General features: G+C 43.5%; 4 protein-coding genes and 2 non-coding genes across 8 annotated transcripts; 3 read left to right on the forward strand and 3 right to left on the reverse strand.

Annotated features, from left to right (window-relative positions):
- Positions 1-10,641: 10,641 nt before the first annotated feature.
- LOC127343967 (aspartate aminotransferase, cytoplasmic) lies at positions 10,642-15,274 on the forward strand. Its single transcript, XM_051370183.2, has 12 exons — positions 10,642-10,933; positions 11,073-11,144; positions 11,249-11,310; positions 11,914-11,997; positions 12,109-12,208; positions 12,291-12,411; positions 12,574-12,737; positions 12,892-13,029; positions 13,928-14,049; positions 14,176-14,270; positions 14,578-14,698; positions 14,889-15,274. Exons 1-12 carry the CDS (start codon positions 10,751-10,753, stop codon positions 14,971-14,973), a joined length of 1,347 nt encoding a protein of 448 aa, XP_051226143.1. The 5' UTR covers positions 10,642-10,750; the 3' UTR covers positions 14,974-15,274.
- A 99-nt stretch (positions 15,275-15,373) lies between these two features.
- Positions 15,374-17,944, reverse strand: LOC127343966 (rop guanine nucleotide exchange factor 11). Of its 3 annotated transcripts, none has more exons than XM_051370182.2 (8): positions 17,674-17,944; positions 17,423-17,556; positions 17,221-17,337; positions 16,964-17,118; positions 16,794-16,868; positions 16,425-16,697; positions 16,009-16,329; positions 15,374-15,919 (listed from the first exon to the last, which is right to left on the reverse strand). In XM_051370182.2, exons 2-8 carry the CDS (start codon positions 17,538-17,540, stop codon positions 15,557-15,559), a joined length of 1,422 nt encoding a protein of 473 aa, XP_051226142.1. In that variant the 5' UTR covers positions 17,541-17,556; positions 17,674-17,944; the 3' UTR covers positions 15,374-15,556. The 3 variants fall into 3 exon arrangements, with proteins under 3 accessions (XP_051226142.1, XP_051226140.1, XP_051226141.1); XM_051370180.2 differs by having other exon boundaries at positions 17,423-17,565; XM_051370181.2 differs by having other exon boundaries at positions 17,423-17,599.
- A 780-nt stretch (positions 17,945-18,724) lies between these two features.
- On the forward strand, positions 18,725-18,810 carry TRNAY-GUA (transfer RNA tyrosine (anticodon GUA)). Its single transcript is given in 2 exon segments — positions 18,725-18,761; positions 18,775-18,810. It is a non-coding gene; the product is annotated as a tRNA-Tyr (tRNA).
- A 4,764-nt stretch (positions 18,811-23,574) lies between these two features.
- Positions 23,575-23,660, forward strand: TRNAY-GUA (transfer RNA tyrosine (anticodon GUA)). The gene is given in 2 exon segments: positions 23,575-23,611; positions 23,625-23,660. It is a non-coding gene; the product is annotated as a tRNA-Tyr (tRNA).
- Positions 23,661-23,855: 195 nt separating this feature from the next.
- Positions 23,856-24,569, reverse strand: LOC127343965 (uncharacterized). The gene is made up of 2 exons (XM_051370179.2): positions 24,338-24,569; positions 23,856-24,229 (listed from the first exon to the last, which is right to left on the reverse strand). Exons 1-2 carry the CDS (start codon positions 24,473-24,475, stop codon positions 24,068-24,070), a joined length of 300 nt encoding a protein of 99 aa, XP_051226139.1. The 5' UTR covers positions 24,476-24,569; the 3' UTR covers positions 23,856-24,067.
- Positions 24,570-67,136: 42,567 nt separating this feature from the next.
- LOC127343964 (nucleobase-ascorbate transporter 2) lies at positions 67,137-70,788 on the reverse strand. The gene is made up of 14 exons (XM_051370178.2): positions 70,319-70,788; positions 70,130-70,227; positions 69,867-70,043; positions 69,664-69,764; positions 69,465-69,540; positions 69,307-69,366; positions 69,020-69,204; positions 68,680-68,776; positions 68,513-68,599; positions 68,357-68,415; positions 68,188-68,279; positions 68,017-68,094; positions 67,753-67,913; positions 67,137-67,612 (listed from the first exon to the last, which is right to left on the reverse strand). The coding sequence occupies exons 1-14, from the start codon at positions 70,407-70,409 to the stop codon at positions 67,400-67,402; spliced, it is 1,575 nt and encodes a 524-aa protein (XP_051226138.1). The 5' UTR covers positions 70,410-70,788; the 3' UTR covers positions 67,137-67,399.
- Between the last annotated feature and the right edge of the window lie 9 nt (positions 70,789-70,797).

Below are 70,797 nucleotides of genomic sequence, written 5' to 3' on the forward strand. Positions count from 1 at the left end.
TGGCCAAGTAGATGCTTGTAACTCCAAGAGGGAGTATTTATGCTCGATAGTGGGTTCATGCCTCCATTGATATCTGGGACAGTGACAGAAAGTTCTAAGGTTGTGGATGTGCTGTTGCCACTAGGGATAAAACATTAGTGCTATGTTCAAGGATGTAGTTACTAGTTACATTACGCGCAATACTTAATGCAATTGTCTGTTGTTAGGAACTTAATACTGGAGGGGGTTCGGATGATAACCTGAAGGTGGACTTTTTAGGCATAGATGCATGCTAGATGGCGGTCTATGTACTTTGTCGTAATGCCCAATTAAATCTCACTATACTCATCATAATATGTATGTGCATGGTCATGCCCTCTTTATTTGTCAATTGCCCAGCTGTAATTTGTTCACCCAACATGCTGTTTATCTTATGGGAGAGACACCTCTAGTGAACTGTGGAGCCCGGTCCAATTCTCTATACTGAAATACAATCTCTTAATAATCTTTGTTCTCTTGTTTTCTGCAAACAATCATCTTCCACACAATACGGTTAATCCTTTGTTACAGCAAGCCGGTGAGATTGACAACCTCACTGTTTCGTTGGGGCAAAGTACTTTGGTTGTGTTGTGCAGGTTCCACGTTGGCGCCGGAATCCCTGGTGTTGCGCCGCACTACATCCCGCCGCCATCAACCTTCAACGTGCTTCTTGGCTCCTCCTGGTTCGATAAACCTTGGTTTCTTTCTGAGGGAAAACTTGCTGCTGTGCGCATCATACCTTCCTCTTGGGGTTCCCAACGAACGTGTGAGTTACACGCCATCAGTCATCAACAATTACCAAGCAATATTTCTTCGCACCAAGACTTGCATAAGAGGTAGGACCAAAGAGATCCACATGAAGGAGCTCCAAGATCCTCTTGGAAGAGATGATAGTCTTGCTTGGGTGCGGAGAGTCATGCATTTTGCCTTCAACACACGCCCTACAAACACGATCTTTGGCAAAATAAACATTTTCCATTAGTCCCACAATATGGTTCCCCTTGTGAAGACTTTGCAAAGTTCTCATGTTGACATGGGCCAAGCGGCGATGCCACAACCAACCCACATCCGCCTTTCTGAATAGGCACATCGCACTCGAAGTGGTGGTCCCCGAAAAGTCCACCACATACAAGTTATGTTCGCGATACACAACGAAAGCGACTTTTAGAGTCTTGCTCCACAAGAGGACCACAATATCATTATCAATAAAGACGGCGAAAACCATCTTGCCAAGGGCGGAAACGGAAAGCAAATTGTAACCAAGGGTTTTGACAAGCATGACATCCACAAGAGTAACGTTGTGTGCAACCACAACCTTGCCAAAACCCATTACCTCGGATGTAGAATTATCGCCAAAGGAGATGGTGATATTATTAATATTGGGCCTCAACTCCTTGACGAGGTTCTTGCCGCCGGTCATATGACTTGTACATCCACTATCAAGTACCCATTTTGAACCTCCGGCGGCATAGTCCTACATGAGATCAATTCTTAGATTTAGGTACCAATTTCTCAATGGGTCCTCTTTTGTTAGCAACAAGGGTCTTTGGGACCCAAATAGACCAAGCAACATAACCATCATATGGACCAACATATTTAGCATAAACATCACCATAATAATCTTTAAATAGAACATAGTGAGGGTTCGCATTTCCCGCATTATCATCATTAATGGTTTTGCCCTTAGGGGCTTCACCATTAGTGATAGCTTTCTTCTTCACTTGTGCGGGCTTGGCCTTTTGCTTGTTTGCCTTCTTTGCCTTGGCATTATAACCAAGGCCCTCCTTCCCATTGTTTGATATTTGCTTACTCAAAAGATCATCCAAAGAAAGTTCACTTTGGGGAGAGGAGGCCTTAGCAAGTTCAACCTTCAACCTAGCATTTTCCTCAATAATATTTGCATGATCACATCAAGGGGTAGAGGTACTAGGTATGTCATATGAAGCAAGCCTAATTTTAAGTTGCTCATTAGACTTGGAGAGAAGAGAGTATTCACTCTTCAAGGCTTTGTGGGCCTTGTCTAGTTCATCTAGATCCTTCACATGTTTCTCATGATCAACACCAAATTGGGTCTTTTCCTTTTCAAGCACTTTAGTCTTAGCCCTAGCAAGATCTCTAGCTTTAGTGAGCTTGTTAATTTTATCTTGAGGCTCTTCAAGAGTTTCTAGCCTCTCTTCAAGAGAAGCTATGGTTTCTTGACTTTCTTCAAGAGCATTTTTGAGAGCATGTATTTCAAGAGAGTCTTCTCTCTCTATTTGACATTTTTCTCAAGAGTATCATTTAGTTGAGCTATACGAACCATGAGATTTGAAACATGCTTTTTAGTGTTACCTTGTAAGTTAAGAATGAACTCATCAAAATCAAGCATTTCTTGTTTCACTTTTAGACTAGCATGATTAACCCCTAGATAATTTGATATGTTAGGCATAGAGGGGTTAGGAGATGATACCTCGGAGGATTTAGCCATGAGGCAACTTTCTTCCTCCACATGAATGACTTCATTGGGGGATTCACTTGGTGATTAAGAGTTGGTGGAGAGGGAGGCAAGAGCAACCAATCCGTTTGAAGCATCATCTTCTTCCTCATCAACATCATCATCTCCGGAGGAATATTCTTCTTGAGTTGATAGCACAATAGATGTATCCAAGGTGGACCTTGCCATGAAGAAATGTGCATTCTTGATAGGAGAATTCTCATTGGGGGATTCAAAGAGAGATGAAGAGGGAATGTTGGTAGTGACAATGGCGGCCACTTCCTTTGAACTTTCTTCTTCTTCATCATCACTAGAACTTTCAACTTCATCGGAAGAATATTCTTCCCTAGTCACTAGCACAATCCTTGGGGGCCTCTTGCCCTTCTTGCTCTTGTTGTTGTATAATTTCTTGTTGGGGGCTTTTGAATATTTGCCCTTTGAGTCTTTGCTCTTGTCCTTGGGAATGAGCCTTCCACCATGAGTCCCCCTATGCTCATAGGGGCATTCGGCGATGAAATGGCGCTTGTCATCACAGTTGTAGCATGATCTTGTTCTTGGACCCAAGCTAGTGAACCCACTTTTGTTGTTTCTCTTGATGTTGTATTCCTTGGCCTTGGAAGGATCAACCCAAAAAGATTTTGCATGGAAGGCCATGTGATCATTGTAGTGGAGTTCCAAATCTTCTGGATAGGACATACTCCAAGATGCCCTATATTGTTCTTGAGGGTACACTTCTTCTACGGAGTTGACCGTCAAGGCAAGATTGTTCCCTCTTGACATACCAATGGCACGGTTGCGAGAATCATGAGATTTTTGCTCGAGCACCTTGAGGGCTTGCATCTCGTGCACGGCTTGTTGAGAAGTGAGAGAGGAATAGCATTCCCTCCCAACAAGAGTCTTGACATCAATGGGTTCAAACGGCATCTCATGCAATCGATATACTTATCTTTGATCCAAGAGTCATTGATGTGGGTGGCATCCACATTCTGGAAAGCATCGGCAACGGTGAGAAGCCTTCCATACATGGCTTCATGATCTTCATCCGGTAGCCTCATGAATCCTTCGGCTTGATTTCGAAGAAAATTGTACTTGTTCCTTCTCATGCTATCACTTCCAATGCAACTAGTGGCCAAACCATCCCAAGCTTCCTTGGCGGTGGTGAAATTCCGAACACGAGACAATTCTTTTGTCCCCACACTAGTTTGAATCATGTGCAAGGCGGTGTCATTGAGTTGACTATCAACCGCTTCTCTTCTAGTCAACTTGTCGGGGTTGTATGGCTTGAATCCTTCCACGATGATTCTCCAAAGTTCATTGGAGGCACTGCGAACATGAGAACGAAACTCAAATTGCCATGTATCGTAATCTTTAACATTAAACTTAGGTGGGTCGCCCCTAATGTTTATATGAGGATGGGGAACCGGGATATTGGGAGATAGGAAAGGTGGAGCCACTCGATTGTAGCTCACACCTTCACTAGTTCCAGTAGGAGAGGTACCGGGGGGTATAATAGTGTTTAAGTTATCACCATTCTAGGGTTTGGTAGAGAGGGGTGATGTCGAAGCATCTCCCCCTTCTAACGCACCCTTGTCCTTTTCCTCTTCGGTGGGGATGATGGGAGGAGCCGCGGGAAAGCGGTCGTTAAACATTTTCATAAAGGTTTCCATTTGTGTTTGCATGGTGGATCTCAAGGATGATTCCAACGAATTGAGATCATCCATGGAGACCGGCTTTGCAGCCCCCTCCGAGTTTTCATTCTCCGGCATACTCTTAGGCGGTTAAGCCCGAAATAAGAGCCGAGGCTCTGATACCAATTCAAAGGATCGTATGCCGCACCTAGAGGGGGGGGGGGGGTGAATAGGTGCTAACCAATTTTTAGTTCTTTTTCAAATTAGGCTTGACACAAAGGTAAATTCTCTAGATATGCAACTATGTGAATTTACCTATATGACAAGGTCAACGACTAAGCAAGATATGGCTACATAATATAGAGGAGATAAAGGATAGAGGTAACCGAGAGTGGAGCACACGGAGACACGGAGTTGATTCCCGTAGTTCCCTTCCTTTGCAAGAAGGTGCGTCTACGTTTGGAGGCGTGTGGTCGCTACGAAAGCCAGACCAACAGTCACGAAGACTTCACTCAGGTCTCCTGTGAGCAACGCCACGAAGGCCTAGCCCACTTCCACTAAGGGATTTCCTCGAGGCGAAAACCGGGCCTTTACAAGGTTCTTGGGGCACACATCCACAACCAAATTAGAGGCTCCCAAATCCGTAACAACACAACAATCAACAACAATACATCAACAACAAACAACTAGGGATCCAAAGAGGAACACTAGCAAAGGGGCCCTCAAGCATATGAGGGGGAAATGTAAATCGCTTCGGTGAGGATGTAGATCGGTGTCTTCTCCTTCGAATCTCCAAAGATCTCGAGCTTTGGTTGGGTGAGGGAGGAGATCTTGCAAATCTTGTGTTCTCGAGGTGGCTCTAATGGTGGTGAGGCTTGGCAGAATTTTAGTCAATGATTGAGCAAGGAGGAAGGTAGAAGAAGGGGGTATAAATACCCCCCCCCCCCCAAAAAAAACAAATCCAGCCGTTGGAGACTTCGAGGGCCGGATAATCCGACCTAAGTTGGGGCCAGATAATCCGCCCCCCACCAAAAATCCGGCCCTGGGAAAAATCCGGCCAAATGTCCAGCCAAAAGTCCGGCCCATGTCCAGGGCCTTACTGAGCCACGTTGCCTCTGGTCCTTAGCCAATTTTTGGGGGGCCGGATATTTCGAAAATATCCGGCCCGGATTATCCGGCCTTGGGGAAATTCCAGCCAAATGTCCGGCCAATAATCCGGCCCTTGTACTGAGCCACATCGCCTCGAGTCCTTAGCCAAAAATTGGGGGCCGGATATTTTGCAAATATCCGGGCCGGATTATCCGGTCTGGTGAATCTTTTTCAGCTTTCTTTTGACTCGTTTTTTTCACACAAGTCACTTATATTCATGTACCTATATAAATCATGCACCACTTCATCGAACATTACTGTATCACATATATTGACATCAAACACACAAAACATATTGTGAGAGATATTCTTTCAATGGTGACGGGTGGTTTATCGCCAACAACGGCAATCGTGATGGTGCGATGGTTTGCGACGTCAAAGGTTATGTCTCTGACATCCTCTTCCACAGGTTATCGTCTCTCCGTGACGTTAGGGTTAGGGTTTAGGCATGGAAATTATGGGGTTATCGGGTGGTGGTAAAGCAAAGTTTTTTGGTTGTTTTTGTTGTGGTTTTGTGATTGATATTGTTCCTATTAGGAGTGTGGTGATGTTTGTGTTTATTTCAGTCCAATCATGGACCCTTCGGAGATTCTTAATGCCATATTTAACATTGGAAGCTAGTTCGATCACCATGGTCCTGGGGAGGGGGGTGAGATGGACAAGTTTTCGTTGCACGAAGTGAAAGGTTATCTGAAAGACATGTGCAGTTGAAGGAATCGATGAAGCTCTGTTCTTGAGAAAGATCTTGCCAATGGTTTGGTGTTTTTGCATGATGATAGTGGCTATGTGAGGGTGTCAGAGTACATTTGTGTTGGAGGGGTAGAAGATATTTATGTAGAATACCATGTGGAAGACGACAATAAGTAGAATGGCAGTGCTACTGATTTTTAAGATGAAATTTAGCAGCAAAGTGATGATGACCATCCTGATATTATCATGTTGTTTTGCCATCGGCAATTAACCATCATCGATTTATCGAGTAAAACTGGGCACATTACTCTTATCCCTTACGTACTATCATATTACATGACATCACTCGAAGTTTTAAAGGACCCAATATAGAAAAAGATATCGGATGATTACGACAATTTAGAAAAACATCGGCATCCGAATCTTCGAGTAGTACAATTTGAGTCTACGCACGGTTGCAAGCATCCGTCCCTAGACTCGGGGCATACTCACATCGGGAGCGCTGGACGTGTACCCGATAAAAAGCAATTTCAACTTCAAAATGATGAGAAAGGATCAAGTCTTTTCGACAGCTATGGACCTTCGGCAGAAGGCAATTATAGTCCCTGCCCGAAGCTTTACTTCGGCCAGACACTCGGGGGATACTGATGTGGGCATTACCCTTTGGGTAACCAACAATAGGCTACCTCCTACGGCCCAACCAGGGGTCCATGAAGACTGCCCAACGACCAAGGTGGGCCCATACGTCGGTTCCAGTAAAGGAGATTCACCCGAAGAAGGATTCTTCACGAACAAGGCAAGAAGACGTTAAACAAGGAAAGATTAGAGTATATCTCTTTGTAACCTAGTCGAATCCAGACAAAACTCTCGGCACCTGGCCTGCAATATAAGGGCCAGGAGAGGGTCTGCCGGAGAACAACTTCAACACATAGATTCGCCACAAGTCAGGAGCTAGAACCTTAGAATCTTAGCCTCTCGACGAGATCACAACCATAGGCTTTGGCTACCCCATTGTAACCCGATATATTCGATAATCAAGATCATAAAATCAGGAAGTAAGAGTTTTACCTCATCGAGGGCCCCGAACCTGGGTAAATCTCTCTCCCCGTTTATTTGGTATCTGATGTCTTGTGTCAGCCTGCAGGATTCCGTCAACCCTAAGCCTCTCATGGTGGGCATTGCCGGAGAGCTTCCTCGTCACTAGGCCTCAAGCTCCAGGATATGTGAAGATGGTAAACACGTCTAAGAAGAATGATGGGAGATGGAAGAAACAGAGAAACCAAAGTCTAGCAAAAAATGACCAAACATGGCACCATCATTATTTCCTCCATGTGTGTCAATCCTAGATATAACAAGTTAAGTTGCTACAAAATCTAAAGATGAGAGAAAAGGAAAAGAAGTGCGAAAGGTTTAGATGAATTCCAGTGATTTAATTTGAACATTGCTGAGTTTAGATGAATTATAATGTTTTAGATGCATGTTAGTAATTCTAAATGTGATCTTCATCTAATGCAGAAGGTTCTGAACCCGGTGCAGCTTCTCAAGCAATATCTGCTCGAGCTTCTCAACTAAGGAGTGCACCAGCTACTCAAGCAAGATCTGCTCCAGCTCCTCAACCCATGATTACACTAGCTATTCAACCTGGTGCACAAGCTTCAAGGTTTAAACCACCTAGGAAGTCATCTGACAATGCATAGGCTCGAGCATCAAGAAGTGCACATCCTATATCGTGTGCTGGTACTAGGACCGGTGCAAATACTAGAAAGGCTACATCTTCAGAGCTATCAATACTTCACTCTAAGTGGCGACTAATGGAGTATGTTATAGTTGTGTCATTTTGTTCATCATGATCTTTTGTTGATGTTCAGGTAGTGCCATACTTGCTTATACTCCTCCGTCCTTGGCTCAGACCACTCAATGAGATCCACATAGGCGCTTTTCTCATTGGATTGCAGTGGCAAAGCTTTGTTGGCTCGTACCCCATCGGAATCTCCAGGTAGGGCACCGATGACCTCGCTTCCGCCCCTCCTTCTCGCGCCTCCTCGGAAGCCATGAGTGGAAGATGCACTGGAAGACCACGACATTCTCTAGGCTAGCAATCCTGAAATCATTGTTGCAGTGTTTTTGGATTCAACCAACATGGATCAGAACATTTTCCAGAGTTTTTATATGTGCTTTAATGCATTGAAACAATGTTTCAAGGCCGGATGCAGGAAGGTGATAGGATTAGATATGCGTTTGTTCAAAGGAGTTGTCAAAGGTGAGCTTCTGTGTGCAATTGCAAGAGATTCCAACAACCAAATGTATCTAGTGGCCTAGGGAGTTGTTGAGATGGAAACAAATGAAACTTGGAAATGGTTCATTGTCTTGCTTATCAAAGATATTGACATTAACAACAATGAATCTGATTGGGCGTACATCTATGTTCGGCTAAAGGGAATGATCAATGCTATGAAGGACTATCTGCCAAATGTAGAGCACAATATGTGTGCTATGCCAGTTGGAGGATGAAGCATAGGGAACATGTGTGGGTGTGGCAGAAAAAATCCTGGTCAGTTGCAAAGCATCCAACAAGGAGGATGAGGAAAGAGCAAGCACACTAGGCAAGAGCATATTTTCCAGTGGGTCCCAAGTGTTAGTCAGTTGATAACAATAAGTATGACTCTTTTGGCCATGCAATTGTGGATGCAAGGTTCTATACAATAATTTCAATGCAAGTAAAGATCGGGGAAAAGGTAATAAGTAGAATTTAGGAGCAAAGAGCCAAAGGAGAGAACTTTAATGGAAAAATATGCCCACACACATTTTAAAATTTGAAGGACAACATAGCAAGAACACAGTTCATGGAGGTGCTTTGGAATGGCAAAGACGACTTTGAAATCAAGGTTATGATAGGGATAAAAAGGCAAATCACTATCAGTCTTGAGAATAAGACCCGCTCATGTGGCTACTTCCAGCTAGCAGACCTTCCTTGCTCTCATGCTACTATATCTATTTATAAGTGTGGAAAGGACGTGGAGGGTTCTATTGATCCTTGGTATTCCATTGAAGTGCTCAATGAAATATATGATCACTGTTTGCAGCCTATAGAAGATGAGGAAATGTGACCAGTTTCTGAGAAATCTAGGCCTCAAGCTCCAGGATATGTTAAGATGGTAAACACGTCTAAGAAGAATGATGGGAGATGGAAGAGACAGAGAAACCAAAGTCTAGCAAAAAAAGTGACCAATAATGGCTCCGTCATTATTTCCTCCATGTGTGTCAATCCTAGATATAAGTTGGTACAAAAATCTAAAGATGGGAGAAAAGGAAAGAAGTGCGGAAGGTTTAGCCGAATTCTAGTGTTTAGATGAATTATAATGATTTTAGATGCATGTTAGTAATTTTAAATGTGATCTTCATCAAATGCAGAAGGTTCTGAACCCGGTGCATCTTCTCAACCAAGATCCGCTCCAGCTTCTCAACTAAGGAGTGCACCAGCTGCTCAAGCAAGATCTTCTCCAGCTCCTCAGCCCATGATTACACTAGCTATTCAACTTGATGCACAAGATTCAAGGTTTAGACCACCTAGGAAGTCAAGTGGCAATGCATAAGCTGGAGCATCAAGAACTGCACATCCTAGATCGTCTGCTGTACTAGCACTAGTGCAAACAATAGAAAGGCTACATCTTTACATCTATCAGTACTTCACTCTTAAGTGGCGACTAATGGAGTATGTTCTAGTTGTGTCCTTTTATTCATCTTGTATTGAACCACTTTGTATCATGATCAATGTGTAATATTGCAAATATAGATTTTATGGTGCAACTTCTTTAGTTGATATCCTGGTAGTGCCAAACTTGCTTATAGTGCTCCCTCCTTGGTTCAGACCACTCCACGAGATCCACATAGGCGCCTTCCTCATTGGATTGCAGTGGTGAAGCTTCGTCGCCTCGTACCCCATCGGAATCTCCAGGTAGGGCACCGACTACCACGCTTCCACCCCTCCTTCTCGCACCTCCTCGTAAGCCATGAGCGGAAGATGCACCGGAAGACCACGACATTCTCCGGTCTGGCACCGCAGCTCTGTTGCCAAATCGCCTCCGCCCATATGTGCCCTAATTTTCGTTCGAAAGTTCTTCCACTCATGCCACATAATGGATCCATCCCGTGATGCGGTTAAGTGAAACAGTACGCTAGCCCCCACCTATGACAGCAATCCCAGTCATGTCAGCCTTTTCAAGATGTCTCAATTTGACATTCAAATTGGAACATGATCAAAGATTTCATAGTGTCGATTATGGTGATTGTGACTTCGGGTTTTCAGAGTTCAGGGCTAATTTTGGACTTTTTAAAAACTTTTCAAGTTGCGCTAAGATTAATCATGCTGACTCGCTAGCAGAGCGTGAACTTGCCGCCACGTTACGCTTTCCCTGATGGACCACTTTATTAAACTGCCTGAACAAACCCTCGAATTGCTGCATGCACAAAATACGGTTTCTCGACGCCAAGCCAACACACAACCCCGACGGCACCGATCACCGCGCAAGCGACGAGGCCCACCGACGCGAGGACTTTTGGCGTGTACGCATTCGCGTGGCACCACTCCACGCGAAACAGCCGTCCACGTCACCGGGCCGCGGCGCCACCCCGCCTGCCCGCCCGCCGTTTTATACGCCAACCCGGCGGCCGCACGCGGGTGCGCAGCGCACACACTCTGCTCCCCACGCCCCTCGATTCCCCACGCACCCAGCCCGAAGCGCTCGCTCGCTCGCTCGCTCACGGGCCCGGCGCAGCGAAAGCCGAGCCGAGGATGCACCCCAGCGCCGACCGAAGGTTAAGTACGCTGCAGCGCCACCTGCTGCCTTCCTCCCCACCAACATCGCCAGCAACCGCCACCTCCGCCGACTCCCTCCAACCTTCCCCCACCATGGCCTCCTCCTCCTCCTCCGTCTTCGCCGCCGTCCCGCAGGGACCGGAGGACCCCATCCTCGGGGTAAGCCCTCCCTCTCCCTCTCCCTCTCCCGATCCCCCCGCCTCTACCTACTCCCTCCCTTCACTGGAGATTTCGGCGCGATCGCGCGGTTTAGTTCCCGTTCTCGACCTGATCGCTCCTTCTCTGACTTTCTCGGCAGGTCACGGTCGCCTTCAACAAGGATCCCAGCCCCGTCAAGGTCAACCTCGGCGTCGGCGCCTACCGGACCGAGGTGAGAGCTGTGTTTTTGGGGGAATTTCCGTTTAACTCAATAGTCGATCTTCTCTGTTGGACTAGAGCTGGATTTGACCCCGATTTGCGTCATAATCGGAGCAGGAAGGGAAGCCCCTGGTGCTGAACGTCGTCAAGCGTGCCGAGGCGCTGCTGCTCCACAATCAGTAAGTCTGGTTCCAATTCCTGATGATCCGCATCAGCTCCTGCCTATTTTAAGTGCCTCAACTTTTAGGCTCGGAGCTTGCATCCTGGAGTGAAACTCTGATTCAGCTAGTTGGTAGATCTAGCATCTACTAGATATAATACTCTTTTAGTGTAGACATGTTGTCGTTGGTATCCTTTTCTGATCAGATCGCGTGGTCGTCTTACTGTATCCTCAAATATATTTCTGCTTATGGTCTTTTATTTACTACTACTATTCCCCACCTGGTTGTGATTATAATACATTTCAGACCATTTTGGTGGTTTCCCTATGTTGTACGGTCATGTACAACTACTAGTTGATGTACTTGTACTTGCTGTTACGGGCACGGCACTGCTATTCCACTTCTCCTTTTGTCAACTTAGCTACATATATAGCCAAATATCTCTCAGCAGATGATTCAGGCCTTGCAGAAGCGGCAACTATTCCTATTTCTTGTTAGGGACCTATTGGTAGTTTCTTGTACTTACTGTGAGAAACTTTTACTGCTGTGAGAAAAATTGTGCACTTGCAGTGGAAACGTTTTGATGGCATTATTTGACTTGTAATTGCTTACTTTGCTTAGGTCACGTATTAAGGAGTACCTGCCCATCACTGGGTTGGCAGATTTCAACAAGCTGAGTGCCAAGCTCATCTTTGGTGCTGACAGGTACGTTTGTTCAACTTCTACATTTAATTGATCAGATTTCCTTGTGAAACCTTCATAACAAACAGTAAATTTATATATCTGACTAAAGTACCTCCCCTTTTCTTGGAATAGTCCTGCTATCCAGGACAACAGGGTGGCTACAGTGCAGTGCTTATCAGGGACTGGTTCTTTACGGGTGGGAGGTGAATTTCTTGCAAGGCACTATCATGAAGTAAGGAACCCTGTCTCTTTCTTTTTGGGTCTGCTACACATTACTGCAAAGAGTGATTGCTAAATCATACCGTTATCTCCAGCGCACTATCTACATCCCAAATCCAACCTGGGGGAATCACCCGAAAATCTTCACCTTAGCTGGCCTGACCGTTAGGACTTACCGCTACTATGATCCTGCAACCCGCGGACTGGATTTCCAAGGTACCCACTTCAGTTCTCCATGTACATTACTTAATTAATGATGTAAAGCTCTGTGTTCAGTTTGTAATTTCACGAGTGCATGCTTGTAGATTTTTCTCTGTATTGTTGTACACGGCGGATGTACCCATCTTTGTTGATCAAGGATATGTTTTTGTGTTACAGGACTCCTAGAAGACCTCAGTTCAGCTCCCTCAGGCGCAATTATACTGCTTCATGCATGTGCCCACAACCCTACCGGAGTGGACCCAACCGTGGATCAGTGGGAACAGATCAGGCAGCTGATGAGATCAAAAGCATTGCTACCATTCTTTGACAGTGCTTATCAAGTAAATAATCTTTGTGCTTCATACTGATGCTTCTTAGTGAATGCAAATTACTATTTAGCCACAGAATCTGCTGATTCTCTTGTATCAAATGACAGATTTCTTTCCAAGTAACTCGAAAATTCAGTATTGTGCCTCTGATGATGTACCCGTGTAGGGATTTGCAAGTGGAAGCCTTGACAAAGATGCTCAGTCAGTGCGCATGTTTGTTGCTGATGGTGGTGAATTGCTCATGGCTCAAAGCTATGCTAAGAACATGGGATTGTACGGAGAGCGTGTTGGTGCCTTAAGCATTGTAAGTTATCTTGCCCCAATTCTTGCTAATTTCACCTCTGTGGCATGGTTCTTGGACTTGAACTCGAGTTAGTAGGAATTTTCTTGTTAATTGTAACAAATAGCAGATTTTCCTGCGCAAGTTGTGAAATTACACACAATCGTGTTCTGTTTGCTATACAAGTATACAACTACAAATGTGGCTGCATTTATACAAATGCAACAGTTCTCATCTATATCTGATTAATTTGTACCATATAATTTGAACCCATCAAAATAAGTAGCTGAGATATTTCTCCTCTTTCACAACTAATGCATGATTTTTTTATCGTCTCAGTACATAGTTACATACATGGAAACTTTTTTCAACCTTGTTTTAATGAGATGATCGATGTAGTTGACGAACTTCTGTCTTCCATAGGGAAGCTGTATATTTGTCATCTTCTTAAAATCACTTTAGGTAGTTCTAAATTATATTCTTAGATTTCTTTCTCTATTTTGCTAAGAGGAATTAGAAAGAAGTATATTCTTCTTTGGGACAAAGGAAATTAGCAATAGTTAGTAGCCATTGGGGGCTGCAAATAGTAGTCTTTAGCTGGCATCATTTGTTCCAATCACGAAAAATTATTACGGAGTACTACAGATGTGTACTGATGTCAAATATAGTCTGGGATGATGTAAAGTCCCAGTTGATAGTAAAACATTTTCTTACTTGGTTAGCTCTTTTACAAGTTGGCACATATAACGCTTATGCCTTAATTAAAGAAGTAATAAGGTTCTAGGATAGCCCTATTGGTGCCTGTGTGGACCAACTTTATGAAGCATCTTCTCTCTTGTAAAAAAACTTACCGGTGGGTGAGCCTCAGAACTTCTTATTGAATTGCTCGAGGATTTGACAAAATTGCAACTTAATATTTCAGGTCTGCGGGAGTTCTGATGTAGCTGTTAAGGTTGAAAGTCAACTCAAGCTTGTAATTAGGCCTATGTATTCAAACCCTCCTCTTCATGGTGCCTCTATCGTGGCTACCATACTTAACGACCGGTAATATTCTTTTGATAATTTACTTAATTGTAGAAAATGAGTTAATGTTGAAATGAGATCGATAACTCTAGGGAAAAGTAGGTAGTGCTTACTTCTTGTTATTGATATTTTTCCTTAATTTTCTAGTGGTATGTTTGACGAATGGACCAAGGAGCTGAAGGGCATGGCTGATAGGATAATTAGCATGAGGCAACAGCTTTTTGATGCTCTGAAAACAAGAGGTACTAGTTCCTGTCAAGTCCTGTTTCCTCTGAACTAATTGTTCATTTTTATATTGAATAGTATCAAGTTGTCGTGAACAGAAACTTCTTGGGTTCTCAGCAAAATCTGATAATAGCTTCCTATTTTTGTATACCACTTATTACCAAGTTCTTGGGGTTAAGATCCTGACATTCTGAAGTTCATGTAATATTGTAGTGCATTAAACTATTTCAGTTCATTGACCTATAAGCTATGAGTATCTAATATCTTGATCCATTTTTTTCATTCCTCTATACCAAAGTACTCAGCATCTTTGACATCATGCAGGCACTCCTGGAGATTGGAGCCACATCATTAAGCAGATTGGGATGTTCACTTTCACTGGGCTCAACAGTGATCAAGTAGCCTTCATGAGGCAGGAATTCCACATTTACATGACATCTGATGGGTAATGCCTTATGCCCTCGTCGAATTCACCCATTTACATATCTCGTCATCAAATGTGTTGGCCGTATAACTTTCATGCCCGTTGCGTGTGAACATTTAGTGAATTTAAAGCTGGTTTCTTCTTGCTGGTCTTTGCTTTCAAGTGCCCGTTGTTGCTAGTTCATATTGACAAGTCGATATTGCTATTGCAGGAGGATCAGCATGGCTGGTTTGAGCTCCAGGACTGTGCCCCATCTTGCAGATGCCATAGATGCCGCAGTTACAAAACTGAAGTGAACGATAACATTTGATCCCTTCCTGCAATAAAATCTTAAATTACCTACAGCAGTGTCCTAAGGGTTCAACCAGTGGTGTTAGTGGCTGAACTAAAAGAATTTGCCTTGTGGACTTACTAGACTCGTTTTCTGAGGTCGTTTTGTACACAACGGATGAAAAAGATGATGGTGATTTGGAATCCCATAATAAGCTGCACTTGTGATGCTTTGTACCTTTAAACACTGAGGTATTTATACTGCAGCACTGTAAAATGCTTAGTTTCGGGAAGCTGATGTCTGTCAATGTTTCCATTTGTTGCTTATGGTGCTCTTGCAGTAATGCTCTTGTTCTGTCAGATCTGTTTATTGTTCTCTACTTGCTTCTGAGCTCAGAGATAGCTGGAAAGTCTTGCTTAGTACAGTTTGAACAGAACAGCTCTAAATTTATCAGTTATATTGGTCAATCCTTTAGAATCTTACAACAAAGCTGGTTCAAAATTGTGCAAAATAAAAAACAGCGGGCTAGTCAAGCAGCCGCCCAGTTTTATCAGAACAGAATATATGTACACTATGTAAAAATACATGCAAAATCTCGTGATTCTTATCTAATGGCGACCAGGCGGGCTCCGGTGCCCACCGAGGACGTCCATGTAGGTGTTCTTGAGGTTGGTCATAATGTTGGGCAGCTTCATGAGCCTCCCGTCGTCCTGGTCAGCCGCGGAGGGAGACTTGTCCTCTACCTTGCCCTCTGCGTCGCCGTTCCAGCCCATGAAGTCGAGCAGTGTCATGCTGTCCGCCCCCTCAGGGAGGGGAGTGGGCGCCGGTTCCGTCCCCGGTGGCAGGTCCTTCTTGGCCTTCTCTCTGGCAACGTTGTCGGAGATGATGACGTCCTCTATCCGGGACATGACGTTGTATGCAAGGCTCTCGAGTACCCTGGAGTAGCTCTCCAGGATAGCAAAACCAACGTCCTGGTGCCGAGCATATGTGTATCATGAGAGCTCTCACTATGCATTAGCATGTGTTGCATCGATCGATCGATCAGTAGGTTAATACGTACCCTGTTTTCTTGTATCTTTGCAATGTCGAGGGTGGACTGGGGGATGCCGGGGAACCTGTGCTTGATGATGAGCAGCAGCGTCTGCGCCCGCTCCTCGAACTGCTCCCTCTTCTCCTGGCTGACGGCGGAGCCCCAGGCGGACTTGCCGTCCTTGTTGTGCACCTTCCTGTTCCAGATGATGACCGACGCCTCGATGCGGTCCTTGAGGTCGCAGATCTTGTGCTCTGACGTCAGGTCCACCGACGACAGGAACTCGTCCGGGTCGAACTCAACGTCAGTGATGTTCCGGTACAGCGCGTCCCCAAGGCTCACCCTCCCGTTCTGCATCATCATCATCCCGTCCCATCAGCAATCGATCGCAAACGCATCGACGACGATCATCATCGGATATATATATGTGAGGCAGTACGTAGTACCTTGGGCAGCGATTCTAGGTAGCATTCTGGGATGGCCATCTCCATGAGGCAGTTGGCGTTGATGGCCATGGCCGCCTTCAGCACCTGGTTCACCAGCTCCTTCTGGTGCTGGATCCAGGCTCTGGACGCCGGGGGCAGCCCGTTGGGAGGGACCTTCACCACCGGTATCCACCATTTCTCGTCCGATCCGGCCTCCTCCTTCTCACTCTCGGAGCACGAGTCTCGCTTCACGTACCAGAACTCGTTGCGATCCTTGAAGTTGTCCAGGTAATCCTGCTCTCAGCAAGAAACGAGATACGAGCTTCAGTTCAGTAATACCGATACGTTCGCTTCAGAGATCGATTGTTATGTTAGTGCTAGTTTTCTTACGAGAAGCATGGCGTCGATCTTGCGCAAAGCTGGAATGTTGGACTGCAGATCCCTTCGCTGCTGCGTGCCCATCACCTACAACGAGCAAAGACAGAGAGTAGCTAAAGAGATCGTTACTGGGACCGGCAAAAGAAGAAGACGATGTGGTGGTAGTTGATGTTGAACCGAACCTCCATTTCGACGCCGTTATCCAAGACTTGTTTCTTGGCGACGAACTCGACGATGTGGTCCGCCACGGACAGGAGCCAGCCGACTTCTTTCTTCCACCTTGCTTTTCTGTCGGGGGCCATGGGCTCCAGCTTCCGTTGCTCTCCGAACACAGCGGCTGCCAACATATATATAGCACTATATATTAGATGGGGATTTGCTCATCTGCAAGATCCTCAATTCGGCAAGAGATTATATAGGTAGATAGCTAGCTTGTCACCTGCAAGATTAGTGATGGCGTTCGACAGCGCCAGCGCGGACGGCACGCCTTTCCCGGACCCCGACATGTCCTCCCCGAGCAGCAGCTTGGAGAACTTCTCCTTCAGCACGTCCATGTCTGCATGCATTTGCAAACGCCTACTGAACGCCAAAGCGCAATGCGATCGGCTCCACGTACGTGTGTGCATAGTAGAGCTAATTACCGGAAGGTCCTGTGGCGGCGGCGGCGGGCTCCTCGGCCGGCGGCGGCTCCTCCCGCACCGTGCTCCCCGACCGCCGCACGGAGCTCCGCCGCTCCAGCGACGCGCCGTTGGCCGCCATCTCCCTGATCTACCACCTACCGTAACTTCACAGTTGCATCCGTTTCATGATCGATCTCTCTTGAATGACAACGTCAACAGAAAGGATTCGATATATAGCAGAGGGCGACCTGCAATCCGATGATACGGCGTACCTGTAAAGCGTGCAGCTTTCCTGGCCTCGAGCGACGTGCTCCTCGATTGCAAAGGAGAAGAGGGAAAGGATGAGCCAGGATTATGCGCGCGCCGCAGAGCAAAAGCTAGATCGAAATGATCAGTTCCGAATGGATGGTTCCCGTGGGTGTTTGCGATCCAGGGACCGGGCTCGATCCATCATCGCCTGCTGCGTTGCCATGGTAAGAAGACGGAGGGAAGAAGAGGCCCTGGTGCTGCTGGTGGCCACGGTGGGGAGAGGGCCGGGAGTATAATTAGGGAGCGCCGCATGCTTTATTATTAGAAAGTGCATGCCCTGCCATTCTTAGCCTCTCCTCCCCTGCAGCTTCCCGTATTCAACGGTCCTGGAGTGCTAGCACATCAAGTCCTCTCGCTCCCGTCGTCTTCTCGATCTAGGGAGTTTCTATACGGGGCAACGCCAATGTGCCCTGCTTTGGGCCAAGTGTTCTGCAGCTAGAGGGGTATGGAGCATTTGCCAATGTTCATTCAGACTTCAGACCATTGCATCAGAAGTTTCTGACTATATTTGCTTGTTGTAGGAGACTGTGAGAGCACACAAGTACTTGCACATGAAACCTGTCGTCATATACAGGTTTCCGAAACTCCAAACAGTTCTCTTGCGTGTCACTGGAAGGGGGAGAAAGTTGGGTACCACCAAAGCACAGTGACACTCTAGTTTGTTCTCGCTTTGCCTTCCTAGAATTGGATACGTAGATGTCCTTGCTCATGTGGTTATTTTTCCAATCAATGTCGCGGTTTTATTAGGATCGTACATCTTCATTGAATTGCCTCTGCATTAGGTAGTACCTTAGTAGTACTAACCTCATCATCAGCACTACGAAAAGATAAATAGAGCTCTTTGTGAACAAGGTCCATCTTATAATTGGTTAATGCAATCAGTTTCAGCACCTTCTGTAAAGGCTACATTGCTGAATCACGATACGTCTTTCATGCACAACAAAAACATTGAGAATTTGATTAAAATTAGAAGTATGCATATTCATATTAAGTTATTACGTTCTCTAACAAAACCCGACCTTAGCTCAGTTGGTAGAGCGGAGGACTGTAGTGTTTGCAGATCAATCCTTAGGTCACTGGTTCGAATCCGGTAGGTCGGATATTATTTTTTGCCTTTTTGTAGTCTTTCAATCCTTTGCCCTGCAAAAAGAAAATAAGAGCTCTCAATCAACAGGGCCCATCTTCTACTTGCTTAACGCGATCAGTTGTTCTTTTTGTTCGAATTAAGGGACATAGTCTCCGATTTCATTCATAGGAAATGAAACCAGATAAGCAACGATGTTGAGATTTTCAATGAAGAACACCTACCAGACTAACAAACATACTCCAGAACCTTTGCTTCTCAGGGATAGAAATCTGACCTGCTACTACAAACTCCCTTTTCCAACCTCCGGGAACATCACAAAACATGTACATGTACTGTACAAAAACCAAACACATAAAACCAACTCTATTCCAAGACAGAGCAACAAACTTGGCCTACTCTCTACTTTTGTTATTCCTACCATTACTCTTCAGAAAAGACATCTACCACTACCCTCCCGACCTCTATGTTTTAACACATCTCTAGTTAAAATGCTTTTTTTAAAGACCAACCACGACAACACTTTAATCTTAAGAGGCACCTTAATAAACCATAATTTTTTAAAAGGGCATCTAACTTGATTCATCTTCAACGCAATATGTAACGATTTAACAGAGACCTCAATTCTCTAACAGCCAGTTACATTTATCCCTATTATCATTAAGCACGACTCCACTACACAAGGCCTGCAAATTCCTCCATAAATCTGCAGTATCCCCTTGCAACGATCTTCTAAATCTTACACAACTCCAGCCTTCCTCAAAAACTGTAGCTACCCAGATCCCAACACTAAAAGTCAACTTATATAACCTAGCAAACTTTACACTAAAAGGAGTTTCTCCAACCCATAAATCCCCCCAGAAACGAGTATTTAAGCCATTACCTATTACTTTTCTACAATATTTACAGAAAACATCTCTCTAACTTCTAAAATACCATGAAAGAAATGAGATTGACCAGCTTTTTTCTTAACATCAACTAGCAAGCTTCTTCTACGGTATTATTTACAATCAAACTTCATTTTCTAGCGTGCACAACCACTTACTTAATAAATAAACATTCATTACTCCCAAATCTACTATTTCCGAACCTCCTTGATCCACAGGTTGGCAAGAATCTTTTGAATTGACTAAATGGTACTTATTGTCATCTTCTTGATCATTCCACAACATCCTTTTTCTAGGAATGTCCATTTTCTTCTCTACTCCTTTCGGTAAAGGGAAAAGAGACATCAGGTATAAAGGAACATTACTAAGGTTACCTCTAACTAAAATTATTTTACCACCATACAACATAAACTTACCCTGCCAAGTCCCTAACTTCTTTTCCATTTTTCCTCCAAAATTTTCCAATCTATGTTTCTCAGTCTAGCGCTATGTGCAGGTATTCCTAAATATTTCATTGGTAGAGACCCCTCTACACAAGTAAAAATATTTTTATATAATTCACAATCTACTTTAGCTTGACCAAAACAAACTATTTCGTTTGTATGGAAATTAATTTTTAAACCTGACAAGTGTTCAAAACAACACAACAGAATTTTTAATTTTGTAGCATGCTCCTCACTAGCTTACAGGAAAAAAAAACTATGCCATCCACATACTGTATCTTGAGCCCTCCCAGTTAAAACTTGCAGAACATCCAATGCAATGTCAAATAAAATTGGTGAGAGGGGATCCCCTGCCTCAACCCTTTCTTTATCTTAAAAATAACTACCTAAAAGACCATTTACCATAACTACTACATTACCACCACTAATTAACTCCTTACTCCACTTAATATATCTTTCAGCAAAACCTTTCGTTTTCAAAACATCTAACAGGAAGTTCCAATTAATGTTATCATAAGCTTTTTCGAAATCCACTTTAAACATAATAACATTACTTTTATTCTTAACAATTTCATGCAACACTTCATGCAAAATAATCACACCGTCCAAAATAAATCTACCTTTTATAAAAGTTGTTTGTACCGGTGCAACAACTTTATCTGCTACCACAACAGTTCTATTATTAATTACTTTAGTTACCAATTTTAAAATTACATTACTTTAACAGATGGGTCTAAACAATTGTAATTTAGAAGCATCACTGACTTTAGGTAAAATAGTAATAACTCCATAATTCAACCTGGAACTATCAATTCTACCATGGTAAAACTCATTAAACAAAGCAAACAAGTCATTAATTTTTGAAGCCCATCTGGACGTGCCGCTTGGTTATGCTTCATTTGAAAAAGAGCTACTCTTATCTCATGTAAGCAGAATTCTTGTTCCAAAAAATTTATGTCTATATCATCTAACACACATTCTACCGAGACATCTAAAGAAACATTACAGACTGCAGTAGCAGTACCAAACATAGATTTATAAAAACTGGTAGCAAACAATAAGATACTCTTGTCCTCCTGGATTAAATCCCCATCCAGCTCAAGGCTTAAAATCCTATTCTTTCTCTGCCTACCACTAGCCTTAGCCATAAAATAAGAGGTCACTGCATCCCCTTCTAGTTAATCCTTTTCTTTTGCTCTTTGGATCCAATTTATTTCATCTTCTTTATTAATACAATTTAGACGATTTTACATAGCTCTTCTAGCCAAAAATTTGTCCATAACCAAGCCTAGAACCTCACTTTCTCTATCAATCTTATCAATTTCTTCTATTAGAAACTGCTTCTCTTTTTTAAATCACTATTATAATTAATATTCCATCCTTTAATTTTTTTTAAACCTCTAGCTCTATTTTTCCACATATCTAAAAAACTTCTACGAGGAAACGATTTATGCCAAACATTACTTACTACACTATTAAGATCATCTCTTAGAAACAAGCACAACTCGAATCTAAAAAGGCCTGAAACTTTATTATCATCTAGATAAACATTCATAATCAGAGCAGTATGATCTGAAATAATTCTAGGAAAATTTCTTGCTATGACCAAAGGAAAATCACTTTCCCATTCCATACCTACAAGGATCCTATCTAATTTTGCCATAATAAGATTTCTTGGTTATTAGACCAAGTAAACTTCCTACCTGATAACTCTAATTTCTTTAGCTCCTTAATATTAATAATAGCACTAAACAAAGTAGACCATTTATTTAACCTCCTGGGCTTATTACTCTCACTATTTTTTATGATGATATTAAAATCCCCACCAACAACATAAGGAAAGGAATTAGCATTCATGGCATGAACTAGTTCAATTAAGAAAACCTCTTTAATTATCTTTATCATGCGGTGCACTATAAACGAACACAATATTCCAAATTTTACCTGACATTTTATACCTAACCAAACATCTCACATAGTAAATACCACAATCCATTTCTATAATATCATATACATCATTATTAATACCAATGAGAACTCCACCCGCAAACCATCTCGCCGGGGGACAACCCCAAGTAAAATCAAAATTACCAAATAAAGAATTCAACAAAACATTACTGTAACTAGATTTTCTTGTTTCGTCAAGACCAACAGAAACTAATTTATAATCTTTTATGGCTTCAAAAATAGCAGATTTTTTCTCGGGGTCATTCAAACCCTGTAGATTCCAGAACATACCTGACGTAAAGGACAACACAAATTTATACTACTATACCTCTGACCCTTTACCACTACGAGAATTAATATTACCTCTACCTTTACTAGCACTACTACAACCAATGCCAGCAAGAACTTTACACAAATCATCTAATTCTTCATCAGAGGACCCAACACTACCACTATTTTTTTCATCATCAGTAGCATGGTCATTGTCCGAACCAATTTTTTTAATTATCAACACCTTGCAATCCCGAGACATTCTTATTTTATTCGCCAAATATAGATTATACCTAGCATCCTCTAACTTATTTATAGTAACAACAATATGGAAAATCCATTTTTGGCTCATAGGTGTAGATGCATCATTGCCCAAAAAACATATTTCAGAATGTCAAAAAAATCTTATTTTTTTTCCTAGATGTACATCTGGAAATTTTATGTCAGCACACGAAGTCTCGTGAAAAAATAGCATTTATCTGACTTCTGTAAAAATAATAATTTTCGGTGCTACAAAATAGGTTCTCACGAGTTTTTAGTTTTTTTACATAGCCCACAAAAATGTCTTTTTCTAACAAAAATTTGTGTGCGAGCACACCATGTTCAGGTGTACATCTAAAATATTTTTTCATAATTTTTTGACATATTAAAAACATTTAAATGTATTTTTACAATAGGTGTATTTGGCCCTATGAGGCAGAACACCATGTCCCAACAGTATTATTAACCTTTGTTTTGAGCGGCAGTATTATTAACTTCTGTATTATATCTACCTAAACTAACACCCACCTTACTAGCAACGCTATGAAATAAAGCAGCAGCAGCACTTAATTCAGTTATTCTACTCACAAAAGCTACATTGCTGAATCAAAAAGGCTATGTTTGGTAGCAGTGTATTTTTGAAGTATTTCAACAATACTACAGTTTCTCAAAATACCACAGTTTTAAATACTTTAATGTGTTTGGATGTGATTAAAGATTATAGTATTAATAGTTCATTATGTCTGAGAACGTGCTATTTTTGAAGTATTGGAAAAACAACTCAAGACCTTTTTTTTCTGAAACGAAAGTATTACTAGAAGATGCATAAAATACTTCAGTTTTAGAAATACTTTGTTGCCAAACTATTGAATTTCAGACGAGTATGTCGTTCATGGAGAAACATCAAAAGTTCCATTGTACTAAAAAGTATCCAAGCCGATATATAGTTACTACGTTTTTCTTAATCAAAAACCGACCTTAGCTCAGTTGGTAGAGCGGAGGACTGTAGTATTTGCAGATCAATCCTTAGGTCACTGGTTCGAATCCGGTAGGTCGGATATATATATTTTTTTTTCCTTTTTTTTTGAAATCTTTAATCCTTTTGCCACGTTTCTTCTCCATACCTGTTTTCTAACGAGAGATGAGCTTCTATTTTGATTTGTGATTTCTGTAGCATGCTGGATTCATGCACCAATTCTGAATCAATCTGAATCGAGACTGCGCGTATAGCACAGCAAAGTTTTTCAAGTCAATTCAATTAGCCATACTCTCATCTGAAATTCTGAAACGGAGATTGTACAGCGAAAGTTCATCATCATCTCAGATCAATTCCCGAATTCAACGTATTCACACACCCTACTTGCAATGCAGGACCATATTGGTTGGTACATTTCATGTTCATGCTAGTACTAGCTGCCGCCCCGAAATCACCAGGATGAGGACGGGCGAGTTCGGCCGCAGCTGATCAGCACGGCCGTGGTTGTTCATCCGCAGCGCCTTTGAAGACGAGGAACCTGAGCGACTCCAGCTTGAAGTATATGAAGCTCCCCTTGCTGTGCGTGAAGTAGCAGCCGAAGCTGCAGCCGACCACGCATTGCCACCCCGGGCCATGGATCGTGTCAAACTCCTGCAGCCATCCAAATCAAATCAGATCATTGACCAGCACTTGCACAGCTAATTTGCTGTTTTCTTGCCAGAAAACGCTGCAGAGTTGCTAGCTGTCGTAAGCAGTTACCTTCTTGATGTGAGCCGCGATGCTCCGGCAGTCGAGGACGTCGAAGCGGTCGAGGGCCCTGGACGCCGCTGACGTCGCCTGCAGCTGCATCTTCGCCGGCATGTCGGTGTCCTCCACCGTCGCCTTCCCTTCCAACATTTTCGGCCGCCTCTTTGCTCTGCCGGCACGCACACGGAGCTCTGTATGAATGGTTCGAAATGATATGGGAGCAGAGATGATGCGAGCAGATCTGGGCGTACCCCCGCCCTTTTGTAGGCGGACGCCGGATAGGCACAAGACTTCACGCTCATGCGTACACGTCAATGTGACGTGCTAACCAGATTCAAACGAAAATGATAAGAAAACGGACGTGCTAACGACTAGCTCGAGCTAGCGAGCGAGCGGCGAACAAGGGCGAGTTCCTGGATAGAGCACTTGAGGCACAGGGTGCTCCGAGTGCCTGATTGGTTTTGAGATTGGAGATGTTGTGTTTTCTTTCTTCTCTATTTTTGAATTGAAATGGAGAGTGTTCCTGGGTCACGTTCGTTTTCTTGACTGAGCAGGGCGCCTGAATGTGGGGATTATGGTTGCCGAAATGATTAATTAGTTCAAAGAGCACGTTACTCATGGGGTGGTTTGATTCGATGAGTTATTTACTTCGAATTTGGTGTCTATCCATGTTGGGTTCTCCACGTGAGCGTGAGGCTGGAAGTCTCCCGACTACTTGGTCAGCTGCGTTTTACTTCAAGAAAGTGAAACACGTGCGGGTCTCTAATGTTCAGTTCATCTTCGTCTTCGTGGTCCTGTAAATAATATACTGCTGGATCGGAAGCAAACGGCTGACACAAGAGACGAGCTCCATGAAAAGGGGAAACCTTGGATCCAGACATAACATATTATTCTCTAAGATCTACAGCTTAGTTGAAATATATTTATTTAAAACATCTTCACCAAAGTGTTAAATTCGGGATTTGAACTTTGGTTGGCTGGAGATGCCACTACCCACCTTCCCATCCAACTACAGATTTGTTCTCTCTTACAATGTGTTTGGACCGTTCAAAATTGTATTCGATTTGGAGGCGTTCGGACACATGTATTTGATTGGCGGTCTAGATCACCCTAGAGCTAGGCGGGTATCTAAGAAATGCTCTACTTCATGCGATGTTAGAGCCGCGCTAAATTTTGGCGCTGTAAAAGCACTTTGCAGCGCGCTTTATTCGTGTTTCGCGCATGAGGCCATATTCTCCTCCAGCAGAAGCTCTAAATTTTGGAGCTGTAAAACTGGGTAGTTGTTTCTGCGCGCGATTGGTACAACGCTCTCTTTCCGGTGCCCTCAATATAGTGCACCAGATAGCGCTTTTGCAGCGCGCTCCACTTCACATCACCGGTTACAGCATCTATTGGAGCAACAATTTGCGCATCTCACACGCTAAACTAGTCTCTTTTTTGGATACAGCGTTGTAACGCCTGTTGGAGATGCTCTTAGTTGCCTTCATGTACATTGCTTAGGCACTCGTGCACATGCTAGAGGCGCGATTGGTTGTTCGCCAAGTCTTTCCCTGCTTTCACTAGGTTAAGTTTTTCGTGTGTTTGGTAGCCTACGGAATAAAAGTTTTCCTGCATAGCACGCTTCTGAAAGCAGTCTAGATACAAGCAAAAATTAGTCCATGCGGCACACTCGATTCCACTGGTCCTCCGCGACAGGCGCTTGCAAGCGCAACGTGGGAAAAAACATGCTCGCGTCGGGAAGAGCGGGAGACGCCGCAGCGCACGAAAGTGCGCCATAAATCCCCTCACCGCCCACTCTCCCCTCTCACTCTCCGCTGTTCTCACCCACCCTCTCCTCTCCCTTGTCTCTCATATCGCCACTGGCGGTTGTACTGCCACCGGTAGATCCAAGACCACCGCGACGACGATGACATGAGAGCAGGCAATCGAAGCCTTCATCGACATCGAGCAAGCCTTCATCGATGCTGGTCGGGACTCGTTCTTCCCCTATTCAAGCTGCTCGGCAAGGACAACAATGATAGTAAGGCTCGAATCCAAGGTCATAAGCTTGAATGTGTGTAGATCTGTGGTACTGCGAGGACTTTTGTATGCTTGTTTAGCGCATGCACGATAGATCCGTTGAATTTGTTGCAAAAGTGTATAATTTAACTTTGTTGTGTAGAAATAGGCAAACATGGAAGTAAACCGGTCATTATGGTGAAATGTGGAGTTTTCTGAAATTGTCCCTCCAGGATATTTTTTAAAGATCTCCTAAAATAGATCCGAAGATGGCCTCAAACGCAAAAAAATGCAAGGGATAGAAGTCGTGAAGAATTTGAATACGTTTAATTTGGCGTAAAGAATGCCCAAATGGAGTTTGTATGCGAAAGATATGCCCGTTTTAAGGAAAGGTACATCGGCAGTTTTGGAAATCCGAAAATTTATGAGGTAATTGAATCAAACTCTTTCCATACTTGAGTGATTCGGTCAAATCACAACTTTATGGGCTCATAAAAGACAGAGGGGAGTCCTATAAGTTTCCAAGAGCCCTTGGATCAAAGGGCATTCATCCCATGGCTAAGATTGCATCTCCACCTCTATATATTGAGGGGAAACCCTTGTTTTGGAGGCACCCATCCATTGTGACGAAAATCCTCCTGCGCCAAGGAGGGGGAGAACCTCCTCAACACCAGCACCAAGTCTCAGGAAGAAGAAGAGGGGCAAAGGGCCGCTTCCCCCTAGGGCCGACGTCCCTCCAGGAGCCACGCGTCGGGCCGCCGCCTCTCGTGGCCGCCGCCACGTGGATCTTCATCGCCACCTTCTCCACGGGACGCGTCTCTTCATCAACTTCTACATCAACATCTTCATTTATCCTTTGTACTCTCTTGGTAAACATGATGTGTATTGCAATCTATTAATTTTACATGGTATTTTGTGTCTCCGTGTATTTGTTTGAGCAGTGACTTGTTCATGGCGATTGTGAGATAGTTTGTGATGGTTGCATACAAGTATATGTTATGTTCTATGATGATCTTGTTGTACTAACATATGAGTGCACACATATGTTGGAGGATGCACAAGACTGTCACCGTTGCATGTTGATAGGATGAGAGATAACCGGAGTTTGACAGAAACCAAATCTCAAGTCTTAGAGATACATGTTGTATTAATTCATGGTTAATCAACAGGGATATTGTCATGGGGACCTTAGATCTAAATGTGGCGGTTGAACTTTATGTCTTAATAATTCATTTGCTTGCTCTTAATTGGCCCTGGGATCAATCACTAGGGATGTATTTGCTCAAGTATATTGATGACCCACAAGTATAGGGGGTGTATCGTAGTACTACCGATAAATAAGAGTATCGAATCCAACGAGGAGCAGAAGGTGTTGACAAGTAGTTTCGATGAAGGATTCACTGTAAATGCTCACATACAAGTTTTCAGGAGGTTTTGATATAGCAGATAAATAAAATACAAGTAAGTAAAATGCGAGAATAGCAATTGCAGCAAGTGGCCCAATCCTTTTTAGCACAAAGGACAAGCCGGTTTGTTTACTTATGATGACCAAACGTTCTTGAGGACACACGGGAATTTAGTCCAGTGCTTTCACTTCATATAGTTGATTAATCTTCATTGTTTTGATAAGTGTTGTGTGGGTGAACCTATGCTAATGCACCGCCCTTCCTAGGACTAATACATACTTGTGATTAAACCCCTTGCAAGCATCCGCAAATACAAGAAAGTAATTAAGATAAATCTAACCACAGCCTTAAACTCCGAGATCCTGCTATCCCTCATGCATCGATATACCAACGGGGGTTCAGGTTGTTGTCACTCCGGCAACCCCACAATTAGCAAACGAATACAAGATGCATTCCCCTAGGCCCATAAAGGTGAAGTATCATGTAGTCGACGTTCACATGACACCACTAGAAGAATAACACCACAACTTAAATATCAAACCATTAAATATTACTCAACATAGTTCAGTACTAACATTTAGACTTCACCCATGTCCTCAAGAACTAAACGAACTACTCACAAGACATCATACGGAACATGATCAGAGGTGATATGATGATGGATAACAATCTAAACATAAACCTTGATTCAACGGTTTCACTCAATAGCATCAATAACAAGGAGTAATTAAACACCGGGAGAGTTTCCCCTATGAAATACTCAAGATTCAACCCTAGATGTTACAGCGGAGACGAGGTGCAGCGGTGGAGATGACGGTGTCGGTGGTGGAGATGATGATGATGATGATGATCCCAATGAAGTCCAGCTCGATGACGGTGACGATGGCGACGATTTCCCCCCTCCGGGAGGGAATTTCCCCGACAGATTTCTGCCTGCCGGAGAGCTCTTTTCTCTCTGGTGTTTTCCGCCCCGAGGAGGCGGCTATGACTATCCTCGATGATCCCCCGCACCTTAGGGTTTCTCGTAGATGAAGTACGCGGAAGGGCGATGGCTGAGGGGGTCGTGGGCCCCCTCCTCACGTGGCGGCGCGCCAGCCTTGATGGACGCGCCAGCCTATGGGGAGGGCCCATAGCAGCCCTCCTCGGCCTCCCCTTTTGGCTGGCTCCGTCATCTGGAAAAATAGGAGCTTCGGTATATTTTCCGTCAATTGTTGATCTTTAGAAATACTGTATCCTGATGGTGCTTTTTCCAGTAGAATTCTGACTCCGGTGAGTAATTCTCAAATAATCATGAAACATGCAGAATAGGTGAAATAACATAAGTATCATCTCTAAATATGAAATATATCAATGAATAACAGTAGATTATGATATAAAATAGTGATGCAAAATGGACGTATCAACTCCCCCCAAGCTTAGACCTCGCCTGTCCCCAAGCGAAACTGAACTCAGTGAACAAGACCACATGTTTATGGAGTGAAGAGTCGATAAATAAAATACGGACAAGAAGCATCACATTTATTAATTCACACAAGACATTCTAGTAAACAACTTCCTCATATAACTCAACTTTAAACAAGTAAAGGGAAATCACAAATAAAGGTGCATAGGAAATCATAATTGGTGATGGCAAACTTCGTTCTTGGTCAAAGAACAATTAACAGATTGTACTTATCTTTCGAGCAGAGCCTTTATATTAGAGCTTATATGGCAGAACTTACATGCTCAATCATAACAATCTCTTCATAATCATTAATAACCTTCAAAGTCATATTCATTCAGATAAAATTTGTACTAAACAAGGAAGAATAAAAGATATGATTAAATAGATCACAATATAAATGATTGGATCACAACAACTCAATTGTTTGCTTGAGATAGAGGGAAATAGATTTACTGACTCAACATAAAAGTAAAAGATAGGACCTTCGCAGAGGGAAGCAGGGATTAAATCATGTGCTAGAGCTTTTCAAGTTTTGAAATCATATGGAGAGCGTAAAGATAAAGTTTTGAGAGGTGTTTATTGTTGTCAACGAATGATAGTGGGCACTCTAACCCCCTTGTCAAACAGACTTTCAAAGAGCGGCTCCCATGAATGACGTTATCTCTACCAGCAAGGTAGATCATCGCTCTTCTCTTTTGTTTACACATGTATTTTAGTTTTATTTATAGATGACACTCCTCCCAACCTTTTGCTTTCACAAGCCATGGCTAACCGAATCCTCGGGTGCCTTCCAACATTTCACATACCATGGAGGAGTGTCTATTTGCAAAATTAAGTTGCTTACTGATGAATCAGGGCAAAACATGTGAAGAGAATTATTAATGAAAGTTGATTAATTGGGGCTGGGAACCCCGTTGCCAGCTCTTTTTGCAAAATTATTGGATAAGCGGATGAAGCCACTAGTCCATTGGTGAAAGTCTGCCCAACAAGATTGAAAGATAAAACACCACATACTTCCTCATGAGCTATAAAACATTGACACAAATAAGGAGTAATAAAGTTTTAATTGTTTAAAGGTAGCACATGAAGTATTTACTTGGAATGGCGCAAAATACCACATAATAGGTAGTTACGGTGGACACAAATGGCATGGGTTTGGTTTAAGGTTTTGGATGCACGAGAAGCACTCCCTCTCAGTACAGGTCTTTGGCTAGCAAGGTTGGTTAGCAAGCATAAGATTTGAGGGAAACAAACAAATATACATGTGATAGAGACAATCATGCATCTTCCTTGTAAGCACAAATAATTTTAATATCAGAATACTAAGCTCATTAGATAACAAGAAAGAAAGATAACCAAATAATATATCTAGATGTACTTCCCTCTTTTCTACTTAAGCCTCAAAGTATTGTTGTTGTTGACCAATGCTAAGTTTGCCAAAACCAAATAGATTTAGTTGATGCTCCCACAGTGATATCAATACTAACAACAAGATCAATCATATAACATAAATTGAAAACTAAAATAAGGTGTGCAAAAAGTAAATGATAAAACTTCTCATTAATATTTCATAACGATAACTCACACCAAGGGATACATAGATAACCAACTAAAGGAGAGATACTTCCACACTGCAAACCATCTTATATGATAACTTCCCTACTCATGATATGACACTACTTGACAGTAAACGGTAAAAGATAGTGATGATGTGATACCGCGGCACTCCCCCCAAGCTTGGAACAAGCCAAGAGGGTGCCAATACCAATGATGAATTACTCCTTCGGTGATGATGGTGAATTCTTCCCGTCATCGGACTTCCAAGGAAGAGGCTCTCCATCAACAAACGACGTCTTGGTCTCAGGAATCCTGAAACTCGCAGCATAGCTCATGTGTTTAAACCTGTTTTCATACTCACAATTTTGATTCTGAACATCATAAAGTTGCGCTTGGAGTTTGTTGGTAGTGTTGTGAAGCGAGAGGATATCGTCCCACAGCTTTGTAGTCTCCTTCTTGTGTTCATCAATGAGTTCGGACACAATTTTGTGGAAGATTTCCACTTCACGTTCAGCCATCTTCTTGTAGGTGAAGACCTCTTGTTCTAGTTTCTCCATCCTGTCCTCCAAACTGCCTTCTCCTTTAGGACCCCGGACATCTTCTATCTGCAACTCTCCATCTATGAGCAGCGATTCCTTGGGATGCATCTTCAGCTCGTTCATGTACTGGTTGACGACGTTCTCAAAGAAGCTGTCCTTCGGAGTTCCCGACAAAGACATGGTGGCTTTAGATCTGAAAGCAATATCTGGCAGAAAACAACTCGAAACAAAACACGACGAGAAGACGATATACGGACCTCGGGGGATTCGGGGGATTATATAACAAAAATTATCACGACAAAAGGAAAGTACCAGGTCGAACCCGAGTGGAAAAGGGACACTGAGGAGCCGTCCCCATATGGCGGCGCGGCCAGGGTGGGGCCTGCGCCACCACGTGGGGACGCGCCCTCGTGCATCTCCTCCACTCCGATTCGATCTCATAATTTTTCCTATTTTCTAAAAATAGCAAAAATATTGTTCGGAAAGTTAAACGCGGACTTTTTACTACAAAAACTGTTACCTATTCAAAGTCAAACTCTGCAGAACTATCAATTTGATCTTTGATAAAAGTTTCCGGAGTCACCACTTGAATAACATCAACATCTTCATTATAAGAATCTCCAGAAATATAATGTTTGAGTCTTTGTCCATTCACCACTTGTGTGGCATCATCTTTCAGCGAAGCAATTTTTATTGCCCCTAAACGATACACCTCCACAATGACATATGGTCCTTCCCATTTTGAGAGTAATTTCCCTGCAAAAAATCTAAGACGAGACCGATACAATACGACTTTATCTACAATATTAAATTCTCTTTTAATAATTCTTCTATCATGCCATTTCTTAACTTTCTCCTTAAAAAGTCTAGCATTTTCATAAGCTTCACTTCTCCACTCATCTAAAGAACTCAATTGTAGCAACCTTTTCTTACCGGCAAGTTTAAAATCTTTATTAAGTTCTCTTACAGCCCAATAAGCTTTTTGCTCTGATACGTCTCCAACGTATCGATAATTTCTTATGTTCCATGCTTGTTTTATGACAATACCTACTTGTTTTGTTCACACTTTATGATGATTTTATGCGTTTTCCGGAACTAACCTATTGACGAGATGCCGAAGTGTCAGTTCCTGTTTTCTGCTGTTTTTGGTTTCAGAAATCCTAGTAAGGAAATATTCTCGGAATTGGACGAAATCAACGCCCAGCATCTTATAATTCCACGAAGCTTCCAGAACACCCGAGAGGGACCAGAGGAGGGCCACAGGGGGCCCACACGTGTGGGCGGCGCGGCCCAAGGGGGCGCGCCCCCCTACTGTGTGGTGGCCCCGTTAGCCTTCCGACTCCGCCTCTTCGCCTATTTAAAGGTCCCTGACCTAAATCTTCGATACGAATAAGCCACGGTACGAGAAACCTTCCAGAGCCGTCGCCATCGCGAAGCCAAGATCTGGGGGACAGGAGTCTCTGTTCCGGCACGCCGCCGGGATGGGGAAGTGCCCCCGGAAGGCATCTCCATCGACACCACCGCCATCTTCATTACCGCTGTTGTCTCCCATGAGGAGGGAGTAGTTCTCCATCGAGGCTAAGGGCTGTACCGGTAGCTATGTGGTTAATCTCTCTCCTATGTACTTCAATACAATGATCTCATGAGCTGCCTTACATGATTGAGATTCATATGAGCTTTGTATCACTATTAATCTATGTGCTACTCTAGTGATGTTATTAAAGTACTCTATTCCTCCTCCAGGATGTAATGTTGACAGTGTGTGCATCATGTAGTACTTGGCGTAGTTTATGATTGTGATCTCTTGTAGATTATGAAGTTAACTATTACTATGATGGTATTGATGTGATCTATTCCTCCTTTCATAGTCTGTCGGTGACGGGGTGCATGCTATGTTAGTACTTGGTATAGTTGTGTTGATCTATCATGCACTCTAAGGTTATTTAAATATGAATATCGAATGTTGTGGAGCTTGTTAACTCCGACATTGAGGTGCTCTTGTAGCCCTACACAATTAGTGGTGTTCATCATCCAATAAGAGAGTGTAGAGTGGTTTTATTATGTGATCAATGTTGAGAGTGTCCACTAGTGAAAGTATGATCCCTAGGCCTTGTTCCCAAATACTGCAATCATCGCTTGTTTACTGTTCTACTGCATCTGTACTGCCTGCAATATTCCCACCATCAAACACACGCCAGTTGTAGCAGCAAGCTATTTTCTGGTGCCGTTACTACTGCTCACATACATCCATACAACTTGTATTTCACTATCTCTTCGCCGAACTAGTGCACCTATACATCTGACAAGTGTATTAGGTGTGTTGGGGACACAAGAGACTTCTTGCATTGTGATTGCAGGGTTGCTTGAGAGGGATAACTTTGACCTCTTCCTCCCTGAGTTCGATAAACCTTGGGTGATTCAACTTAAGGGAAACTTGCTGCTGTTCTACAAACCTCTGCTCTTGGAGGCCCAACACTGTCTACAGGAAAAGTAGCGTGAGTAGACATCAAGCTATTTTCTGGCGTCATTACCGGGGAGGAAAGGTAAAAGCACTCACACGCTGGTCCCAGGTAACTAAGTTATTTTCTGTTGCCGTTGTAAGTGCTCGAAGCTATTTCCTTTAGATCCTGCAATTGCATCTTTTTGTTTCTTGTTTTACACTAGTAAGGCATAATGGAAAACAACTGTGAGCTTTTTAATTTATTTCCTAAGCTAAGACATGAATTGTGTGATGCAAAAATTAAAAAACCTATGGAACCTTATTTGCATGCTAGTAGCAATGTTATTAGTATGAACGCAATCACTGCTAATTCTATGGAGAAGTCTAAGCTTGGGGAAGCTAGTTTTTATGATCTTTTTAACTTCCCATCTTTAGGGGAGAAAATTTGCTCTGATAATACTTTATCTCCCATATGCGATAACTCTAATGATGCTTGTGATATTTTAAATCCACCTACTGCAAGTACTGCTTTCGAGATACCCATGAAAATTATTGAACGTGTTATGGATAACCGCTATGAAGGGGATGGAACTGTCCATCCTGGAGATCACTTACTGTTTTTGCATGAATTATGCGGGTTATTCAAGTGTGCAGGTATCTCTATGGATGAAGTGAAGAAGAAACTATTCTCTATTTCACTGTCTGGTAAAGCGGCGCATTGGTATAAATTGCTGAAGAATAGTCATTCTCTTGGTTGGGGGGAAATTGTACCTCTCTTTTATTCTAAATTTTATCCTCCTCATGAAGTGCATACTGATAGAAATTACATTTATAACTTTTATCCTCGTGATGGAGAGAGTATTTCCCAAGCATGGGGAAGATTGAAGTCACTAATGCTCAAATATCCCATTCATGAGCTCCCCCGTAATGTTATTATTGATAATTTTTATGCGAGGCTTTCAGGACATCACAAGGACTATCTAGATGCCTGTTTGGAGGGATCTTTCACAAGCAAGGAGGTTGAAGCTAGGTGGGATCTTCTTGATCGGATTGAGGAGAACGCTGAAGATTGGGAGAACGACAAAGGTAGAGAGTCAGGTATAAATTATGATTATGAATGCATTGAAACTTTTATGGATACTGGTAAATTTCGAAATATGAGTGATACCTATGGTCTTGACTCTCAAGTTGTTGCAAATCTTTATAAAGCTTTTGCCTCTCATTTTGAATTGCCTAAGAAGAATTTTGATAGGTATCATGAACCTTTTAAAGATGCTTGCATGAAGGATGAAATTGTTGTTAATGATTGCAATGAACATGCTCAAACTCCTAAGAATGCTATTTCTTATAAGCATGTTAATTTTTGTGGAATGCATAGACCTTGTGGAATTAATCAAATCAAAGATGAATATTGTATCCATCATATTAATGAAAAAACTAGAAAGTGGTTTAGGGCTCTAGATGATCTTGGTAAAAAAGTTTGTGCCCTCTATCCTTTTATTTGTGAACTTTGCCATAGAGTGGGTCATTTTAATTTTCAATGCTCCTCCAATGATAATTTGAACCCCATGAGTGCTGCAAAATTGTATTGTGATGATGAAATTACTCCTAATCAGCATGATGAACTCACTTTATTTTTGTGGTGTGAAGAGTTATCAAGGAAAATTTCTTTGTTAGATATTAACGATCTTGATATTGATGATGTCCTGCATGGGTGTTTTTCTTATTGCATTGATAATTGCCATACAAATACTTACATACAAAATATTTTAGAAGATGACACCTTGCCAAAATATAATAGGACCGCTGTGTGTTTTGAACTTATTAATGAAAAGGAGGAATCCTCCCAAGTTTCTTCTATTGTTTCTGGAAATAAATCAGGTTATGTGGAGAAGCCTCCCTTCAAGCCTCTTCCTCCTAAAGAAGGGAACGAGGAGAAGGAAGAGAAGAAGAAGAAGGGAACGAAGAAGAAGAAGAAGAAGAAGAAGAAGAAGAAGAAGAAGGGGGATAAAGAAAAAGAGGTAACGGCATATCCCCGCGTGTATGAGATAACGCTAGGTAACCGTAAGTATGTTGCTCCTAATGATTATTATGATGATGAATCTGAGTACAATGATCTTCCTATGCCCTTTACCTACATTAGTGATCATGATTTGAAAGAGCACACTACTTTTGATATTGCAAATCTCTGGGAAACTAATTCTGAAAATGATGATGATAATAATTGCCATAGTATCAGTACTATCCATGCTTCCTCCCATAATGATATAGAAAGCTCTAAGCTTGGGGAAGAGGTGTTTGAAAATCCTTTTTCTACTGATCATTATATGTTTGATACATCTCCTTCTAATAACAATGATGGTATGGTCACAGATGAACCTACTGTGAAAGATAACTATTCTATTTTTTATGATGACACTAAGCCTCCGACCTTTGATGATTATTATAAAGAATGCTATGATATAGGTTATAACTATCCGTATGAAACTTGTCATAGTTATGATTGGATTGCCAAAAACAATTCCCTTAATATGCAACTTGTTTACCATGTTCAAATTCTTGATAATAATCTTGCTCCAATTACTATCAATGAGAAGAACTCTTCTTATGCCAAAATTAATGATACTTCTATGCATATGAACCATGATAAGAATGTTTTAAGTGATGGGTATATTGTGGATTTCATCAATGATGCTACTGAAAGTTATTATGAGAGAGGGAAACATGGTTATATGCATCTTAATAATATTAAGTTTCCCGTCTTTATGTTGAGAATCTTGAAGTTACTCGTGTTTTATCTTCCTATGCTTGTCACTTTGTTCTTCATGAATTCATTTGTGTACAAGATTCCTTTTCATAGGAAGTGGGTTAGACTTAAATGTGTTTTGAATTTGCTTTTTGATGCTCTCTTTTGCTTCAACTCTTATTTCTTGCGAGTGCATCATTGAAATTACTGAGCCCATCTTAATGGCTATAAAGAAAGAACTTCTTGGGAGATAACCCATGTGTTTATTTTACTACAGCAACTTTGTTTTATATTTGAGTCTTGGAAGTTGTTACTACTGTAGCAACCTCTCCTTATCCTAATTTTGTTGCATTGTTGTGCCAAGTAAAGTCTTTGATAGCAAGGTTGATACTAGATTTGGATTACTGCGCAGAAACAGATTTCTTTCTGTCACGAATATGGGTTTAATTCTCTGTAGGTAACTCATAAAATTCTGCCAATTTACGTGAGTGATCCTCAGATATGTACGCAACTTTCATTCGATTTGAGCATTTTCATTTGAGCAAGTCTGGTGCCTCGTAAAAATTCATCTTTACGGACTGTTCTGTTTTGACAGATTCTGCCTTTTATTTCACATTGCCTGTTTTGCTATGCTTGATGGATTTCTTTGTTCCATTAACTTTCAGTAGCTTTGTGCCATGTCCAGAAGTGTTAAGAATGATTGTTTCACCTCTGAACATGTGAATTTTTGATTATGCACTAACCCTCTAATGAGTTTGTTTTGAGTTTGGTGTGGAGGAAGTTTTCAAGGGTCAAGAGAGGAGGATGATATATGATTAAGAAGAGTGAAAAGTCTAAGCTTGGGGATGCCCCCGTGGTTCATCCCTGCATATTTCAAGAAGACTCAAACATCTAAGCTTGGGGATGCCCAAGGCATCCCCTTCTTCATCAACAATTTATCAGGTTTCTTCTATTGAAACTATATTTTTATTCCGTCACATCTTATGTACTTTACTTGGAGCGTCTGTGTGTTTTCATTTTCGTTTTTGTTATTTTCATTCTCTGAATAAATGCTTGTGTGGGAGAGAGACACGCTCCGCTGGTTCATATGAACACATGTGTTCTTGGCTTTTAATGTTCATGGCGAAGGTTGAAACTGCTTCGCTCATTGTTATATGGTTGGAAACAAAAAATGCTACATGTGGTAATTGGTATGATGTCTTGCATAATGTGATACTTGGCAATTGTTGTGCTCATATAGATCATGTTTAAGCTCTTGCATCATATACTTTGCACCTATTAGTGAAGAAATACTGTAGAGCTTGTTGAAATTTGGTTTGCATGATTGGTCTCTCTAAAGTCTAGATATTTTCTAGTAAGGATTTGAGCAACAAGGATGATAGTGTAGAGTCTTATAATGCTTGCAATATGTTTTTATGTGAGTTTTGCTGTACCGGTTCATACTTGTGTTTGCTTCAAACAACCTTGCTAGCCTAAGCCTTGTATTGAGAGGGATTACTTCTCATGCATCCAAAATCCTTAAGCCAAAAACTATGCCATTTGTGTCCACCATACCTACCTACTACATGGTATTTCTCTGCCATTCCAAAGTAAATTGCTTGAGTGCTACCTTTAAATTTCTATCCTTTGTCTTTGCAATATATAGCTCATGGCACAAATAGCCTAAAAACTATTGTGATATTGAATATGTACTTATGTATCTTATTTCTTATTAAGTTGCTTGTTGTGCGATAACCAGGTTCCTGGGGACGCCATCAACTACTCTTTGTTGAATATCATGTGAGTTCCTATGCATGTTCGTCTTGTCTGAAGTAAGGGCGATTTACCATGAGTTGCATGGTTTGAGCATGCATATTGTTAGAGAAGAACATTGGGCCGCTAACTAAAGCCATGATCCATCGTGGAAGTTTCAGTTTGGACAACAATCCTCAATCTCTTATGAGAATATTATCTGTTGTTGAATGCTTATGCATTAAAGAGGAGTCCATTATTTGTTGTCTATGTTGTCCCGGTATGGATGTCTAAGTTGAGAATAATCAAAAGCGAGAAATCCAATGGGAGCTTTCTCCTTAGACCTTTGTACAGGCGGCATAGAGGTACCCCTTTGTGATACTTGGTTAAACATATGTATTGCAGTGATTATCCAGGTAATTCGAGCTAATTAGGACAAGGTGCGGGCACTATTGGTAATCTATGCATGAGGCTTGCAACTTGTAGGATATAATTTACATAATGCATATGCTTTATTACTACCATTGACAAAATTGTTTCTTGTTTTCAAAATAAAAGCTCTAGCACAAATATAGCAATCAATGCTTCCCTCTTCGAAGGGTCATTCTTCTACTTTTATGTTGAGTCAGTTTACCCACTTCTTTCTGTCTAAGAAGCAAACACTTGTGTTAACTGTACATTGATTCTTACATACTTGCATATTTGCATTCATCATATTACTTTATGTTGACAACTATCCATGAGATATACATGTTACAAGTTGAAAGCAACTGCTGAAACTTAATCTTCCTTTGTGTTGCTTCAATGCCTTTACTATGAATTTATTGCTTTATGAGTTAACTCTTATGCAAGACTTATTGATGCTTGTCTTGAAAGTACTATTCATGAAAAGTCTTTGCTATATGATTCAATTGTTTAACCATTATCTTTACCATTGCTTTGAATCGCTTCATTCATTACATATGCTTACAATAGTATTGATCAAGATTATGATAGCATGTCACTTCAGAAATTATCTTTGTTATCGTTTACCTACTCGAGACGAGTAGGAACTAAGCTTGGGGATGCTGATACGTCTCCAACGTATCGATAATTTCTTATGTTCCATGCTTGTTTTATGATAATACCTACATGTTTTGTTCCCTCGTGCGTCTCCTCCACTCCGATTCGATCTCATAATTTTTCCTATTTTCTAAAAATAGCAAAAATATTGTTCGGAAAGTTAAACGCGGACTTTTTACTACAAAACTGTTACCTATTCAAAGTCGAACTCTGCAGAACTATCAATTTGATCTTTGATAAAAGTTTCCGGAGTCACCACTTGAATAACATCAACATCTTCATTATAAGAATCTCCAGAAATATAATGTTTGAGTCTTTGTCCATTCACCACTTGTGTGGCATCATCTTTCAGCGAAGCAATTTTTATTGCCCCTGAACGATACACCTCCACAATGACATATGGTCCTTCCCATTTTGAGAGTAATTTCCCTGCAAAAAATCTAAGACGAGACCGATACAATAGGACTTTATCTCCAATATTAAATTCTCTTTTAATAATTCTTCTATCATGCCATTTCTTAACTTTCTCCTTAAAAAGTCTAGCATTTTCATAAGCTTCACTTCTCCACTCATCTAAAGAACTCAATTGTAGCAACCTTTTCTTACCGGCAAGTTTAAAATCTTTATTAAGTTCTCTTACAGCCCAATAAGCTTTGTGCTCTAATACGTCTCCAACGTATCGATAATTTCTTATGTTCCATGCTTGTTTTATGACAATACCTACATGTTTTGTTCACACTTTATGATGATTTTATGCATTTTCCGGAACTAACCTATTGACGAGATGCCAAAGTGCCAGTTCATGTTTTCTGTTGTTTTTGGTTTCAGAAATCCTAGTAAGGAAATATTCTCGGAATTGGACGAAATCAACGCCCATCATCTTATAATTCCACGAAGCTTCCAGAACACCCGAGAGGGACCAGAGGAGGGCGACAGGGGGCCCACACGTGTGGGCGGCGCGGCCCAAGGGGGGCGCGCCCCCCTACTGTGTGGTGGCCCCGTCAGCCTTCCGACTCCGCCTCTTCGCCTATTTAAAGGTCCCTGACCTAAATCTTCGATACAAATAAGCCACGGTACGAGAAACCTTCCAGAGCCGCCGCCATCGCGAAGCCAAGATCTGGGGGACAGGAGTCTCTGTTCCGGCACGCCGCCGGGACGGGGAAGTGCCCCCGGAAGGCATCTCCATCGACACCACCGCCATCTTCATCACCGCTGCTGTCTCCCATGAGGAGGGAGTAGTTCTCCATCGAGGCTAAGGGTTGTACCGGTAGCTATGTGGTTAATCTCTCTCCTATGTACTTCAATACAATGATCTCATGAGCTGCCTTACATGATTGAGATTCATATGCGTTTTGTATCACTATTAATCTATGTGCTACTCTAGTGATGTTATTAAAGTACTCTATTCCTCCTCCATGATGTAATGTTGAAAGTGTGTGCATCATGTAGTACTTGGCGTAGTTTATGATTGTGATCTCTTGTAGATTATGAAGTTAACTATTACTATGATGGTATTGATGTGATCTATTCCTCCTTTCATAGTCTGTCGGTGACGGGGTGCATGCTATGTTAGTACTTGGTATAGTTGTGTTGATCTATCATGCACTCTAAGGTTATTTAAATATGAATATCGAATGTTGTGGAGCTTGTTAACTCCGGCATTGAGGTGCTCTTGTAGCCCTACACAATTAGTGGTGTTCATCATCCAACAAGAACATGCTGGGGATAAAAGAAAACATTCGAACATGGTGGTGTTCATCATCCAACAACCACAATTTGTAGCCCTACACAATTAGTGGTGTTCATCATCATGTACCGGCACACCATGAACATGCTGGGGATAAAAGAAAACATGCTTCAGCCAACGCGTACGACTTTCCATGGAATCGTTCCGGGCATGTCCTGTGCACCGGTTGGAAAGGTCCGGGTGGATGTGTCGTTTGGAGGACGTGACAAGTGTCGGGTTGAAAACCTTGAGTTTGAGGTGGTGGACTTAGATAGTCCTTACCACGCATTGCTGGGGAGACCGGCATTGGCTGCTTTCATGGCCTCAACTCACACGGCGTATCTGAAGATGAAGATGTCGGCACCTCGTGGACCCTTAACTGTGGTGGAAAACTACAAAGTCTCACTAGAAACAGCTTCCGCCGGATCAAACCTGGCAGAATCGCTGGTGATCGCAGAGGAAAAGAGGAGAATGCAAACTGCAGTGGCGCTGGCTCAGTCCTCACAGCTGAGCTTAGCAGCAATGAGTGCAAACTTGGGCACACCGGCATTCAAGCCGACAAAAGAAACAAAGGACATTGTGCTGGACCCGGCTTACCCTGAGCGCACCGTTCGTATCGGTGCCGGCATGAATGAGGCATAGGAAAGCGCGCTCGCCAGCTTCCTCCGTGAGAATCGGACTATCTTTGCCTGGTCTACTGATGACTTGGTAGGTGTTCCGAGGGAGCTGGCTGAGCACTCATTGAATGTCCGAAAAGATGCAAAGCCGGTAAGGTAGCTGCTGCGCCGGTTTGCTGAAGACGGGAGAAAGATCATTGGAGAAGAGGTGACCAAGTTACTAGTTGCCGGTTTCATCGTGGAAGTACTGCACACTGAGTGGCTAGCCAATCCGGTGCTGGTCGAGAAGAAGAAAGAAGAGAACATGGAAGCAAAAGCTCCAAAGGTGTGGCGCATGTGCATCGACTACACCAACTTGAACAAAGCTTGCCCGAAAGACCCTTTCCCTTTACCTCGGATCGATCAAGTGATTGATTCCACTGCAGGATGTGAGCTGTTGTCTTTCTTGGATGCTTATTCCGGTTTCCACCAAATCCCCTTGAAAAAGGAAGATCAAATAAAAACTGCGTTCATTACCCCGCACGGGGCTTATTGCTATGTCACTATGCCTTTTGGTTTGCGCAACGCTGGTGCAACATACCAGCGCTGTATGCAAAAATGCTTGTTTGATCAAATCGGAAAAAACGTACAAGTCTATGTGGACGATGTCGTGGTAAAAACCAAGGTAAAAGAAACCTTAATCGATGACCTCCGGTAAACATTTGATAACTTGAGAAGATTCCGGATGAAACTCAATCCGGCAAAATGTACCTTCGGTGTCCCTGCCGGCAAGCTGCTCGGCTTTCTTGTATCAAGCCGGGGCATTGAGGTTAATCCGGTAAAAATACGGGCAATTGAAAGAATGACTATACCGCGCGATCTCAAGGATGTGCAAAAGTTTACCGGTAGCTTGGCATCGCTAAGCCGGTTCATAAGCAGGTTGGGAGAAAAAGCTCTGCCACTCTATGCTCTCATGAAAAAATCTGATACGTTCATCTAGACCCCTCAGGCAGACGCGGCGTTTAAAGAGCTAAAAACAATGCTGGCTACGGCGCCTATACTGGCTTCACCTCTAGAGAGAGAGAGCCTATGTTGTTGTATATAGCAGCAACAAACCGGGTTGTGAGTGTAGTGGTTGTAGTTGAAAGAGAAGAGGAAGGGAAAACCGTCCAGAGGCCGGTATACTACCTGAGCGAGGTGCTCTCCCTCTCAAAATAAAACTACCCTCACTTCCAGAAAATGACTTATGGCATGTACATGGCCGCCACAAAGCTTAAGCATTACTTTGAGGAGCACCCCATGAAAGTGGTGAGCGAGGCACCCATTTCTGATATCATGTGCAACAAAGATGCTAGCGGGAGGATTGCAAAGTGGGAAATTCAGAAATCACCGTATGTACCGGTATACGAAAGGAGAGATGCCATAAAATCGCAAGCTTTGGCGGATTTCCTTGTAGATTGGGCGGAGATGCAATACAAGCCGCCAGATCAAAGAATAGAGTACTGGAAGATGCACTTTGATGGATCCAAACTCAAAGAAAGGTCTAGGTGCCGGTGTGGTGCTTACCTCACCTAAGGGAGATCATCTCCGGTATGTTTTGCAAGTGCATTTCAGGGCATCAAACAATGTCGCTGAGTACGAAGCTCTGATCCATGGGCTTAAAGTCGCAAAAGAAATCGGTGTGCACCGGATCATTTGCTATGGGGATTCAGATCTCGTGGTGCAACAGAGTTCCGGAGATTGGGACGCAAAAGATGCAAACATGGCCTCGTACCGGTTTCACGTGCAAAAAGATTGCCGGCTTCTTTGAGGGCTGTGAGTTTCACCATGTGCCGCGAGCGGAAAATGAAGCCGCGGATGCTTTGTCCAAATTGGGCTCATCTAGGCAAGAAATTCCTCCCGGAATAGCCTTGGAACATTTAAGGGTACCATCGATCAAATCAAGCCCGGAGTCGGAATCAATTTTCGTACCGGAGTCACACATAGTACCCATGGACATCGATGAAGCGAACCCGGGGACTGTCCGGTAAATTCGGGGACGTCTCCGGTAAACTCGGGGACTGCACCGGTAAACTCGGGGACTGCACCGGCAAGCTCGGGGGTTGTTGCAGCTATACCGGAAGAGACAATGCTGGTGGATAACATGGAAATAGACGCACCGGTGTTTCTAGTTCGGGAAGCACCATCGTGGGTTAAACCTATTAAGGAATTCCTGATCAACGGCACCTTGCCGGATGACGAAAATGAATCCAGAAGGATCCAGAGGAGGTCCAAAGCATACACCATCATCAATGGCGAGGTGTACAAGAGAAGTGTTACCGGTGTCCTTCAAAGGTGTGTGGAACCGGAAGAAGGAAAAGAAATGCTTGAGGAGATTCACCAAGGAGAATGTGGGCACCACGCTTCATCAAGGGCGCTGGTAGCAAAAGTATTCCGGCATGGGTTCTACTGGCCTACTGCTTTGGAAAACGCTGAGGATTTGGTAAGAAAATGCAATGGGTGCCAGAGGTACGCCAAGCAAAATCATACCCCAGCGTCCGGTTTAAAAACAATACCGCTAACATGGCCATTTGTTGTTTGGTGCCTTGATATGGTTGGCCCATTCAAGACTGCAAGAAGGAGCATGACTCACATCTTGGTTATGGTGGATAAATTCACCAAGTGGCTAGAAGTGAAACCTATCGCAAAGTGTGATGGGCGCACAGCGGTGAAGTTCTTAAAAGATGTCATTTTGCGGTATGGCTACCCGCATAGCATCATCACAGACAATGGAACCAACTTTGCTCAAGGAGAGTTCAAAAGATTTTGTGAGGATAACAACATCCGGTTGGATTTGTGCTCAGTGGCACACCCACAAGGCAATGGCCAAGTGGAGAGAACGAATGCTTTGGTACTTTCCGGTATCAAACCAAGACTAATCGAAGCGGTGGAAAAATCACCGGGGTGTTGGCTTGATGAGCTACCATCAGTGCTATGGAGTATAAGAACAACTCCAAACCGGTCCACCGGATACACTCCATTCTTCATGATTTACGGAGCAGAAGCAGTCATACCAACCGACATCATCCATGACTCACCAAGAGTGCAACTCTATACCGAGCAAGAGGTCAAAGAGGCCAGAGAAAACGATGTGGACTTGCTAGAAGAAGCAAGAGAGTTGGCATTGGCAAGAACAGCCATTTACCAGCAAAACCTCAGACGCTATCATAGCCGGAAGGTTAACCCGAGAGTATTCCGGGAAGGAGATCTGGTGCTACGCCTAGTGCAGCGCACTGAAGGCCGGCATAAGCTTTCACCCCCATGGGAAGGTCCCTTCGTGGTGAGCAAGGCTCTCCACAATGATGCTTATTACTTGATCGACGCACAGGAATGGAAAAAAGGAAAGGCGGACAGGTCCGGAGAGGAAAGCAAACGTCCATGGAACGTAGCTCTGTTGCGTCCTTTCTACTCTTGAAGTTGTGGAGTAAGCTCTGTTGGACAAGGCGACGCCTAGGCACCGCTTAAGCATGCTTAGGCACTAGGCGATGGACAACCGCCTCGCCTAGGGCATAAGCGGAAGTCTAGGCAGTGTAACCAAGAAATTGTCTTCCACAATAAGAAATCATGCCATACTTCACGATTGAGCTAGATGGGAATTTTTCTAAAGGTAGTTATCAGAAATTTACACATTTACATGCTCTAAATTAATATTTATTCACATATAATAATCCATATAAACACTTTATGATATAAACTATGCCCGCCTAGGCTGCGCCTAGGCCGCTTAAGCATCGCCTAGGCACTAGGCGAATGCCAACCGCCTCGCTTACGCCTAGCGCTTTTTCCAACCTTGGGAGTAAGAAGTTCCTTTTTGTACCTTATATGCTATGAATAAAAAGATGACGGAACCTCAAATGAATCTCGGGGACTACCCCTAAAGTTGCATGCAATATGTTTATTTTTTTGGTTCACCGGTTGCTTAGTGAACATTTTTTCTTTCCGGTTTAGTAGCGTGCTAAACCTACCGGAGTCTTCGACTCTGCTGCTGTCCGCAAACCGGCTTCATGGCAAGCAAGATAAATCGGTAGCAATTAAGCATGCGAACTGCGAAAAGAGAGAGTGGGAACGAACTATCCGGAAAAGCTTAACTAACCCCGGTTAAATCGGTTTTTTGCAAAAATTTCGAGTTATTTCTAAGTTCAAGAAAATGCTTGTTTGGCAAAAGAACCTTGTGCTCATACGCCAAAGAACGCCCAGAGAAGGCAGGCAGAGCCAAGGTTAAAGAGCCAAGTGTGCATCAAATTGGATGCAGAAACAATTCTGAAATCTTTGCAGTGCAGGATAAAATCAAAACGATAAGCAAATATGCTAAGGCAAACATAAGATAATTAACTACCGGTATAACATACCGGCATGAACTGTTGTGCCACAACCAAAAGGGAGATTAAAGTTTTGCATCACGAACCCCGGCATACCGGGGTAGAATTTAACTGACAGTGTTTTGAGTCAAGCAGGACCAACAGGCATTTCACAAGCAAACAGTTAACAGCAGATAATCAAGCAGCAGGGGCTTCGGGAGGAGCGTCGTTGGCACCAGGACCCTCTGGAGGCGCGTCACCGGCTTCGGCCTCCTCATCAGCTTCACCTTCCTCCTCGTCACTGAGATAGTCCTTGACGTCCGGAGGAGGGGGGGATGAAGGTGCGCATGTCAGCGTACTCCGCGATGTGGTACGCCCGATCTTGCCGCTTAGCGGTGAGGACCGGGTCCAGATCGGTTTCAGCTCCTTCGCGTACTCCGAGGAGGGCGTCCAGGTCCAGCTCCGGATACCAGGAGCAGGCAACGCGAAGCGCGGAGTCTGCTCCGGCACGGGCAGCAGAGCACTGCCACTCCCGGATCCTTCTGCCGGCACCCTTCAGGCGGTCGCTGATAAGGGAGAAGGTGTCTGGCACCACTTCTCCAGGCCAGAGAGTGCGGAAGAGCTGTGTGGCCACATCAGGGATGTCGGAAAGGTTCCGATCTATGGCGCGCATATGGGAGACCTGCGCATTCAGCGCAACCAGGTGGTCATAAGGATCCCAGGGCGCACCCATGTTCTCATATGCCTGTGCCACCCGCGCTCTTCAAGCCTCTTCATGGCAAACGCCTGGGAGTCCGGGAAGAGCCCTATAAGGTGAAGGAAAGAAGTTAAGCAAATGCTACCGGAAGAGATAAGCTTTAAGCAGAAACTGGAAAGGAAAAAAGAGAAACTTACGAAAGGCATGCGCATCAGTTTGCGTGACCAGAAGGTCGTATTCCTTCTGCTCCGCCTCCAGCCGCGTGGCCTTGTCCTCAGCAGCTTTCCGCGCCTTGGCGGCCTCCTCCAGCTCAGCCTGCAACACCACACTGGCGTTGCCGGCATCCTCCAGCGCCTCGTGCAGCTTGGCCTCCGCAGCGGAATCAGCGGCCTTTAGCGCCTTGGCATGGTCAAGGCCAAGCTGGATAAGCTGGCCCTTGAGCTCCATATAGCTGGTTCTCTGGGCGCTCAGCTCCTCTTGATGCTGCCGGATGAGCTGGTCCTTCTCCTCTGGAACCCGGAAAGAAAATGTTAGCAAAAGTTGAACTGGTAAAATGAAGAAGGAACAAGCCAACCGGAAAACAGGAAGCCGTACTTTGGGCGGTGGCAAGCTGCGTCCTGAGGGCCTCAATGGAAGCTTCCGGGATGGCTGTTGAAACAGAAAATCGTAAGTACTCAGAGAAAGAAAAGTTACCGGTAAGAAGATGCCGGAGGCACAAGAGTTTACCTTGGCACTTGCTGTGTGCCTCAGCGAGGTCCCGGTGCTCCCAAAGAAGCTCCTCAAAGAGGATCTTCCGAGCGTCAGCCGTGGTCTGTTCAAGAAAAAGATGTTAGCTAAGTTTCGCGCTAAGAGCAAAGTTCTTAACCCGAAACTCGGGGACTGGCTATGCCTGTTTCGCGCGTTTCTAGCTAAAGTTTCGCGCTAAGAGCAAAGTTCTTAACCCGAAACTCGGAGACTGGCTATGCCGGTTTCGCGCGTTTTTACTTAAGTTTCGCGCTAAGAGCTACGCTCTCAACACGAAACTCGGGGACTGGGAGAATAGACAAGATTCGGGAAAAAAGAGAAACCGACAAAAGTTTAAAAGATGAAGAAAACATAGACAAGGACCGGAAGGAAACAAACTGGCAAGAATTGAAAATAGTTGATGGAACTTACCATCAGGTTGTTCGTGGCATCGTACCACGCGCTGTCCAGCTCTTTGACGGCCCGACGCAGCCGCATGAAATGCTCCTCAGAGGACCGGTCACCGGCAGGGTCAGGCGCCGGTAGCCTATCTTTTCCCAGGCCGCGGGTCGCCGGAGACATGTCCGCGGCGTTCCACTTCTGCGCGTAGGGCAACAAGTGCCCCAGCTCCCGCCCTTCGCGCTGGAACTCGGTGATCCGGCCAAGCAGGCCGGTGGCCCTCTCGCCGGCAGCGCTAGCGGCACGGGTGACGTGCAGCGTCAAAGGCTGCTGGCCGCCGGAGGGCGTGCTGGAGGCCGTTGCCTTTCCCTTGACCAGCGTCAAGGTCTTGGGCGCAGGCAGCGTAGGAGTGGCACCGGCTGGCTCGGTGCGGGGAGCTTCTGGTGGTGGCGTTGGCGCGGTCCCGGAAGCAGGGGAGCGTCAGGCGCATCACCCGGGTTGGAGGAAGCCGGCGCGGAAGTTTACGGCGCGGCTCTGGATGGGGAAGACATCGTGGTCTTCTTCTTCTTCTTCTTTTCTAAGACGGGAGGAACCAGAGGTTCCGCCCACCCAGCAGCTTCTTCTCCGGCGCCAATGTTGCTGGCGCCGGTGTCTTGGTTCTCAGGAGGGGAGACAAGGTCCTCCTCCGCGCGGTGATCTGGCGGTGTAGGGGCCGCGCGCCCCGAGCTTGTAGTGCCTCCCAAAGGGGAGGCAGAGATGTTGCCGGCACCAGATGGTGCCGGGCTTGAGTGAGGAGGAGGAGTCGAGGTCCTTGCGGATCCAGCAGAGCCCTCAGGCCTTGGGCCAAACTTGAGCGCAGGGCTGAACGAAAGAAGAAGAAAGGGTTGGAAAAAAGCAACCGGAAAAGAACTTGGTAAAAACGAAACAAGCAGGGAAGCAGGAGCTTACCCAGAGGAGGTCGGCATTTGTTTGCGCTTGTAGCGCCTCACGCCTGCTTCCTTCCCCGCCAAAGGCTCCGTCCGGAAGCGCTTGGATGCAGGGGCCTGGCTCGAGCCGGCGTCAGAGGCCGGAGCCTTGTTCTTCTGGCCCTGGGCCATGAGCTTCTCCACGAACTCGTCACCGGCCTCGGCCTGCAGCGGGGGAACGTGCTCGTGGACCTGTGGGTTGATTTTGGCTGAGGGAACATTCACAGAGGAATAATACCAGGAAAATATAAGAGATCAAAAAGAATAGCTACCTCAAGCAAGGTCAGATCGTCAGACGAACCGGCTGGTTCCGGTGGATTCTTGCCGAGGCGCGAGGCTGGGGTCCGGCACATCTTCAGGTCTTGCCAACGAATGTAGGGGTCCGGGTCGAACTTGTCCATGCCACGCTTCCGGCAAGGGCCTCGCCGGTCTGCGTCAATCCGGGGAAAGCGCTCCTTGGCCTAAAAACAAAAGAAAAGAAGATTAGTCACAGTATAAAAGCTACCGGTAAACCGACCCGAGTTGCGTAATTTCTTACTTCTTGGGTCGGAGGGTTAGTGGAGCTAAGAGGCCGGAGGCCCCATTCCCAGTCATCCGGCATGGCAGTCTGGCAGATCTGCCTAGCCTTGCGGACGATGTCCTTCTTGCTGAGAGGAAGGCCGGTGATCTTGGTGGGATCACCGGGGCCATACATCTCACTCATCTTGTGCTACCGGCGCTTAAGAGGAAGCACCCGACGCGAGATGAAGGCGCGGATAATATCGTCGGAGCAGATGTTAGTCCCCTGCATCAGCTGCCCCATGAAGCGTACCACCCGGTTGGTTTCGATATGATCTGTCCTCGGGTGGTAGCTCCAGTTGATCTTCCTGGGCGGCGCCAGATTAAAAGGCGGCGGATCGATGAGATCTGCGACGCCGGTGTTCTTCACATAGAAGAAGGTCCCTTGCCATAACCGGCATGACTCGAGACCGGAGAACTTGAAAAAAGGGCTCCCTTGGCGGGAGCCAATGATGCAAGACCCGCATTGCACGGGGGGTTTGGGTTTAGGAATTTCCTTGCCCTGAACGGAATTGATCCGTAGAGCAAAGAAACGGGCAAACGTCTCGCGAGTGGGACGAATGCCGATGTAAGCCTCCATAAAGGTGGCGTAACAAGAAAGGTAAAAAATGGAGTTGCCGGGAAGATGGTGAGGTTGAAGCTGGTAAAAATCAAGGAACTCCCGGAAGAAAGGAGAGGCGGGAAGGCCGAAGCCGCGCTCAAAGTGAGCGAGGAAGACAACGCTTTCACCGGGTTCGAGCACCGGTTGAATCTCGTCGCCAGGGAGCCGGCAGGATACTCCTTCCGGAATCCTCCTGGACCGGTAAAGCCAGTCGATTTCGTACTGGGTGACGTTGGAACCCATCCAGGCCCCGCGAGTGGCACCAGAAGGATCTACGCCGGAAGCTTGGCTAGAGCTACCGGCTTCTTGGTCGCTACCGGCATCAATGTCCATCTCGACGAGGTCGGCGGTTAAATCGTCGGAAGATTGGCTACGCCGGCTACCAGAAGAAGAGGCCGAAGAAGAGGCAGAAGAAGAAGCAGAGGAGGAGGCAGAGGAAGACTCCTCGCTAGACATGAGTTTAGATGCGGAAAAACACGAATCCCACGATTTGCCCCCACGCGAAGATCTACGAGTAAGAGAAAAAGCAAAAGAAAAGGGGAAATAAATATACTATCGACCCAAGATCTGGAAAGCAAGCAAAGAGGGGTAAAGGCAGATTGAGCCTAACCTGAGGCGGCGGGGTCGCAGAGGAAGTGGTTCGCCGGTGAAGTGATGAGCTTGCGGTTGATGAGGAGGACCGTCGACGGCGAAGTGGAAAAGAGCTTCAAGAAGCACCAATGTCGCGGCCGCAAGAGGAGCACCGCAGAGATTCTTCGTGCAACGAAGTCCGGCGAAGTCCGGCGGAGCAGCGGCCGAGGTTCTCTGGGCGGCGGAGCTCGAGCGAAGAACGAAGCGGCGGAGACGCAGAGAGCGAGGAGGCACTATGCGCGAGGAAATGGTGAATGCGAGAAGAAGAAGAAGAAGGGGCGGTTTCGCCTTATAAAGGAAGAGAGAGAGGTGGGCCGAAAACCGCCGGGCTGCGACGGTTCGCTCCGCGGGCCGCGACGGTTCGTTTCACGGGCCGCCACGTGGCGCAGTGATACACGCATAAAAGCAGAAAGCCACAGGGAGGCGCACACGGATTTGGAACAGTGACTAGGATCCGTTGTGAAGCAGTTAATGCGCGCGCAGGAACCGAAGGGAAGTGACCCCTGACACTGGCGCGTCAGTCACAGTGCGCATGTCACTGACAGGCGCGGGGCCCGAGAAATTCTTGACTTCGCCGAGGAGGTAGTTAATGACTAAGATACCGGAAGACAAGATACCGGAGAATACTTTGCAGAAAGAGAAAGAGTGAATCCGGGCAAAGATGCCGGATCCAAGCTAGGCGTCGGAAGGATTAAACCGGTATCCTAAGACAAAAGAACCTGGCATGGTCTGTTGGATAGGATCCGCCAGACTATACCAGCTTCGGGGACTAATGTTGGGGGGATGACCCCCGGTATGCCAAAGGCATGCCAAACCGGATGGTTTGAGCCATCAAGATACCGGTTTAATGTTTATACCGGAGCACAAAGATAAGAATTTGGCTAAGTAAAGCTAAGCCGGTATCCCCAAGAGGGGTATACCGGAACCGGATAAAGAAGATACCGGGCTACCGGAAAGAAGAGCATGTCGGCAAGACTGGTCAAAGATTCTCTTCAGAGCTAGAAGACAAGGATGAGCTAAGCAAAGTAACTTTAATCGGAGCTCTGGCGCCAAAGAGAAGGGTGACGCTGAAAGAAGCCGGAGGATGTCAGTGTCCCTGATTAAAGAAGACCCCGGCGTCATCCATGATTAAAGTAGCTTTGTAAAGTAGTTTGTCCAGTCAAAGATGCCATTAGGGTTTCTTGTTCTGTAAGCCACCCTCTCCCCTATATAAGGAGAGGGGGCACCGTCCTTCAGGGACAGACTCATGTACGCCCAGAAACCTGTAACCATGTTGAGATCAATGAAGCTAGCGATCTAGAGCAGAGTTCTTCCTCTTGTGTTTCTTCTTGCCTACCTGCCTTTGGTTGTGTTCTTGAGGAAAGCATCCGGAAGTTCATCCCATCTAGTCGCAAACCCTCCCCCGAATCCTCTTGCGCCCATTTGGCCCCAACTTAAGCCATCCCATGGCATCTGCTCGTTCGCCACGACGACAGTCGGTGACGGGGTGCATGCTATGTTAGTACTTGGTATAGTTGTGTTGATCTATCATGCACTCTAAGGTTATTTAAATATGAATATCGAATGTTGTGGAGCTTGTTAACTCCGGCATTGAGGTGCTCTTGTAGCCCTACACAATTAGTGGTGTTCATCATCCAACAAGAGAGTGTAGAGTGGTTTTATTATGTGATCAATGTTGAGAGTGTCCACTAGTGAAAGTATGATCCCTAGGCCTTGTTCCCAAATACTGCAATCATCGCTTGTTTATCGTTCTCATCGCATCATCTGCCTGCAATATTCCCACCACCAACCACACGCCAGTTGTAGCAGCAAGCTATTTTCTGGTGCCGTTACTACTGCTCACATACATCCATACAACTTGTATTTCACTATCTCTTCGCTGAACTAGTGCACCTATACATCTGACAAGTGTATTAGGTGTGTTGGGGACACAAGAGACTTCTTGCATTGTGATTGCAGGGTTGCTTGAGAGGGATATCTTTGACCTCTTCCTCCCTGAGTTCGATAAACCTTGGGTGATTCAACTTAAGGGAAACTTGCTGCTGTTCTACAAACCTCTGCTCTTGGAGGCCCAACACTGTCTACAGGAAAAGAAGCGTGAGTAGACATCATGCTCTAGCTCTAAAGGTAAATGACAAGCTTTTCCATAAACCATTTTATAAGGGGACATACCCATAGGATTTTTATAAGCAGTTCTATAAGCCCACAACGCTTCCTTCAACTTACTAGCCCAATTTTTCCTAGATTTATTAACAGTCTTTTGCAAGATAGATTTAATTTCTCTATTTGATAATTCTACTTGCCCACTAGTTTGAGGGTGATAAGCTGAAGCAATTTTATGATTAATACCATATTTAGCAAGAGTTTTTCTAAAACCACCATGAATAAAATGAGAACCTCCAACAGTCATAAGATATCTAGGTACTCCAAACCTAGGAAAAATAACATCTAAAAGCATTTTTAAAGAGGTCTCACCATCAGCACTTTTTGTGGGTATGGCTTTCACCCATTTAGTAACATAATCAACAACAACAAGTATATGAGTGTTACCTTCTGAAGAAGGGAAAGGACCCATGAAGTCAAATCCCCAACAATCAAATGGTTCAACAACAAGAGTATAATTCATAGGCATTTCATTGCGTCTAGAGATATTACCAACTCTTTGACATTCATCACAAGATAAAATAAACTTTCTTGCATCTTTAAAGAGAGTTGGCCAATAAAAACCTGACTGTAGAACCTTTTGTGCGGTTCTATCTCCGGCGTGATGTCCTCCATAAACACTACCATGACACTTACTCAATATCTCTTGTTGTTCATATTTGGGGACACATCTTTGCATAATACCATCCACTCCTTCTTTATATAAGTGTGGGTCATCCCAAAAATAATGCCTCAAGTCATAAAACAATTCCTCCTCTGCTGAGCTGAAAAGGTTGGAGGCAAGTACTTGGAGACAATAAAGTTAGCATAATCAGCATACCAAGCACTATCTCGCGAGCTCACCTTTATTTCAGCCAATTGTTCATTTGGAAAACTATCATTAGCGGGAACAGGATCATAAGCAATATTTTCCAATCTAGACAAATTATCAGCAACAAGATTATCAGCACAATTCCTATCTACAATATGTAAATCAAATTCTTGCAAAAGAAGCACCCATCTAATAAGCCTTGGCTTAGCATCTTTCTTTTCCATAAGGTACCTAATTGCAGCATGATCAGTATGAATTGTGACTTTTGAATCAACAATATAAGTTCTAAACTTGTCACAAGCAAAAACTACAACTAATAACTCTTTTTCAGTTGTAGCATAATTTCTTTGAGCAGCATCAAGAGTTTTACTAGCATAATGAATAACGTTCAACTTTTTATCTACTCGCTGTCCAAGAACAGCACCTACAGCAAAATCACTAGCATCACACATAATTTCAAAAGGTAAATTCCAATCAGGAGGTTCAACTACAGGAGCAGTTGTTAAGGCTTTCTTTAGAGTTTCAAAAGCTTCCTTACAATCATCATCAAAAACAAAAGGTAAATCTTTTTGGAGAAGATTAGTAAGAGGCTTTGAAATTTTAGAGAAATCTTTAATAAATCTCCTATAAAAACCAGCATGACCAAGAATACTACGAATACCTTTAACATCCCTAGGATAGGGCATCTTCTCAATTGCTTCAACTTTAGCTCTATCAACTTCAATACCTCTCTCAGAAATTTTATGTCCCAATACAATTCCTTCATTAACCATAAAGTGACATTTCTCCCAATTAAGAGCAAGGTTAGTTTCTTCACATCTCTGCAAGACTTTATCAAGGTTTCGCAAACAATCATCAAAAGAATTCCCATAGACAGAAAAGTCATCCATGAATACCTCTACAATCTTTTCACAATAGCCATGAAAAATAGCGGACATGCATCTTTGAAAAGTAGCAGGAGCATTACATAAACCAAAAGGCATACGCCTATAAGCATAAGTTCCACAGGGACAAGTGAAGGTGGTTTTCTCTTGATCTTTAGCTCTAACAGCAATTTGTGAAAACCCAGAATAACCATCAAGAAAATAGAAATGAGTATTTTTAGATAACCTTTCTAACATTTGATCAATAAAAGGTAAAGGGTAATGATCTTTCTTAGTAACTTTATTAACCTTTCGAAAATCAATGCACATTCTATACCCTACAACTACTCTTTGAGGGATGAGCTCATCATTATCTTTAGGTACAACAGTTATTCCTCCTTTCTTAGGAATACAATTCACATGACTAACCCATCTACTATCAACAATAGGATATATAATACCAGCTTCAAGAAGTTTCAATACCTCATTCCTTACCACATCCTTCATCTTAGGAATTAGGCGACACTGATGTTCAACAACAGGCTTTGCATCATCTTCCATGTTGATGGCATGTTGGCAAATAGAGGGAGAAATCCCCTTCAAGTCATCAAGAGTGTAGCCAATAGCTCCTCGGTGTTTCTTCAATATTTCCAATAATCTTTCTTCCTCAAAATCTGAAAGCTAAGAACTAATAATAACAGGATATGTTTTCTTATCATCAATATAAGCATACTTAATATTATCAGGTAACGGTTTCAAATCAAAAACAGGATCTTCCTTTGGTGGTGGTGTTGTACCTAGATCTTCGACCGGTAAGTAATGTTTAAGAATGGGTTGACGAAGGAAAATTTCATCAAGCTCATTCCTTTCTTCCCTAAATACTTCACACTCATGATCCTCCAAATATTGCTGCAAAGGATTATTAGGAGCAAGAGCAACAAATGCAAGCTGTTCAACTCTAAAATCATCATTAGGCAATTCAGCTTCATAAGGAACTTTGTAAAATTTAGAGAAATTAAACTCATAAGATTCACCAGCAAATTTAGTCACAATTTTCTCTTTCTTGCAATCTATAATAGCTCCACAAGTATTTAGAAAAGGTCTACCAAAAATGATAGGACAAGTCTTACTAGCAGCAGAACCAAGTACCAAAAAGTCAGCAGTATATTTAATCTTACCACATAGAACTTCCACATCTCGAACAATACCAATAGGAGAGATAGTTTTTCTATTAGCTAGCCGAATAACCACATCAATATCTTCAAGTTCACAAGAACCAATTTCATGCATGATTTCACTGTAAAGCTCATAAGGAATGGCACTAGAACTTGCACCAATATCGCATAAACCATAATAACAATGATCACCAATTCTAACAGAGAGCATAGGAACACTGGCTTTCCTAGACTTACTAGGATGTGAAACAATATTAGAAGCATCTTCACAGAAAATGATGTGACCATCTTCTACATTTTCAGTCACAAGGTCTTTAACTATTGCAACAGAAGGTTCAACATTTATTTGTTCCTCAGGTTCTATAGGTTTCATTACACTTTTGTTAACTACACTAGTTATAACAGAATACTCCTTCATTTTAGCAGGAAAAGGAATTTTTTCAATATAAGCTTCAGGAAGAATGTGATCAGCAGTTTTAACTTCAATACATTTACCTATATGTGAATCAGTTTTATCTTTGTAAGGTTCATGATACTTATTAAAATTCTTCCTAGGCAATTCAAAATGAGAGGCAAAAGCTTTACAGTATCCATAAAAGTTTCAATGCATTCATATTCATAATTTATACCTGACTCTCTACCTTTGCCGTTCACCCATCCTTCAGTATTCTCCTGAATCCGATCAAGAAGGTCCCATTTAAACTCTTCTTTATTGCGCGTTAATGATCCAGAACAAGTAGTATCCAGCAAGGTTTTATCTTGAAAATAAAGTCTTGCATAAAAATTATCAATGATGATATTACCAGGAAGCTCATGAATGGGGCATTTGAGCATTAAAGACTTCAATCTCCCCCATGCTTGGGCAATACTCTCTCCATCATGAGCCAGAAATTATATATGCGGTTTCGGTCTTTGTGAATTTCACTTGGAGGATAGAATTTAGAATAAAATAGAGGCATAATATCCTTCCAATCAAGAGAATGTCCATTCTTCAGCAGCTTATACCAATGCGCCACTTTACCAGACATCGACATAGAGAATAGTTTCTTACTAACTTCATCCATATAAATACCTGCACACTTGAATAACCCGCATAATTCATGTAAAAACAGTAAATGATCTCCAGGATGGACAGTTTCATCCCCTTCATAGCGGTTATCCACAACACGTTCAATAATTTTCATAGGTATTTTATATGGAATCACTTTCTCACCTGGCGCCTCATCCACTACCTTTGCAGTAGTAGTATATTTTCCAAATAGGAATTCAAGAGAAGATCTCCATAATGAATTATGGCAGCAGGCAGAAATAAAAATAGCACGTACAGTAAAAGTTTTCCTTACCAATTCCACTTACCAATAGCGCTTCACTCCCCGGAAACGGCGCCAGAAAATAGTCTTGATGACCCACAAGTATAAGGGGTGTATCCTAGTGCTATCGATAAATAAGAGTGTCGAACACAACGAGGAGCAGAAGGTGTTGACAAGCAGTTTCGATGAAGGATTCACTGTAAATGCTCACAGACACGTTTTCAGGAGGTTTTGATATAGCAGATAAATAAAATACAAGTAAGTAAAATGCGAGAATGGCAATTGCAGTAAGTGGCCCAATCCTTTTTAGCATAAAGTACAAGCCGGTTTGTTTACTTATGATGACCAAACGTTCTAGAGGACACACGGGAATTTAGTCTAGTACCGCTGCATATAGTTGATTAATCTTCATTGTTTTGATAAGTGTTGTGTGGGTGAACCTATGCTAATGCACCCTTCATAGGACTAATACATACTTGTGATTAAACCCCTTGCAAGTATCCGCAAATACAAGAAAGTAATTAAGATAAATCTAACCACAGCCTTAAACTCCGAGATCTTGCTATCCCTCATGCATCGATATACCAACGGGGGTTCAGGTTGCTGTCACTCCGGCAACCCCACAATTAGCAAACGAATACAAGATGCATTCCCCTAGGCCCATAAAGGTGAAGTATCATGTAGTCGACGTTCACATGACACCACTAGAAGAATAACACCATAACTTAAATATCAAACCATTAAATATTACTCAACATAGTTCAGTACTAACATTTGGACTTCACCCATGTCCTCAAGAACTAAATGAACTACTCACAAGACATCATACGGAACATGATCAGAGGTGATATGATGATGGATAACAATCTGAACATAAACCTTGATTCAACGGTTTCACTCAATAGCATCAATAACAAGGAGTAATTAAACACCGGGAGAGTTTCCCCTATGAAATACTCAAGATTCAACCCTAGATGTTACAGCGGAGACGAGGTGTAGAGGTGGAGATGACGGTGTCGGTGGTGGAGGTGATGATGATAATGATCCCAATGAAGTCCAGCTCGATGACGGTGACGATGGCGACGATTTCCCCCCTCCGGGAGGGAATTTCCCAGACAGATTTCTGCCTGCCGGAGAGCTCTTTTCTCTCTGGTGTTTTCCGCCCGAGGAGGTGGCTCTGACTATCCTCGATGATCCCCTGCACCTTAGGGTTTCTCGTAGATGAAGTACGCGGAAGGGCGATGGCTAAGGGGGTCGTGGGCCCCCTCCCCACGTGGCGGCGCGCCAGCCTTGATGGCCGCACCGGCCTATGGGGAGGGCCCATAGCGGCCCTCCTCGGCCTCCCCTTTTGGCTGGCTCCGTCATCTGGAAAAATATGAGCTTCGGTATATTTTCCGTCAATTGTTGATCTTCAGAAATACTGTATCCTGACGGTGCTTTTTCCAGCAGAATTCTGACTCCGGTGAGTAATTCTCCAATAATCATGAAACATGCAAAATAGGTGAAATAACATAAGTATTATCTCTAAATATGAAATATATCAATGAATAACAGTAGATTATGATATAAAATAGTGATGCAAAATGGACGTATCATATATGGATGTACCTATTCATGGCTCCTCCTTAGAAAACACAATAAAAAGACTATCTTTGTGCTTCACTTATTATGACAACCAACCTAATGAAATAGAAATTTATCATAAAACTTACTCCCTTGAGTTACTCCACTTCACTTCATCTCATTTTACTTTACTGCACTTTACTTTTCTTGCATTATTTTTACTCATTGCATTTTATTTTCAGCACATATAGTTCTATAGAAGAAATCTCTTCACATACACAAACATCTTATAGATCCTAGCTTTGTATAGAAGGCCATATAAGTGGGTTATAGGGCTTTAGAGAATAGATAGTTTACCTTCAGCTCCTCGTGGGTTCGACACTCAAATACTAATCAAATTGTACTACGGTAATCCCCTGCAATGGGGAGTTATCAACTGGAAATAAGATTTACTTGCTATTCACACTTAGGATCTTGCTAGTAAGGTTAGATCTTGTTTTAGGTACATTGCATGTTAGATTGGGGGGATTTTACTGTTCATGTCGATGATTACACTCTAGTACAAAGCCGAGAGATGTTCCTTCTGAAACTATTGGCATGATCAAAGATCATTGTTTGATCATGGCGTAGGTTCGGTAGGATCATCTCTTTCATACCTGTGTGTGCCACGTTTTATGCCGCCCACTATTTTCCTTGGTACTATGAGACCACGATTTGTTGCAATCACTGCTTAATTTGAGGCCATGATTTGTTCTTTAGCGTTTTGCTAGTCTTTGAGCCAACGATTTTAATGTGACCACACGTTGCCGGCAGAATGTTTCGTTCTGACGTTGAGCATTTTACAGTTTGTCATGACTGTGCATAGTTCTTGGTGAGAAAGAATCATCGGTGCTGCAATGTGGTCAATATGAGGCTCAAGATTGTTACAGTCTCTTAGCCTATAATTAAACTGATGATGAGATTATCTGTATGCTTGTTCATCCTGTATGATGTACACTAATGGAGCATTACAACACCACCAAAATTCTTTTGAAACGTTGGGACTCCAAGTGCAAAGTGTGTAGTCCAGGAAGCAATTTTCCCCAAAAGGGTGACTCAAGGGTTGAACTCTCGGGGAACTGGGCAAAGAGGTATCTCTCCCTCTCATCTTCTAGCAATCCTGCAAAGTAAAATAAAGTTTCGTGTCCCCAACTCGACCGTGTGGTTGTCAAGCACAAGGTTTCGCGTAAGTAAATGAAACACAAGTAGTAATAAAACAAGTAAAACTATATAAAATAAATTAGCTAAGTAAAAAACAAGTAAAACTAGATAAAATAAATTAGCTAAGTAAAAATAGTAAAAGGTTTGATTGTTTTTGGGGTTTTGGATGCAAATAGGAAAAAGTATTTTTTGTATTTTTAGATTAAAATAGTGCAGCAAATAGAAAGTAAGATAAATGCAATATAAAGATCTATGATTCGACTCCGTTGTATCACTTAATTCATCAGCAAAAGATCTATGATATGTTGTACGAGCTTCAGGATTGGCAGGATCATTGTCTTCATCTTCAAACATTTCAGTCGCTTCAGCACAAGATTCTAAGGGATCGGTCGAATCACCCTCTTCAAGGTTGTCATCCGATAAATAGGCCTTCTTCCACCTTGGGCTGAGTAAGTTCTTCCACTCTCTCTCCTCCATTGTTGACTTTGAAGAACTTGCCCTATCTGTTGATTCCCCTCATGATTCTTGTTCATTCTTGAGGGATCGAAGAGAGGAGATCTAGATCTACAATCCCCACCAATCCATTTGTCCTCTAACTGAGGGGAACCCTTTGAATCTAGATATTGGAGTCATTTGTTGATTTCCTCCTTCATTCTTCCTCTCTAATCTCATCATAGCATTTGTTGCTTGGTGAGATTTGAGTATGAAGGATTTGAACACCTTTGGTGTTCTTGCTTTGCATCATTGCATAGTGTTGAGCCCTCCACCATGATTAGTTCGAGTGTGAGACCGTGATCTTGTTACTCTTGGAGGGTGACCTCCTAGTTGGTTTGGTTGGTGTCCCGGTGACCTCCTTCATGCAAGGTTGTGAAGGGGCTCGGGTTTCTCCTTCGTGGAGCTTGTGAAGTGGTTGTGGAGCTTGCCATCTCCGGAGTGGAGGAAAAGCTAACCATAAGGAAAGGGGCTATTCCTTCGTGGGATAGGCCCGGAGAAGAAGGTGAGCCTTCGTGGCATTTGGGAAATCCTTCGTGGGATCCACACCTCTCCAAACGTGACGTACCTTCTTGCAAAGGAAGGGACACGGGAATACATCTTCGTCTCTGTGTGCCCCGTTATTTCTATACCCAAGTTTAATTTCCCTTGTGATAGCCATCGAGCTTGAAGTAATTATTATATCTTGCTATCACTTGTTGTTCATATATACATTGTGCATATCTTGCTTAGCTCTAGTTGTTGTTGCTGCACTTAGTTGAGCCTAGCATATTTAGGGTTTGTGCTTGTAAAATAAGCGTTAGTTTAGTGACGCAATCTTACAAGCCAAATCCGTAAGGGTTTTTAAATCGCCTATTCACCCCCCCTCTAGGCGACATCTCGTCCTTTCAGAATGCTACATTGATCCCAAAATAATGATTACACTTTACACTATACGGTTTGCTAGTGGTAACTCACTAGCTGCTGAATGCCATATTATAAATTTTGATAGACTTTGTGGGACAATAAAAAAATCATGATCTAGATCCAAGGATATTGAGATTTAAGTTATTTCCACACTCCTTAACAAAAACAGCCAAATTGTGGTATGAAAATGCACAAAAAATGATTTAAAATCATGGTTTAATATGAGGGCCTTGATTTTGGAGAAATTTGGGGAATGCACTCTTTGTCACAAAAAGTTTATACTCGATTTTAAACAACAAGAGAATGAAACCGTCACTCAAACTTGGTTGAGATTTAAAAAAACTCACTTTCAATATGGAACAAGGGTTAAGAGATTGGATGCTTATAAATAGTTTTTACTATGGCTAAAACAACAACTCCATGTGTTTCCTAAACAAAGAATCTGAGATTCCTTATATAAACAACAAATCCTATGATGTGTTTACTATATTAGATGGAATGTTAGTAGAAACCAATATTACTAAGAGCTTGGACAAAGTTAAGAGTCTTAATTTAGACATTAATTAAGAAATAAAATATGATGAAAAAGAAGAGTGTATAGTGTTAGAATCTACTATGTTTCTAGAAACCCAATATAAGAAGAAAAGGAAAATACTATCAAAGGAAAAGAGCCACTAATAGTAACAAATAATAAACAAAAGAAGAAGTCAATATGCTAACATAAGTAAACGAGCCATTACTTGATCTTGACAAATATAGCTTGCATGAACTCATTTCTATTCTTGAAAAGTTTTCTAAAGATCTTATTATCAATGTTCATCCAGCGGGATTTGGCTCATACATAGCTAATTATGTCATCAAAGAAAATATAGAGATGTATAATAATGAAGCTATGATACCACCTAAGCTTGGGGATACTTGGATCCCCAAGATATTAATTTCTATATACAAAGAGACACCATGATATTTTAGATCTAGGATCTAGTGTCTCTGTTTTATCTAAAGAGCTATATGATTTGCTAAATATTAAGAATACGGAAAATTGCTCTATAGTTCTATTACGTGCTGATGATTCAAATAAACAAGCATTAGGAAGAGTAATCAATGTTATGGTTGAGTTACATATGACATATGTTGCATGTTGATTTTATTGTCATGGACATGGGGAACAATACCTCCAGTCCTATAATTCTTGGGAGACCCTTTTTAGAACTACATGTGCTATTATTGACTCAAAGGAAGGAAATGTTAAGTTTCAATTTCCACATAAGAAGTGTATGAGGCACTTTTCAAGGAAGAAGGAGGTAGCACCAAGATTTAAGCTACCACATGATTTCCATACAACTTAAATCAAGTAAGCCTAACTATATGGCTATAAAGAAAGAACTTTACAGGAGGCAACCCGAGATGATTTTATTCAACATGCTTGATTTTGCAAGGTAGTTTATTTTTAGTACTCCCTGGTTTTTAAATTAAAGTACCAAGTTTTACCCATTTGGGTGTTAAAAGTTGTGAAACTAAATGGAAGCTCTTGATTTATGCATGCTACTTTTTAGTGCATGATTTTTTTAATTTTTTGGTAACTCCTAAAATCTTAAAAAATTCACTGAAGTTTCAACTTTTCACCCTCTATATGCACAAAAATTGGCTAAAATTCTTGACATGACTAGGTAGTCAAAAAGATTAAGTTTTGCCACAGACTCTGCCCCTAATGTTAGAACCATTCTGTTAGGTATCAAAATGATTTTAAAAAAACTTTTGATGTACTAGGAATAAGTAGGACATTATGTGATCTCTATTTCATAAAGAAATAATCTTGTCTTTCTAGAATATGGCAGCAAGCATGATATATTTGTACCAGTAATGTCATCCAATTGAAAGAAATGGGAGAAAATTTTGTGTTGATGTTTTTCCACAAGAAATAGAGGAACACCACACCAAGAGCTATCCAAGAATGGTGACGACCATAAGCTTGGGATGCCAAAGGCACCCCATTGGACCCATCTTTAAACTCTCGGTTTGCACACCACTAAACTCTGTTTTTTGTACACCCTATATGAGTCCCTTCTTAGGTTGAAAGTAATTGCCCATGTCATCATTGGCTTTAGTGTCAACACTTCCACCGGAGAGGAAACTATTACTTAAAGCACGCTAGTCATCAAAAAAACCTTTCATTCTTAGTCTATCTGAGGAAAGACCACTTAGCCTTATCACAGGCTTTTCGAAGTCAATCTATAAAATCACCCCATTCAACTTCTTGGATGTTATGTCCTTGCAAAAACATTTTGTGAAGGACGGACCACATGGTTTGTCACCGTGTTCAACCTAATCGTGGTGACTTTAGTGAAAATTTTAAAGCTAACATTAAGAAGATAGATAGATCGGTATTGTTGGATCCTTACTGCTTTATTAACCTTAGACAATAAAATTATCTCAACAAAATTTAGGCAAAACAATTCTAGTTATCCAACGTGAAGATCATCAAACAAAGCTAGCAGGTCTCATGAAGGTGCCATGCATGTATGTTGGATGGATACTAGCTTCATGGCTTCATGTATATATACACACTTGAATTGATCCATCGAGTGACCACGCACCCATATTCGCATCTCATTAAATTACCGAGGCTTAGCTTAACTCCTGCACTTTGTATCCCAACGTGCCAACTTGAGCCGCGTACCAGAAACCAGCGTCGAACAAATGCCTCTCGACAAAGTGAGGTCGCGCACGAAGCACACGTCTGCCTCGCATTGGCGAAACTCTCGGCCAGCGCAACCGGTATCTGTGCAGCCTGCAACGCACTTTGATTTGCACCGTTGTTTATCATCCCGTATCCAAATCCATTAGGACGTTGCGATTCTTGCGCGTGACTTGTGATTCTCCAACCGCTGTAACGAAGGGTTATATAATGATGGTGTCGTGCCCTTCACAGCTTTTCTTCCACGACAGCTATATATCCACGCCCCCAACAAGTTCTTTGATGCGGCGTATCGAAGCAGGAAAACCGATCTCATATGTTGCTGGCCATCGATCACGTTCCTTGACGACCACCAGGCGAGAGCGGCGACTGTGACAGCCTTCACGGCCCGCGCAACGGCGGCCGCCGGCGTTAATTCTTGGCCACAGACCATCAGCGGCAGCTAGCACACCACGAATAGCTGAACATCGTCTTCTTTTTTCTTTATAGCCCCTTCTTGGTTTTCTATTAATCTTACTTCATCCTTACTGTGACCATGCGTGTACCCAGGCTAAGATGGATAGGCGAGAGAAGCCCCATGGCAGGAAGTCCGGTGGCGGCCACGACAAAAGGACGACCGCTCTGCCGGCAAACCACACAAGCGTCTTGCTGAAAGATCACTCAGCCTAAACCGAAAACAAGGCGCGATCCTTTTTCCGCTGCTGCCACCTAGGACAAGTGGAAAGACCATGATCTACACTAGGAAGATCGTTAGGGCCTAGTGTAAATCGTGACATTTCCACTTGTCCTAGGAGGCGCTGGCGGAGGAAGGATCTCACCTTCTTTTCCGTTTGGACTGAATGATCTTTTGATGGGATGAGAGAGATCGGGCGTCTCCCGGCAAAGCGGCCCCTATGCTTTCACAAGCACACCCGCTCCTCCAATAGATCAAAGTCATTTGCAAAAGGAAACCACGGAGGGGTTGGCTCAGCTGAAGGCCGATCGCTCACGATTTGAAGTGTGTCGCCGAACTAGAGCAGCTGCATGCCAAACAACAAGAATGCGCATGGAAGTACGGTAAGCTTGTCTCTGATGCTCATTGGTGTGAGGGGGAGGTCGCTAGACTCGCGGTGCTCGTGCATATGAGCATCAGAGGCAACATTATCGTACTTTTCAATGCATACATGTTATTTGGCGTACAACTGCTCTAGTCGGTGGGTCACTTGTCAAGCCGCTAGCGAGCGGTCTTCAGCCAGGCAAACCCCTATGTGGTTTATTTGCAAGCGACTTCGAGATGGTCGAGGAGTGGGCGTGCTTGTGAAGCCATAGGGGGCGCCTTACGGGGAGACGACGAGTTCTCTCCTCCCTCCAGGCGAGTCACCAATGATCTCAGTTAGCCCGTGAGGTCCTGGAGGTCGGCAGGAAGCACCCCCTTTTATCCATCTTCCCAAACCAACATGTTACACTTGATCTGGCCGATGATGTTCTCCTTGTCTAGCATCTGGATGCATGACCACTTGGATCTCCTCCAGGTCACTGGTGATGATCTTCTTCATGCGGCAATTAGTGGCTAACACGCATGATGCCAAGATACTCATCCATGCTTCCTGAGTAGCCCTTGAGTTACTCTAGCATACAAACAGGCTCGTAGATGAGCAGGATCGAGGTGCTCAACTGATTCTGGGGCCTCAAATCTATAGGGTCAGCTCTGCAATCCATGATAATTTACAATCTGCTCGGTTGCTTCCTGATTTTCTCATGTGGAATGCGTCTCCTGCTGATCTCTCGCTGCTCGTGATTGTGTGGCCATCTGCCGACCCATCCCTGCAGGTGCGAGGATAACATAATATGCCAATGTTTACAATCGTGTTAACATAAGCATGCAGCAAATGAATCTCTACGCAAATTATGGCAATGTTAGGTGCGAGGATAAGAAGCTTGTTGTATTGTTCCTCGAGAACTTTTAAACTATGGTGATATCTTTTCATTCAACATGTTCTGTCTTTGTTCTGTTCATATATATTTGCATCCAATTGTGCATTGTTAATCAATGTTTTCTTTTAATTGTGCTAGACCATCTCCTGTAGCAAGACTTTATGGAACATGTCTAACTAGATACATATACATTTGTTGCACCTACAACTACACAAATAGAAGGTCCTCTCACCTGAGCTCGTGCACGACAACTCAATTACCATGTACTTTCGTTTCTTGGAACTATTCCTGAAATACATGAGAATATGATGTTGCATAAATTAGATGTATCGATGAACCTTCCTAAAATAGACAAGAGGAACAAGCATTGGAGTATAAGCATGCATGGAGAGGGCAACTGGCATGTGAGGATTAAAGACAAACTGAGACCCAAACTCCATACCCACTCTAGCCAACGCAAGGGATCACACTGCTGACTTTTTCTCTGTTTTAGTCTAACAATATAATATTCACTTGTTTGATTTTCCCTACAATTGCTTGCTTGCGTGATCCATAGTTTGTTACTTTACCTCAATACATAGTATTGACTCCTTTCCCAAGCCACACCAGAACGTTGCTACATTGATTCGATTCTTTGCAACTTCATTTGTACATCGCAATTCATAATATATTCATAAGACAGGTGTACTTCGATGAAGATTTTCTTTTGTTATGTACAACGGCAATAGCAGACCAAGAAAGAATCCTACATAAAGGATCAAGAAAAAAAAACGATTGTTCATATATTGGTGTGTACAAATTTACTACTACTAACAAATTTATTTACGTTGGATCACACAAGTGTTGTGATTTTGATTGATCTTCGGATAAAAGTTTCAACCTTTACCCTGTTTTGTTCTTTCCTTTTGTCTGGTAATGACAAAAATAAAATAAAATAAAATGTTTGTATGCTAACACGATTCTTGTTGACACAGATAAAGCATGCTTCTCTATGTACTTACGATTTAAGATGAATGCCGAGAATCATACTCCTTCAATACTTTAGAAGCTGCACTCTTCCTCTTGCAGATTAGAGAAGCATGACACAATAGTACTGTTTTTAAAGGGCAACAGATGCAAATGAATAGCTCGAACTTCATTATTCCATCGTCTGTGCGAACGATCTACTTTTCATTTCTTTGTGCACGCAAAAAAAAAAAGCAATTCATAGTATATTCTCAAAGTGACGGCTCATGTGCCCCTTTTTCCAATTTTCAAAGTGAATTTAAAAAATAAAATGGTGATAAAAACAAAAATCTAGATACTATAGTGGATAATTTAACACCATTTTTATAAGTCAGCACACAAGTAATAATAATGGGGAAATCTTGTTAGTCTCTGAAAATTTAAGTTGCCGAGGCCTAAATCTTGGAATAAATCTAGGTAAATTCAAACAACCATGCCAAGTCTAGGACACAACCCTGCGTGGGTTGGTTGCACCACAACAAACCTAACCACCAGAGCCAATCCCATTTTAAGGTTAAGTTTTCAGATGTTGTGTTATCACGGGCAACGTGCAACATTGCTAGGCGATGATCTTCTATTTAGCACGGGCAAAAACACGAGCTACCTCACAGGGTGGGCGGGTTTCCCGGCACCTCTCCACCCCGATCTACAATAAGCATAGACAAGGAACAATTTAACGAATGAAACAATGGCCAGGCCAGCTAGCTAATACATCTACTATTTCCTCTGCTCAACACTCTGAGTTCTTTCTTTCCAACAAACACATGCACGATCGCATCATCAAAGATAGCACGCCGAACGCCTAGTCTGCCAGTGGGTTTACGACGGAGGGAAGAAGCGATTGAGGTTGAATGGCAGGCTGTAGAACTCCTCGTTCCTGCTGTCCCCCTTGAACGACCGGAACGGCACCCACGCCGGCATCCCCCGATCCCTGGCCGCGTCCTTCACCTCCAGCGTGTTGTCCAGGAACACGGCCACCATCAGCCCCACCGTCGGCGGCGACGAGAAGATCGTGTTGATGTAGTCGTTGAACTGTATACAGATATTTCAGGTCAGTGTCGGATCACACACACATAAGATTCAGAAACATTGCTGAAGTGGAGTTCAGGCACGCGGTGCTTTTGACTATGAGCAATAAGACAGAGAGAAGATGAAAAGGACGAGGGACAAACCCATCCAGCTTTAGTGTGCGCAGGCCCACGGTTGGCAGCCATGCTGTACCGGAAGAAGTACTCCGGCACAGATAAGCCAAGGAAGATGGAGACGCCCACGATAAAGAGGTTGCGCATGGAGTTCATGTTTGTGAACTGCAAGAAGGAGAGCCCCACTGCAGCTGGAATCACAGGAAGCAAACAGTTCATTAGAAAACAACAGACAACTAACAAGACATTCAAATGCACATAGTACTCGTAGCAGATGGTGTCGGGGTAACCTACCAACTAGCCCGAACAAGACACAGTACACTGCAGCGAAGATCGTGAACGGGATGGAAGCAAACAGTGCTCCGAATTTTCCTGCAAGAAATACAAGAGAGTTTTATGATTCAGGATACCTGTGTTTATCAGTGCAAGATATTATCTCAAGAAGGTTCAGTTCAGATAACTCACCCAGCATGGAGAAAAAGATCATGAAACCAGCAGAGATTTGTATGACGCGCCGGCTCCCGATCCTTGTTGATCCTAGTAATCCCACATTCTCCCTGCATTGTTCACAATGGTAAGTATCACGGCTTAAAGAAACACTTTGTACATCATGAATTTCTTCTATGCAACATACACTGAGACAGTGGAGCCGGTCCCTGTTCCAAATAGCCCACTGAGGAGTATGCCAATTCCCTGTTTCATAGAGTATTATTCTTCTATCTCTTTTGAATTCGAATAACATTCAGAACAGAAAATGATGGAACAGCCAGGGCTCGAAGATAATATTTACCTGCCACCCAATGCCTCTGCTCAGGATATGGGCTGGAGGTGGAGTTGCACTTGCAAGCCGAGCTGCAGCATTGTAAGAGGCTGTGGACTGTTGCACGGAGACATTGTTAAGATCAAGGCTGCCATGCACATAAATGGCTACTTACAACGAGTAATTTGGGGTATCACCTCTATTAGCGAGACCAAAACAGCAGACACCATGCCAAACGATTGGCCAGCACTGAAGGTTGGTGCGCCCCATTGCAGTGGATATGGGATCTTGATCCTGTGATCAGTACAAAACTCAGCTCAAGAATGCTGTTAAAATGTTTCATTCAACTGAAGAACTAGCTTGAGTTGGATAATAAAACTTAGGATGCAGTATTGATCTGTTAATTCATTGTTTGTATGCATAGAAAAGCCCATAATACCAACTACAGTCTAGAGCATCTTCACATTTCAGCCCTTCCCAATGTACAACAGAGATGATCATAAATTACAGATATGTGACAGTGGGAAGAGGGCTAACCATGGGGCGGAAGAGATCAAATTGGCACGGTCCGTGCGGCAGTTGATCTGAGTGATCTCACTGCTATGCTTATACGCGCCACCAGAAGTGAGGATTTGAGCATAGGCCCAAACCAGTGCAATACAGATGAACAAGGAGAATCTTTCCAGCACGGGAATATCTTTTATTTGTACATTCTTCAGATACTGATATAAGAACAAAAAAGGCGCTAATTAGCAATGCTGAACTTTTTGGTATGAACTTTGCTAACGAGCAATGACTTGGGTAGTTTAATTTGCTTGTCAAACCTGGGAAAGCACGACAAAGAGGATGAGCATCGGCAGGCCAACCTCAACGCATCTCCCAACCTGATGTAGCATCAATGAGTTCAACGCAATTATCATCTCTCCTAAAGAAAATGAGAAACGCCAAATGAAGAATCTGATACAGAGCAAGCCATACATACCACGGGGAATCCTCTCTCGAAGAGGCCAAAACCGAGCAGCGCAACCACCGGTGCCATCCCCACTGGACTGAAGAATCTGAAAGTTAAACCCATGACCCATCCATCAGTAGAGCCTAGGCAACATCGAATCTGAACAGAAATGCATGTGCAGCACCCAACATTGTTACTTGTACTACTACAAGGCATTGTGAAGTAGTACCTGGAGAAAATCCCCCAGAGCTGGCTGTAACCCAGGATGATCTGAATGCTGGAGGATACAATCAGCGCGCCCTGTATGGCCCTCATGCTCTGGAGGAACCTCTGCGAGCATATGAACGAGTTCCATGAGCACCACCAAATCAGAAGGGGGCAAAAAACCAGCTGAACGTGCGGGTAAAATCTAAAATGTGAATGGCTGCTCACCTCGTGGTTGTCGGTTATCGCGGTGAGCGACGAGTCCTGCACGATGGCCATAATCGGGATGACGAAGGCGTAGGAGCCGCCGATGACCGTGGGCAGGCGCGTCCCGAAGAGCGACTGCAGCAGCGTGTTGATGCCGGTGACGAAGAGCAGCGTTTGGACCACCCTCACCCTGTCTCCCTGCGACCCATCCGAGAACACCGTCAGACATAGACACCGAAATCGTCGGGTGATGCGAATCGAGAGAATGGCAAGGGGACACTCACATCGCTTCCGCCCATCATGGGCACGAGCACCGTGGGGATCATCACCGCCGTGCCCAGCGCCAGGATGTAGTGCTGGAAGCCCAGGATAATGGCCTCCCCTGGAACAGCAAAAGAAGACGGTGGTTCAGAGTGGAATCCAGGCAGACCTCGAAAATGAAAAAGGCCGGTGGATTAGAGTGGGACACTCACCCCAGGGCGGGTTGGAGTCGATGCAGTACTCGAAGCCCTGGAGCTGCTCCATGGCCGGATGGCTGATCTCCTCCGGCTTCACCTCCGACATTTCCCCTCTCCCTTCTCGACAAGAAGAAGAAGAAAATGCTCGAAAGAAACTCCGGCCTCCCTGTTCCGCACGCCGCACGATTCCCTGGCTTATGAAGGCAACGGAGCGCGCGTCTCGTCTTGTCCTCTCACGAATTCGAGAGGAAGAAGACGACAACCGGATGGGGGGCTTTGCTTCCGCCGCTCGCTCACTCAACTCACTCACCACACTCGAGTGTTCACAATGCCGCTTGCAGCTGGGGACGAAATCTGTTGGGAGCGAGCGGCGCCAAGACACTATGGCCGGCGTCTACTACACTACGGCTGCTGTTAGTACCGGCCACCAGCCTTTGTTTCTCGTCTCCTTTGGTGGTTCCTCCTCACCCTTCTCTTTTCCTTTTATCCTGCTT

This window comes from Lolium perenne, chromosome 3, assembly GCF_019359855.2.
Source record: "Lolium perenne isolate Kyuss_39 chromosome 3, Kyuss_2.0, whole genome shotgun sequence".
Taxonomy (NCBI): Eukaryota; Viridiplantae; Streptophyta; class Magnoliopsida; order Poales; family Poaceae; genus Lolium; species Lolium perenne.

Bases quoted from the DNA above. Each gene is read 5' to 3' on its own strand.
- LOC127343964 (XM_051370178.2), bottom strand. From the start codon at position 70,409: ATGTCGGAGGTGAAGCCGGAGGAGATCAGCCATCCGGCCATGGAGCAG. The intron at 69,765-69,866 runs GTGAGCAGCCAT...ATATGCTCGCAG, and splicing joins CGATAACCGACAACCACGAG to AGGTTCCTCCAGAGCATGAG. The intron at 68,600-68,679 runs GTGATACCCCAA...TCCGTGCAACAG, and splicing joins TTTTGGTCTCGCTAATAGAG to TCCACAGCCTCTTACAATGC.
- LOC127343967 (XM_051370183.2), top strand. From the start codon at position 10,751: ATGCACCCCAGCGCCGACCGAAGGTTAAGTACGCTGCAGCGCCACCTG. The intron at 12,209-12,290 runs GTAAGGAACCCT...CGTTATCTCCAG, and splicing joins TTGCAAGGCACTATCATGAA to CGCACTATCTACATCCCAAA. The intron at 14,699-14,888 runs GTAATGCCTTAT...TTGCTATTGCAG, and splicing joins ATTTACATGACATCTGATGG to GAGGATCAGCATGGCTGGTT.
- LOC127343965 (XM_051370179.2), bottom strand. From the start codon at position 24,475: ATGTTGGAAGGGAAGGCGACGGTGGAGGACACCGACATGCCGGCGAAG. The intron at 24,230-24,337 runs GTAACTGCTTAC...GGATGGCTGCAG, and splicing joins TCGCGGCTCACATCAAGAAG to GAGTTTGACACGATCCATGG.
- LOC127343966 (XM_051370182.2), bottom strand. From the start codon at position 17,540: ATGGCGGCCAACGGCGCGTCGCTGGAGCGGCGGAGCTCCGTGCGGCGG. The intron at 17,338-17,422 runs GTAATTAGCTCT...AAATGCATGCAG, and splicing joins CGCCGCCACAGGACCTTCCG to ACATGGACGTGCTGAAGGAG. The intron at 16,330-16,424 runs GTACTACGTACT...ATGATGATGCAG, and splicing joins ACCTAGAATCGCTGCCCAAG to AACGGGAGGGTGAGCCTTGG.